This window comes from Myxocyprinus asiaticus, chromosome 43 (genome assembly GCF_019703515.2).
Source record: "Myxocyprinus asiaticus isolate MX2 ecotype Aquarium Trade chromosome 43, UBuf_Myxa_2, whole genome shotgun sequence".
Lineage (NCBI taxonomy): Eukaryota > Metazoa > Chordata > Actinopteri > Cypriniformes > Catostomidae > Myxocyprinus > Myxocyprinus asiaticus.
In genome coordinates, this window is record NC_059386.1 from 1,947,432 (window position 1) to 2,004,819 (window position 57,388).

The following is a 57,388-nucleotide window of genomic DNA, read 5'->3' on the forward strand; positions in this document are numbered from 1 at the left end:
TAATGAAGACTCCAGTCATATCAGTGACCTTTTAACCTTATAAAAGCTGTTTTATTTTACATGGAGAGGGTCTGCACATGAGGGCTGCCATGTTAGAATCACATGACCAGCCAAATACTACTCGCTTAATCTCACTAAACGTCCTGTTATTTGACACTTTCATCATTGATTAAAGTAATCATGGCTGACTGTGAATATTACATTTCTACAACGGCATCTGAAACTGAAAACTATTAATTTGAAATGATGCTGCATCCAAGCTGCTATGTGTCAGTGTAAGTCCAAGATGACACAAAGACAAAAGTTAAAGTGCAGCTTAGTGTGTAATTTTAATCCAATACACTTTTTGTCAAATTCTGTGAATATCTCTTCACGGTCCGCTAGCTGTCCGTTCTGTGGACAAATCCGGTGTTTGTACACAGCCTTGGCTCTGTAAATGGGAAAATAAACAAAGTGGATTGGACTGATCCACACAAAACAGTTGCGATCACACATCATTGGCAATGGGCGTGCATGATTTGGGGGGGCGGATCTTCTGAAGGAGCACTGAAGGGAGGGGTGTGTTTGGTTGGCTGTTGAGTTCAAATATCAACAGTCTTTCTCAGGAATCGTTTACTCCACCTTTAGCATGAAAACCAGTTGAACCGTAACACCGGCAATGTTATCGGACAAGCCGATTCCTCTGCAATGCATTCTGTCCGGTGTGTTTATGTTATAGTGGTCTTGTTTATAATGATGTTAAATGTTTATCGTCTTTTATTTAGAATGGCCTATTTGTTCATAGGGAATCAGAGAGTGCGAAAGGGCGTGATGAGTCTGAGGGCTGTTGGCAAAGGTTATTTGAAAACATACTTTATATTTGTAATTCCGTTCGGTGCCACTAGTAGCACAGAAATGACACACTCCACCTTTAAATGTGAGTGGTCATGATTTCCTACATGCTTGTAGTCCAAAAACCTGGAAGTCTAATTCGCAATGGGTTCCTTCTGGATTTCCAATGCGTTTTTATAATGGGGTTTTTGAACTTATGAGAAAAATAAGGTCTGTGTTAAACATTACTTGACGATACGTGGACGTTTTGTTCTACAACATAAACTGCATACAGTCGTACCTCAAACGTGAATTTTGAAGCCACATTGAATTATATACTTTTTTTTTAAACGTACAGCGGCTTCAAAATTCACGTTTGAGGTATGACTGTATGCAATTTATGTTGTAGAACAAAACATCCTCGTTTCATCAAATAATGTTTACCACAGACCTTATTTTACTCATGAATTCAAAAACCCCATTATAAAAACCCACAGGAAAATCCAGAGGGAACCCATGGCGAATGAGACTTCCGGGTTTGCCTACATATTGACGTCACGGCTGAACAGCTCTATTGCAAAATGACAATTCATGTCTTTAGGAGTTAAAATTTTTAATGAGGAAATTAATGAGTGCATTAGGTATCATGAACTAATGATAAATAATAATATTTTACAGCCTTTATTAATCTTGGTTAATCTTAATTTATGACATGCCATATGTTTGATGTCTCTGAGAATGTGACAACCCATGTGAGACACAAAGGTGAGGATGTTTGCTCGTCTATATGATAATTAAGCCCTTTTTGGGAATGCGTTTTTTTCTAACAAAATCAGTTTGAGTGGGACTCAAGGAATTTTAAAATAAAAGTTGAAGATGTTTCTTAATATTCTTATGAAATGTTCAAGAACTACGCACTTACTTTTCCCCGGGGCCCCCCAGGTATGTCAGGGCCCATGGCAGTCGCCTTTATCGACTACAGGAAGGGTTGACAACTCCACTTAAAGTAGATGATATTGAGCATTGTGCAACTAGTGATTTTGTACATATTGTAGGCCAATGAGTTCAAATTTTACACATATATTTCATGAAAATGGAAAAGATATCATAGCCACATCTATTGGAGGATACATTTGGAAATGCATGCAGTATGTCACATCACTGCATTTCTCTGTTGTGTTCTACAAAATTGAAAGCTTTTACGCTCATAACCAGTGTTGGGAAGTAATGAACTGCATGAAATCTAGATTATGTAATCAGATTACAAAAATCAAGTACTTATTAGAAAATTAGATTGCATTAAATTTTTTAATGTGTGTAATCAAATTGCAGTAACTATTTTAAGAATTATTGTGATTTTTGTTTTTGAATGAATTTTTTTTTTAACAAATCTTTTAAGTGAATTACTCATTCTTGTTCACTTCCATATACTGACTCGTATTTCTCGTTCACTGAAGTCTTTCCCTTTCTAAGCCAGTGAGCTCTAGTTTAAAGCATTAGACAGCTTTGGCGGCTTTTCTTGCCTGTAAAGACTGACTATAGTGCCAGCCAATAGCATTCCAGTGCAGGCTGTGAAGAAGCATATCATTGGTTTCTCTGTGATTTTAGTCTGAACGAGACTTCTTGTTTGTGACTGAACTGAATGTACTGGCGGTAAATCTCGTTCGTGAACGAAATTAGCTTTTACAAGGATCCTCATTTGTATTCAAGGATGTGTTGACTGGAATGAGAGGAGGCATGTCATTCGTTCAGTTTGGCAATCTCGTTCAACAAGAAAAGGAGAGGCCCAGATTAATTATTAGTCAAATTAACTGATGGCCACACATTACAATGACTTCAGGATGTTATTGTTGTTTTAGGCTAATATTGTTGTACTTTTGGTATAGCAGTTTACAAAATGATAGATATACATTTGTTGTCATTTGTGGGGAAAATGCTTATGATGTTTAAACACTCTGCTAAAGTCTCTTAGTAGATTTGTAGACACAAAGGTTTTAATAAAGGATAATTAAACTTGTTTTGGTCATGAAGGACTTGGTGCTTTTGGCTCAATGACTCACTTAAAACACAACAGAGATGCTCATTTGTTGCCACCACCTACTCGGGCAAAGGCATAATTTGCAGAAATGGTCGACTCGAGTCACTGCACTGAATCAAAATCCCTACTACTACAGGATTGATTACATAACCTTTTAACCATCCATCCATCCAGGAGGGGGTAGGGGGTTAGAGGTTCCCCATGAGAGTTTCTTCGTCCATCCGTGTTTATTACTAAAACTTTAATTATCTAAACATTACATTTCAGAAGTAATCTACCCAACATTATAGCAAAGATATGTGGGGATTTATAGACTGCTGTCAAAATCCATGTGATGGCCTCAATACATTAAAATAAAACTGCAAATTTGAATTGCAGATACCTGCAGTTGTATAACTCCAATCTGAAGGAATATAAAGACTATGGGTCTAAACTCTTGAAGAGAAATGGTCCATTATCTCATAGAAGTCGTTGCAATCATGCGCCAACCGCCTGTTTATGCGTGCACAGTCAAATGAAGTATACTTTGAAAAGCTAGTGTTCGTCTGTATGCAGACGCTTTAAAAGCCCCGTTCACATGCCAGGGATATTGTCGCTTGGTGTCGCTAGACTCTGCGATCTGTGTTGCTGGTGGGCGTTCTTACTGCTCTTGCTTTAATGTTATTGGTGGACTGCACATCTGGCTGTAGCTTTGGAAATTCTGATTACAGATTATACTGCCGGTACAACTAAGATATCATTCTAATCTGACATGGAATCAGTTCTATCGCTTCTAAAAATTAACATTTCGAAGGGGTTAGTGTTTTTACATAACTTGCAGCAGTGCTCAATGCATCATATCATGAACAAGATGAACGATCTATCAATGTAAGAATCAATTAACAAGCTCCGGAATGTCACTCGTCATTTGCATAAAGTTGAAATTTTCTCAACTTTGTCTGTCCCTCGCCATGGCGATCTCTGTCGCCAACAGTCACTACAGCTCGTGTCGCTCTGCTCGCAGTGAAAATGAATGGGATTGTGTCGCTTTGTCCCACGATGCCACCAGTGGTATTCACGTCAAAACCGAAATACACTTTGGGCTTAACACTACAAGATCAGCAGACCACAGTAGACAAACACATGCGATAAAATGAAAGAACATAAAACCTTCTTCACTATTTGCATATACATCACAAAGTCTCAACAGGTCTTTTCCTTCCCTCAGACATATTGCTCAAATTCACTCAGAACAGCTTCTTACAAACCTTATAAAAGGTTTAAGTGAAAAATGTAGCCTAATTTGAATCATTTAGCAGACACATTATTCCAGTGATTGACCAATGAAGAAAAGCACAAACAATTTAGCATACAGGAGCAATAATATAAGCAGACACCGAATTTCAAAAGAATCAGAGCAGTAGAAAATCCTTATACAGTTGGTGATACATTTTAAAACTACAAATATTAAATACATGAATACTGAACTAAAATTTGAATTTGTCACTTCATTTATTGCTTAGCATTTTAATATGTTTTTGTTCCATATGTATGATTTTTACAATTCTGGCAGACTGGCTTCCTGCATACTTCCAGTGTGCTGTAACATGAGCAGCGCCGCGCGTGTTTTAGTACGCAGCATTGAGCTGCAGCTCTGTGGAGGGAGGGGGCAGAATGGGTCATCGAGTTCATTCGTCTCTCATTCGCACTAGAGCAGCAGCGCCCTCGATAGAGACACAATCTTTCTCTCTCTTCTCTCAATCCAGCTGGCAAGAGAAAAGTGTCAGATGGATGCTGAGGCGCAAAACAAGAGCTTTTAAAATACCGTGCAAAATGTACGTGCCTCCGCGCCTCGCGTGACCTTACAACAGGACAAAGAGAGTCGATGAGCCGCTTGCTGCTGCTGCCATTTTCAGGTTTAGTTCAGTCGACGAAACTCTAAAAGCGGAATAATACAGAAATACTCGGTGTATGGAGAGCAGCGATGAAGCGCGTATCGCTGTGAATGATTATGGCCGATAGTCACCGGAGGGGGATGGACAGAGGCAGGATGACATCAGGATACTCGCAGCAGTGTGAGAGCAGCAAAGCATCAGACATACAGGAGCTCGCGTCCAAACGTGTGGACATCCAGAAGAAGCGCTTCTACCTGGACGTCAAGCAGAGCACCAGGGGTCGCTTCCTGAAGATCGCCGAGGTGTGGATCGGCCGAGGCCGGAATGACAACATACGAAAGAGCAAGCTCACCCTGTCCATGTCCATGGCGCCCGATTTGCGCTACTGCCTGGGGGATTTCATCGATTATTACGCGCACATCGGGCTCCGAGGATGCCAGCAGGCGCCGCGGCCGGAGGAGCAGAGTAACGGCCAGGGCCGCGTGATGGACTCCCGCAGGAGAGCAGCGCCGGATCAGCCGGCATCATCCACCGGCTCCGCCGCGTCCGAGGAGCAGATCCACCGGGTGTTGAAGAGCGAGTTCATCGAGAGGGACAACAGGAAATACTATCTGGACCTGAAGGAGAACCAGCGTGGTCGGTTCCTGCGCATCAGACAGACCGTCAACAGAGGACACGGCACCATGGGCTACTACGGTCAGGGCATCGAGCAGACGATCGTGCTGCCCGCTCAAGGGCTCATCGAATTCAGGGACGCGCTGTCTCAACTCATTGACGATTACGGCGATGACGAGCCCGACCGGGCCTCGCGGAACCACGAGGAGTCGCCCGAGCTCCCCGAGGCCGCGTCGTTCCGTGTCGACAATAAACGCTTTTATTTCGACCTGGGCTCGAACAGGTTCGGCGTGTTTCTGAAGATTAGCGAGGTTCGGCAGCCTTACAGGAACACCATCACCGTTCCTCTGAAAGCCTGGGCCCGTTTCGGCGAGAACTTCATCAGGTATGAGGAGGAGATGCGACACATCTTCAGCTGCCATAAAGACAAGCGGACAGACACAGACGAGCACGATGATTGACAAAAATAATGCTTCTGTTGTTGTCGAAAGGTGTACCTCTAACGTCTTACTGTACTAGTTAACTCTGGACAACCACAACAGCACTTTCACATCCAACTCCCTCATGTTCTTCTCCATTAATCATACATTACTGTGGTTTATTTTCATATAGAGCTCATAATCAAGCAGAGAGGCTCTGTTGATTTTAATGTGTCTGGTGGAATAGAGAGGTTCGGCTTTTTGCAGTTATTCTGAATCTGCAGTGTGTGTGTGTGTGTGTGTGAGACAGAGACAGAGACAGCTCTGCTTGTGTACTGTATATCAGTGTGATAGTAAATCAAGAATGAATGATTGAATACTTCCTTTGGCTTAAAGGAAGATTTCGGGTTCTATACAAGTTATTCTCACTCAACAGCATTTCAAAAAGTCATTTCAACCCATCCCTCCTTTTCTTTAAAAAATCAAAAATCACGGTTCCAGTGAGACTCTTACAGTGGAAATGAATGGGGACCATTTTTGGAGGGCTTAAAGGCAGAAATGTGGAGCTTATCATTTTTATAAAGGCACTTGCGTTAATTCTTCTGTTAAAACTCGTTGAGTGTAAAGTTGTTTAAATCATCATTTTTGCGGTGGTTTTAGGATTTATCTCACTAAAATCATGTTAACACATATTGTTTATGTCTTGTGTCTATACTTTTGAAACAGCGAGTATTTTACCATTTACAGATTGAATCCATTGACTTCCATTGTAAGTGTCTCATTGGATCACAGATATGTGCTTGTTTTTAAAGAAAAGGAGGGACGAATTTTTTGGTAATCAACATTATTTCACAAATGCTGTCGATTGAGCTTAACTTGTACCAAACCTGGAATGTTGCTTTAACAGTTTTTCAAAGGTAGTAATATATATGGGGCTATAGTGCAATGTATGTAAATTGGCAATCAAATAACGATATCTTTAAAGGATATAGTACACTTTTGTCTCTAACTAGAGGGTTAGGATTTGGTCTCTAAAACAGTTTATCAAAGGCAGTAATATATGAGGCTACTGTGCAATTTCTGAATAGTGGTAATCTTTGGTAACAGACGGGTTAAGACATCAAAGATCTAATCAAGCACTCGTGTCAGAGATATTTAATCAATTCTACATATTTTGCACAGTTTCATTAATAATTATTAAGTGCTGGGAATGTTTGAAGCTTCGTCTCAAAAGATCAAAAGAACTGCAACACTCCATTGCACAAACTGTGGGTCCCATCTTAAATCAGAAACCAAAAAGTGCATTCATATTTACCTGATTTGGGTGTACACACTAGTTGGCTTTTATAAAAAGCTTTGTTTTTTGATAACCAACAACCTAACTTAGATCTGAAGTAATCTTAGTTGAACGATTTCAGTCTGATCCTTGATAAAGTTATTGGATTAGTCTTCTGTTTAACTATAGAGCATTAAACATGACATTGTTTGAGCCATTCATTTTATACATAAATATATAGTGTGTAAATGGCCATGTCCTAGCATAAGTAGTGAACTTTAAGGCTGGGTATCGATACAGATCTCCTGATGTGATTTGATTCCAATTCATAAGCTCTTGATTCAATTTTAATTTCGATTCTGCCAGAAATTCTCTCTCAGCAAATGCTTTAAAATATACAAGGAAACTTGGTACATTATGAAAAAATTTACAATGTGTCCCAAACTATGCAGTTCAATTGCAATTTTTTAACAGGTATAATAATCCACCCAACCAAAACTGAAGTAAACTTTAAAGGAAAAGCTCACGATCGTTCAAATGAAGATTGTGATTAATTAGAAAATCAATATTTTTTTACCCAGCCATAGTGAACTCGCTCAAAGATTAGAATGTTTTTTTTACATAGGTTTTAAACTTGGCTGTACGTATTGATTTTCAGCATTGTCCAACTTTCTGACCAGACAGATGCTGAATCACTTGATGAACAATAACATCATATGTGCAATAATTCTCCATCTTTTTTCCTCAGTCCTTGTCAGTGGCATTTAACAACAACTGTGCAAAAGCAACTAAAACATTATTATGTTTTATTTACATAAAAAATATAAATGGGCTGTCAAATTATGTTCGTTTAAAAGTAAAGCTCAATAACATTATTTAGATTTTAGCAACTAGCATCAAACACCTGAGGATAAAGTGATCTTTTTTCTTGAGGAAGAACTGTCGCTGAGCTCGGCATGTAAAATGCACTTCAAGTATCATCCAGCTCAAAACAATAGTTGTGTTCAAAATAAGTATATACTGTAATAAGTAATAATTTTTGGAAAAACTATATGATCATTTTGTGTTGACCCTCAAACTGCTGCCACATCCTCAGATGTCCCCCATGTTTCTAAAAGCTGAAATGGAAGGTCAGAAACAGATACACTGGCTTGTAGGAAACAGTATTTCAGATTTTGGTATATTTAGTATGTCATCCAGATATAAAATCTATTCTGAAAATGGGCATACTATGCACCGTATTTGTATGGCATACTAAAGTTAATTCAAATATACTACGAGCAGTATGCTAGTGTACTATCATAGAAATACAGTGGATGTTAACTAGTTGCCTTTACAAAACCTTTTTTTTCTGGGGGGTTGTAGCATTTTAGAGGCATGGACGTTCATGCAACTAGGCAGTGGTTTTCTTGTTGAAGCACAACTAAACAAATATTTAGGTTTCTTTTTTTATTAGTACTGTTGTACTGTCTACTAATTTAGACATGTTCACTTGTGCAATTATTGTCCAGCTGACAAAAAAGCAATGTGTTTCGGCACTTCTATCGATACTTGCTGATTCATATAGTTTTCATCAGCTATTCAATACTTTTTTTCTGTGTTTGTAAGTGTGTGCGCGTGTGTGTGTTTTACCAGAAAATAACAGAATTATGAGTATATTTTATGGGTTAGTGTTAAGATCTATAAGAGACACCTCCCACAGGAAGCACTTTATTCAAACAGCACTTTGAGCTGCTGCACCTGCTTCAACACTACTAAGAGGACTTGCATTTGTGCACTGTGTGATAATAGTGACAATCGCTCTCCCAGATTAACTCATTATAACACCTCAGCCTTTGAAAAGTACATTCATCTGCTCACATTTAGCTCTTTCTGGTTTATTTGACCAGAATTAGTTGTGTGTTAGTTCATAAGTGTATCCAGGGCTCAACAATAAGTATTTTTTTCTTCTGTCTGACCATCCAACCCAGTACAGATTTTTACAAGCATGTTCAACAATTTCACTGGCCCCACCACAAAAAAAAAAAAAACATAATTAAAAAAATTGGTTACACTTTATTTTATAGTGTCCTTGTTACAGTGGAATTACACAAGTAAGTACTGAGTAATATTAACAACATTTACTTACTTACTATAGGGTTAGGGTTTGAATTAGGGTTAGTTGCTTGTAATTATGCATAATTTACTGTTGTTACTATAGTCAATAGATGTAAAATGTATAACAAGGTCACTGTAAAATAAAGTGTTACCATAATTTTATTTTTTGCAGTATGTTTGCATTTTTTTAAAAAAAAATTTTTAATTTGAATTAATAGCTGGATATTATACAGCTTATCCAGTATTGTATAACTCCATGACTTGCTCAGCAATATTCTCTTCAAACTGTTGCCCTGCCATGACAGTAGTTGCCCCGAAAGAGAAAACTCACGTAAAAGCGGACAGTTCACAGTAATCTCGCTACAGCGCCCCCTTGTGGCAAAGTGGAGAACAGAAAGTACTTGAGTATTTTTTGTCTGACATTTTGGAACGTGACTGGCATGAAATCGAGCTTGCATAGCAAGTAAAGCGTTCATGTACTTGTGCAGAGTATGTTTCGGCCTTTTATTCTTGAGCCCTGAAATCAGACCAAGAGTTTTGTCTGTTTAACTGACAACTGATTTCATTCCGATTGTCTTGTTTGTTTGCTATGGTTGTCTGCAACCAAATTTTCTACAACAAGGGCTGCAACGGTTGGCAGTATCTACTCATATTCTATGATTAACTAGTTAAACATTTGAACCAGTTTTTTTCTTAATTTTGAACATCCTTTTCTACTAAGGGCATCAAAATATTCAGAATGTTACCCTTGAATGAGACATTTGACAAGGACAGAAGTGAGGTCTGAACGGTTGTGCTCTTTAACCCCTGAAGCAGTGGACATGTATGGATAAACCATGTGCACTTTAAAAATCTGAGTACAGGTTTGTTCCCTTTTTAAAAAAAAAAAAAAAAGTAAATGTATGCTTGTTATATATGTACTGTATGTGCAATGCATGACCAGAAGAGAGCAGTGTTTGTATGATGTATTTCTCGTTTTATTTATAGGTGGGCTACAAATATTACATTATTTTATTTTTAGTGTAATTTATCACCCTGATAAAATAGCTGATTTCCTGTTTGCTCTACGACTATACAGGAAAATAGACCTCAAGACACATCAATTTGTTAGGCCATCTGAAAATACAATTGGATTGCAGCTAGATGTCTGAGTTTACATAAACACTTGAATTTGAAATTAGACTGTTATGTATAACAATTTTCAGGCTATAGGCCTTAAATCATTACATTATGATTGTAATGATTGAGTTTAGGTTCCAAGTTGTTCGCCTTTCATCACTAGAGCGTGAAAGGTTTTACGTATGATGTGAGAAAACAAAATGGAGAATTACCATAGACAGAAAAAAGTTTGAATGCGACAACAAAAACAAAAAAATAAAATGGGGAAATGTTTCAAAATATCAGACCAGAGATGTATACCTCTATATGTGTTCTTGATAGTTGTGTGGGTAATGTGATGTTTAAAAAAGAAAAGTTAAGAAAAAAGAATGGTTATTCTGAAGCTTTTATTTTTTATTTTTTTAAGTTATTTCTCTTTTATCTTTGTGTTGACCATCTGTAGTTGGGCTTAAGGAGCATCAGTGTTTGTGAAATGATTTTAAAAGATGGCAAAAATAATTTTTAAAAATGGTATTGGTGTATCTTTAGATAAAGTAATGTACAACATTAGTGTGTCCTTCTGTAGACCCTTCGAACATTATACAACTCAAAAACAAGAAATTGTTCTGTCTAGTAGCACTTTCTTTAATGTGGGTACTGTGTTCGTTTCTGTTTAACATGTATGGTACAGTATGAATATAACTTTTTTTGCCTTGTAATGTTCTTAAAAGGTTGAAACATGTAGGATACATATCTGGAGAAATATGAAGTTCTAAATATGAAGTTCATGCATGCCAACAGTTGGGTCCTAACAAACTTCAAAATATATCTGAAAAAAATGGTGCTATATGAGAACAAATAAAGGTGCTGAACTGGACCCTAGCTGCATGCATGTTGAATGACAGTGGAAAAAGTAGAGTAAACCTGAGGCAAGATGCTGTCTTCAAGATGAATGACAACATGTCCTTTCTCAACGTGTAACTGTAAATCATGCATACATGGTATATTCACACACTGCTTTGTGTTGATAGATAGAAGAGTGCAGAGTTTCAGCCATCTTAGCTTGATCTGTTTGGATGCTCCCTGCCAACAAGTCTGGCTTTATTCAGCAGTTTCTGTGCATTTACTTAGAAATTATAGATCACTGATTGGGAGTGAACAGAATGATATAGGAAAGGTTTACTAATGTTAAAGCTAATTGGTCTTTTATTAATGACCAGAACAGCTGCAAACCGTCTGAATTGTCAGACAAGTAAGCAGGGAACAAGCAAACTACCCTGGCTGACTCACACTTTACAGTAAATAATACAGAGCAAACAGTACTGTACATGATAAATATGTGAGTGACATGTCATGGTGGAAATCCTCAAAGTACAAGATGAAATCTGTCATGCTTATTTACAGTTACAGAATATTTGTGTGTAAAAGTTCCACAGACAATCTAATAAAGTACAACTTTTTTATGTTTAAAGTGTGTTTTATTAACCCTTCAGATGTCACTGGTTATTAGGTCATGATCATGAGAACATGATAACACTAGAAGTCGACATGTTGCAACCAAATGTTCCAGTACACTGACATCAACCCCATTCTGCTGAGCTACTGACAAGTGCCATCTCCCATCAGACATTTTTGCATCAATTCAAATGTGTTTACCTTTTCCTGCGGTGCTTCTGATCAGTAGCCTCAAAGACATGGGTTCTGATCCTGACTAAAACCAGGAACTAATCGTGTTTACCTAATCAATGGTGAGCGTGATTTGGAGGTTCCATTTTGCCTCTGAGATTACATTTTTACTCCACTGAAGGTTAGGTTCAGGTTTGGATTAGGGCATCTGGTTCATAAAAATATGCATTCCTGTTGACTGTATTACATCATATACAACTAGCATTTGGCACCCCTCAGTGGGCATTTTACCTAGAAACTGAGAGGGGTCTGTCGCAACATGCAAGACTACAACAAGACACGCCAACTACACAGCACATTCACTACAAGTAATGCCCCCTCCAAATAAGCAGGGAAATCCTGAAGTCTTGGTACACTTGGATGTCACATTCATACACTGTTGTGTTTATTTGGCATCCCGCAGCACCCATACACCTTCACCTATCCATAACTCTAAACCTAACCATAACCACAAAGATTTAAAAAAGAAATGTTTGTAAAATCATTAAATATAGTGCTGAATTAAAAGTTCTTTTGAATTCAATCATACCACCGTATACTAGGTGGCGACAGTGAGGAGAAATGTAATGAAAATGAAGAGAAGAAGCTAGTGGTATGCTAAGCTAATAGGCTAACCAATTAATAAGCTTACTGGAGAAAACAGAACAGATAAACATTTATCTTACCTTTTATATCTTTTTTTATTATTGAACAAGCAGAAATTGTAGAAACGTCTTCAGGTATAGAGTAAAGAGCACTTCCACAAAATTTCATATTAAACGAATTAGTTCAGTTTACCATTTATATCTTTCATTTAATAATATGATATGTGACATATGACTTAAAAGTTATTCTTTGTGATATTTAAAAAGTTAAGAGAAAATGAATCATACTGCGATTGCATAGGAATTTAAGAGTTGTTTATGCCAGTGGACTCACTTCATGATCCAAGGGGGGCATTATGTGTAGTGGGCCTGAAGTGGGTGTTCCTTGGTGTCATGACAAATGGAAAATCAGATCTCCCTCTGATGTCACAGCAATTCCATTGGCTGAGAGACCTATTAATGGGTACTATATTCACTGCCTGAGTAGAAATCCTTTAAAATCGTTTTATGATGTATGTCGATATAACTTTGTAAATACAACATTTAATGACTTTTAAACCATAATTTACACATGATAGTATATAACTGAAGCTATAGATTAAAGATGTGTCATTGTTTGTGTTTTTCAGTTAGCCTAGACTTCAGTGGCATGCTATCATGATAATATGATAGGTTTTTGCTCAGGCATTACAAACGGTTACCCCCATGGGGACTCAATTTTCAGGGTGGACTCAATTTATCATGACACCGGATGCAGACAGATAAACTTGGGAGAAACTGGGGCTCAGCAACACTTCCTGCTTCTGCCACTGTGGACAGTTGTTTGAATTTTGGAAAGTAGAGTTCAGAGTTTAGCTGAAGAACTTTCGACCTTCTGTCTCCGAATTCATAGTGTGATCTGTCTGGTGAAGTTTATGTTGGCAAAACATAGGAAAATGTGAACATGTCGGCTGTAGTTATCTTTTCCATCACTACATTAAGTTTAAACAAAAGCTAAAAATAAAAGAATTGTATCATTACATAATAAATTAGGTTTAATTGTATTAAAAAAAAAAATGATTGTCTTTTTTATTATTTAATTGCCTGTGAACAAGTCAAGAAGACATCCGAGTCATATCCTGCATGTAATATGTGGATGGACAAACAATAAAGCATATAGCACAAACTGTCTTCTCTTTCTAGTTTAGTTAGCTGATAAATCTGTTTAACTTTGTTTGACTGTACAGTAGCACTAAGCAAATCTTAACTAATGTTCTTCCACACATGTCAGGAAGAAATATACCCACTGTATAAACAGCATTAATATGCAAACTACAGTGTTATTGTATTACTTTCTAGTGTTTTACTGTTTGCTGCCTGCTGTGGAGTCTAATTTTAAGGAAGCGCGGACTCTTTAAGTTGAAAAAACACTTTTTTTTGTCTTTTTTTTTTTTACAGTGTATGACATTTAACCTCAACTTGAAGTGCTGAGGCAAGATGATCAGAAGAACTACAAACAGTTGCCACAACTGAAACTTTCTGGCCTTATCTTTAAGAAATACAGTTAATTTTGTCACATACTTGTGTTTTTCTATCTATTTCATAGAGTTGCATTCACAGTACTTTAAGAACTTTGTCTGAGACCTGAATTATTCAGGAGTAAAAAAAAAAAAAAAGGAAGCACAGAAAACAACAGCTTTGTACACTAGTGTGATCATGCCTGTGAATACTGTGAACAGAAGCTTCTATTTCTGAGAAAAACCATCAGCTGATGCAATCCTCCAAGTAAAACTTATTTCCTCTCTTGCATAATGACAACATGATCCAAAGTTATTCCATTTGAAACATATGGACGTATGTATGTGTACCATTTTATTGCGATTGTTCAAATGTCGCTTATTAAGCAGTATGTCAGCAAAAATAAACTATATTGCAAATAAAAAGCACAGGGATATTGTAGCTAGTCTTTTTCAAACTGCCAGCACTTTCCCATATGAAGTCCTGTGACAACCCTTGACCTGCTTCAAGAGTAGATTCTAAAAGAAACATAATCCTCAAATAAACACATTTTGAAGTATTTTCACAGTAAAATGATGCAGATGTCTATGTTGCTGATGTGTTTAAGGCTCATTGGTGAGTGGTCTAAAGCAGAAGCCGCGGTGTGAGTACTAACAGTACGAGGTAATTTCCTGCGCCCTTGCTGTTCAGTGTTTGAGGTCAAGCAATTTCCTTTTTGGTATGTCTCACTTGATGTTCCTCAAACTGAAGTGACAAACTTCGCCCAGTTCCCTGCTAAGACATCATAGATCATGTCAAACATGTTCAACTGCCACTTCTGCTGATGGTAAGTATCTAGCATTTCTATCTTAAAAGTCAAAAATGATAATTTTCCTCATCAATGTACTGACACCTGTAAGACCAGCGTAATGTATTTTAGTGTAACCCCTGCCGAACACAAGAGAGGACGTGCAGTAATAAAAGTAAGAACAGGTGTCACGTGTGTATTTACTATTAAACCACTAATATAAAGTCTTTCTTTCTCTTTTAAACAAACACATAGCAGATATTTCATTCAGAGATCAATCCATGTGATTATCAGATCAGAACAACATTACTGAAGTTCTAGTCATCTGACCATGTCTAAGCTTTAGCATTTATGTGGTAAAGTTGGCTTGAAGTTTTTGCATCATAGCTACAGTATGTCTCCTAAGACCTAATACCAGCGATGTTCAGCTGACCAATTCTAAAAGATTTTCATTTTCATTGGTGCATTTTACTATGCTTTGTGCTGACTTTTGCTGTGGCAGTGTGGTTATATGGGTAGTTGACATGAAATAATTTTAAAAGTTGACATGTTCTGTTCCATTTAAAACTATTTTTAAAAGTATGTTCAATTATATAATAATTATATAATAATTACAATTATATAAATATAATTATTATTATTATGAATGCAGCTTTTATGACCTCCAATGCATTTAGATGACATTTAAATGTGGGATTAAGAGTAAAAATGTCCACAACCCTTTTTTATCCAAAAAATATTACCTTCCTAGTCAGTTTCAAGGGTTATTATCATTTTAATAATAGCTCAGTGGCTTGTTATGGTCATAGAGTCACATGGTACAGTATATAGAACAAAGCCATACCCATACTGACCAGTAAGCAAAGGTCTAATTTGTGATCACATGTTACATAATCTGAACAACTGCTCAGTGAAGCTTTCACTGGCATGGCATTTGGTGAGATTTGTTTTTAACTGTGATCATTATTCATAGTAAAGAGAGTTCTCAGAACGGTAATGCTGCTTTTCAGCAAATGTCTGTGCAAGTAAATAATTAAATGGGTGATAATAAGTGTCTGTGGTTTAGCGCTAGTGGGGTACAGTTTAAGGAACACACATGTTAAAGAAAAACTGTATTGTCTCTTAGTGAATTATCATTAAGAATCTATAGTTATCTATACAAAAACTAAGGAAAGCAAATAAGCTGATAGAGGTTCTGTGTTTTATCTTCTTGCCTTTTTTACAAGTGACACTTTAAAATGGGTGATAGCTTTATCATATGGTCTGCTGAAAAGAGTGTATCTCATACACAGGGTCGTGGCTGAACACCACAGACAGCAATCTATATTCTGTTTTTACACATCAGACTAATACGTTTACTGTTATTTCAGGGTAAGTTTCAGTTGTAAACAAGTATGGAGAGAAGACAGCGTGAGGAGACAGCAGAGGGCTTCACAACACACCAGCCAAAGTTATCAGGAACCCTGGCACTGAGGAACTTCACCATACCAAGGAAGAAACGGACCTCTGGAGAAGGTTTTATAGGTTTTCACAGCATGCAAATCAACCTTTGAAATAACATTGCAGTAAAATAAATATGTAACAGACCAGGGCACTGTCATAAGAAAATGTCACACTGGTGACTTTTTCACCTCAGATTGAAGGATTCTGATCTTTTGATACTGTCACAGAAGTGGCTTCAACCACAATACAGAGATATTTTTCTATATTAATTATTTATTTAGGATTTTTTTGGGGTTAACTACATTTTGGTGTATTGCAGAATACACATCACTAGAATAATGTTTCCTTATGAGAGTGACCAATCTTTGTGATGGTATATTAAGAAGTGAAACTGGTACAAACATTGTCTTATCCAATTTATTTCTGTTACATTTTTCAACTGTGCTAATTGGCTTCTTTTTGTTGGATCAGTCCTTTTGGAGCATTGTCTAGAGGAGAGCCAAGATTACAGTCTCATTCAGTCTAAACTGAGAGATTCCAGGCTGGACATGAGTAAGGACCGAGCAAACATGTGGCTTTGGAAAGATGTTCGTTTAGTGCACAATGAGGAGCTTCTTAGAAGGTTCTCAGAAAAAAGGTAATGACCAAAATCTGTACCCGCAGAATTCATCAGAAAGCTCCACTCATTTCCACAAATTTAAGCTTGATCTCATGAAAATTACATGAGTGTGGAGGTTTGCAAATTGATATTGCGTGGTTCATTACATGTATCGCAGCAGTTCAGAGGTAAAATGTACGCTCTGTGGCGCTAAAAGAAAATTTTAAAAGTTTTTAAGGTTAATGCTCTATCACAGTGGTTCTCAACCCTGTTCCTGGAGCACCCCCCCCTTTTCTCCCCAATTTGGCATGCCCAATTCCCAATGCTCACTAGGTCCTCATGGTGGCACAGTTCCTCACCTCACTCTGGGTGGTGAAGGACAAATCTCAGTTGCCTCCGCTTCTGAGACAGTCAGCCAGTGCATCTTATCACGTGGCTTGCTGGATGCATTACCGCGGAGACATAGCGCGTGTGGAGGCTCACGCTGTTCTCCGTAATCTCTGCACACAACTTACCACGTGCCCCATCGAGAGCGAGAACCACTATATAATGACCATGAGGAGGGTAAACCATGTGACTCTACCCTCCCTAGCAACCGGGCCAATTTGGTTGCTTGGGAGGTCTGGCTGGAGTCACTCAGCACTCCCTGGATTCAAACTCATGACTCCAGGGGTGGTAGTCAGCGTCATTACTCGCTGAGGTAACCAGGCCCCAGCTCACACCTTCTTGGCTTACAGAATTTCACTGTGCAAAGGTAAATGTGTCCGCACCTTTACTCGTGATTTGTGTGAAAGGGAATAAAATGTATTGTTGTAGTGCCTCTAGTGTTCAATTTAACAGGAAACTGCCACGATACGTACATCGAACCACATAAAAATAATTTTGCAAAAATGTAGGTATAGTAACATGACTCTATGAGACCAGGTTGGCAAAGTTGGAATGCCAGTCATTTACAAAGTTGTTCACATTCATCTGCCCTTGCGGTATGTTTAGTTGTTACAGTACATATCCTTGCTGAAAAGACCAGCATTGCTGGTCCCCAGCTTATGTTGTGTTTTGGGTGCTGGTTTTCCAACATGGGATGCTGGTGTGCTGGTGTCTGCACTGGCCTTTTAAACTATCTTAACCTGCTTCATCAGAAAGACCATGCTGATCAACCAGTTTCATCAGCTAGGTTTTGCTGGTGAAAAGCAGGGCTATGCTGGTCTACCAGCTAGACTTGCACCAAACTTGCACTGACCAGCATTAACCAGCCTAGACCATCATGGGAATTGTATGCTGGTTATAATGATCTTTTCAGCAGGGATGCTGGCCTATTTGATAATGATTTTAGCTACAAATAAGAGTGTAACTTAAACAAAAGTTTTAACTAACATGTTATATCTGTCCTCGCTCATTGGTTGACTCTACAGGGCAGAGATGCGCGCTAAAGGAAGACATGGGAGAGAAATGGAGGAAAGATTCTGTTTTTTTGTTGCATCGGATCAAATGACGGCACAGATTTATCAGCATGGTCTACTGGTTGGCAGCACAGTCCAACATGCCCTGGGAAAGCCATCACATGGAGTATATTTGTTTAAACATGTAGATGTTGCATTGAAATCAACTACCAATATATTAAGCACTACAAATCTGCTAATTTTCAAGGTTTGTTGGATGTTTCCTGTGTCATATAGAGTTCTGAGCATTGTTCTTATATTGTGAAATGACAACTGTGGACATTTCTGTACTTTTGGGCTTTAGGTTCTGTATGGAAAGGTGAAAAAAATCGCACAGAGCTTGGACTTGAACAAAACGCAGGATCCCACAGTTGGCTTTGACTGTCACATGTTTAAGGATGCAGTATCCCATAGAGACAGTCTCCAGCAGCAAGTACTGGGTTCCTCTGTGAGTTGGCATCATTTTAGGAAAGAAAATGTTCCAAACAATTCAATCTGAAGTTCAACAGGAGTCATAACAAAGCTTTATATTTCCAGGTTTTTCTGTTTGACTTTAATGGGAACCAGGAACTCAGTGAAAGACCCAGGCAGTGTTTGCCCTTTGCTGTAGTTTCATTTGTTTCTGCCAGCAGTTTCATTTGGACTGGACCTACAATCTCACCAGTATCACCTACTATTCTTCCTGTTGGCCCAGTGCATGGTAAGATAGGAATATCTGTTTATTAATACATCAAAAACACACCCAGTCATACATTATGCAACATTTTGTATCTAATAATTTCAGAAATCACTTTGAGAATGTTTCCCTCTAACCCTGTAGAAACAGTAGACCGTTTCAAGGCATGTACTGTGGCTGAGAGAAGAGGCAAAGGAGACACTGCCACCATTACATTTAAACATTTCAGCATGCCAGGCTATTTTGTACCGGATTATACACCTCAGAATGTAGGAATAGAGGCTCTGTTTCAAAATATGGAAAACACTCAGTCACTCAACCCAAAACAGCACTGGATTCCTGCCAGTCAGGATTCCACGCCAAATGTGGATCACACTGCTCTCTCTCAAAGCTTAGTGGCAAAGGAAGAATTCCTATGTAATCAAAGACTAAATACTTCAAGTGCAAATGAAGGATATGATGATAAATGTGACACAATACCTCAAAGTCCATCCACGTCCAAAATTTCCACCATAGTGTATTCTTCACGCTTGGTTAAGGATCCTCGTCTATCTAGGCGAGAAACAAACCAACATATAAATTGCTCAAAGGCAGAGACAACATTTAGCACTTTAGGATGTGAGGAAAGAAAATGCAAACCAGTCCCTCAAAACCAGGAAGAAAATTGTGGGTTTGCTAGAACTGTGTCTGTCCCAAAAGAGCCATCAAATATGGACATAAAGAAGGATCAAAGAAATAAGGGTTGTTGTCTACAATCCTCAGTGAACAACTGTGGGTATTCCTCAAAGCGAAAAACAGAAACATTGCCCTCAATGAAGTTATTCAAAATGAAATTCCAGAAATATGCTGAATACTTCAGACTGAAGGAGGAACAGAGGCGTCAAAAGATCTGGTCACTAGAAAATATGTCACCAGAGCAAAAGCAAGCATTAATGGACCGCATACATTTCTATGAGGTCTATTTTCAGAAGTACAAGAAGGGGTTGCTATCTCAAAAAGTCAATGAGACACAGAAGGCATCCAGTTTGTCTGAAAGAGAACCCAAAGGAAATCTAATTTTACACACAACAGAGAATGCTTACAAACAGAATCAGTCTAATGTGAGCCAAACAAAAATGTATGATGCTTCAACAGATTTTGCTCACAGGGAGAAGTGCATTAGAAACATTGTCAACACAGACATTCATGAGACAAACCATCCAGATAATCCAAAATCTAGTTCTGTAATGCTGGTAGAAAAAAAGCTGGATCTTCTACCAGAGACTCATCGGGACCATGTGGACCATTCTGATGGTCTGGTTGATTCTTCAGGAAAACTTTCAGAGCTAGCCTCTCACTCTCTCACAAACAAAAGAGTTGATGCACAAATTGTGCAATTTGATCCCAAGCAATCCCATGTGCCTGTAACTAGACACAACATAGAAGGTAAGATTAATCCCAAGATAGTATGTCAAAGTGAGCTGTCCACAAGTGTGGTAGAGGACCCTGTGAATGAATCTACTCCAGTTGTTAACTTCGCTGAAGAAACTAGCCCCGAATCTGCCCTTATGTATACAAACAACATCACTTCTATGGAAATTGCAAGCTGTGTTGAAGTCTCTAGCTGTGGAGCATCAGAGAACTGTAGTCTTAACTCTACAATGGTAGTAACACGAGCGCTGAATGGGCAAAATCAAAAAAGGGGTACTACATGTACTGAAGGCTTTGAAATATCTGCAGAGCTTAAAATGGAAGACAACATTACTTATAGGGAATTGTACACAAGACTTCAACTTGATCAACTATTGGCAAGCAAAAATGGAAAGCATATTTTCTCTGTAAAAGCTTACCTCACACCCAGAGTTATGGGTAGACCTACAAATACCATTGGCAAGCTAAAAAAAGACAGCAAATATCACTGCAAAGACATTAGGTTTTGGGAAGATCTCATAGTCACTTTAAAAGACAACAAAACTCCTGCCCGTACGAAACAAACACTTTCTCTCTCTGATCGCTTTTCAAAAATCAAAGGCCTTCAGAAGAGGCTGACTGGCCTCATGAATGGAAGACATTTCAGCAACAGCAAAGTAATCCAAAATCCAGAGACCCAAATTGCCAGCAGTGAAGAATACAAGAAAACTGGAGCCCATAACTGTGAACTAATACAACTATTAGCACAAAGGTACAACAATGCTAAATTACATGCTAAATACAGAAGTTTGAGCAGACAAGGCAATAAGAAGGCATGTATCCGAAAACAGCACTCAGCCCTTTCAAAAGTTAATTCTCTGAGGAGGACAAAATATTTCAAGAAGAAACATTTTTGGAAAGCAAAGAATTGTATGATGTCAACTGAGAGTTCCCATAAATCAGTGTACAGTAAAGAAACATCAGACTCTTCAAATAGTTCTTCACATGCTTCTGAAACAGTCTTAACAGAAAGTAAAGATGAAGGACCTGACCCTCATTTAGGAATACTGTCTCACACACCTCATGCGGACTGTGAAAGTCAACGGTTATGCATTCAGGGTTTTCAAGAGACTAATAATTATAAAAGTCTACTCCAAGACCATTGTTCTCCAACAATATCTCCTACTAACAAAGGTCTGACACCAAAACCTACAGAACCACATTCACAAGATTCAATGGACACTAACAAGAAAAAACCAACAGAAGATGCTATTAATTCAACTCCAGTAATGGTAGATGAAGTGAAACAAGTTAAGACAGCCAAGAACAGCTCAACTCAAAACAAAACCTTGATAACACATGCAAGTATGTTGAATGATTCAAGGACAGACTATAGGAGTACAATCATAGACAAAGAGAGCATGTTACAGGAACTGACATCAGAAACTATATCAGTGCCAGTAGGCAGGGCAGAGCAGAAAACAATGAAAAAATCAATGGAGGACAATGTGGAAGCTTCTGAGTGCTTGAATTTACAGGAATGTAAGGTATCAGAAACACATAGTGATATGACAATAAGCAATGCAATCAGCAGTCACACAACTAATCTTCAGATAAACATGACTCCTGAACTCAAAGTGATGGATACTGTCCCTGATAAGACTGAGGTAGACATTTGTTGTGACGTTGCAATGGATAATATAACAATTAATGAGACAAATGCAAGTGTAGAAACATATCTAAACTTCCAGTGTTTAGACAAAGGAGAGATGCTGGCAAATATCCCAAACAAGAGCCTATCAGTGTCTGCTAACAAGTTTACTTATAGCAGTGTTAGGAGTAGTAATTCAGAGATCACAATGGCAAAAGGTCAAGGAAAAGCATTGTTTGAGACATCATCAGATTCAATGCATTGTGTTGTAGAGGCTTTCAAATGTACATCAAATAATGTTGTAGATCTTACTACCGATGATCCAGTTTCAAGTGGCCAGTGTGAGAATGCTTCAGAACTCACGAAAAGCAATGAAACAAATTTGTCTGGGATTTCCATTTCAAATACCAAACATGCAAGCACTGTCATAATAAAAGAAAACGGTCATTTATCCAGACCAGAACAAAACAAAAACTGTGATAAAGACTCTCCAGAAACGCAGCTCATTTCTAAACTAAGAGATTATTTGACCAAATTTGAGTCCACTGTCAAGAAACAAGAAGCAGTGAATGAAGATCTGAAGGAGAGACCAGTGGCATGGATAACCCTAGACAGTACAGCACATAAACAGCAGTTAGCAGAAAAACGCCAATACAGCACAGTGAATTTGCCCAGTTATATGCCTCAGAGGAGTGACACCATTACAAAAGGCAATTCCAGTGAATACCCTGACACCTCTGCTCAAACTAGGTTGATTCCTGGAAGTGAACATGTTCAAACTGGAACCAATGTTTACTTACTAGTGCCTGCTGGTTCCAAGAGGGATAGACGATCATCTCAGACCAGAAGAACCAACAGGCTTGTATCAAAGAAGGCAAGAAGTACCTCTTTAACAAGTGTCAGTCCTGACAGCACCAGTTCACTAGACACTGTCAAACATAAAACTAGTCCTCTTGCTTTGGCCCAGGTGAACAACAGGAATGACGCTCCCACTGAAAACTCCACCAATACCCCCAATGCACAATTCCGGACACAAAGTAAAAATACAACAAGGCAACAAAATCCCATCATCTGCACCCAAGACTCAGTGAACATAAATAGTTTATGTGAAAGGAAGAGTCAATTGAATCAATCTTTGGACACAATAGAAAGTATTTATAATGGAAATGTGAGCAGTACATTTGCTGAGAGTGAGTATAGTGTCAGTGACATCTCAAACACCCTTAAAATGGCTGATCAAACAACCTCATTAACCAAACTTGGATCTCTGCAATCTAAATGCAAGAGCATGCTGCAGCATTTCATCTCTAGTTTTGAACGAGATCAGAAAGTTCCATTCAACCAGTCTTTTGTTTCAAGGCATCTTATCTTGGAACAATATTTAGACCATCCACCTGCACACGTAGACCTGAAGTACGAAGCGGTAAACTCTTTCTTGGAGTTGCAGATGATGATGGAAACATGGCAGTTTGTTGAAAACAAAATAAATTTTCTGAGTGGAAAACCTACCTTTAGGAGTTTGCTTTACTATGATTCTTCCCTTTATGGTGAACTCTACAAGGGGGAGGTCGGCTTTCAGCAGCAGTCATCATTGTTTGCTTCTTTTCAAAAGGTCCTGGTGCAGGAGGGCTACAGTAAACTGCAGCAATACTACATTGCAGTATCCTCTCTGCACCAACAGATCAACGCGTCCCCTGGCACATCTTACTACATGTATCTGAAAAGCAAACGTGAGCTGCTGGAGGCAGAAGCAGCGCTCAGAAATTTGCATGATATTAAAAGCTTCTTTTTGTCAGTACCAATGGCTGCTATGATCAACTTTGGAGACAGTTTGGAAAGTCTGGAAAGGGTCCACAAAGTTATAATGGCTTTTGTGGAAACACCATCGGATCAGTTGCCAGGGACTTTTGATGTAGGCAAAGCAGAGCATCTGTCTATAACATGCAGATATCTCCAAGAAAAAGCTTTTTTTATTAGGTCCTGCAAAGAAATGGTCAGCAAAGTGTCATGGTTTGGAATAGAGCACCTTCTTTATGATGCCTCTAAGGTTCTTATATGGCAAGACATGAAGCATGGTGTGCCAAGTGAAGTTCTCAAGACGTATAAGAGTTCAAACCCACAAATTATTTTTGGGGTAACAGAGTCTGGCGTCACTCTTGTTAATAAAGTGGAGCAGCCTCCTCAATCCATGGGTGGAGAAGAGACCCCAGCTCAAAAACAAACCAATGCTGCTCGGAAACGCAAAGGTTTACAGTTATCGATGTCCACTCAACCCACTGTTGCACAGGTAGGGTTTCGGTATAGTCCTCTTCACATGAGAAAATTGAAGAATGGTGTGATTAAAAAAAAATATTTTATTAAATTTATTTCAATTGGTTAAGAAAGGGCAAAACATTGTGTCTTTCAAGAAGTTTTTTTTTTTTTTTTTTATAATCCTAGAACTTGTTTGCCGAAAAGGAGGCAGCTTACAAAATGGCTAAAAGGAGGTAGGAGTTTGTACATTGAATTTGAGGATCAAATTGCTAATCCTTAATGTCAAATTATCAAATGCTTCTTAGTTATCAGAAATCCTGAAATCTGTTTTTTAATAAATGTTCTCCAATATCCCCAGGGTATCTTATCCACCCATAACACCATGTAACATAAATAACAATGGTGTGAATCCACTGTTCAAAACTACTCCTCCAGCCCGCGTTGAGAACCCAACTCCTTACTACGCTCTTCCTCAAAAACCCAGTCCAGTTCATTGGGGAATGGTTGGCAGTATTGCCGTAGACTGGAATTCCCCAAACTTGGTGCCACCTTCAAAATCTCATGCACAGTCTGAAATAAGGTCCCGTCTTCTGTCTAAAAAACAAGTGACTTTATCACGCTCTGATCAGAGGACATCTTCAGCAGACATACAAAGAGCCCAGTGGCCTTCCATCTCAGCTCCTCAAGCAACTTTCCTTGAAGATTCTGTAGTTACGTGTCCAAGAATTGAGAGTGTGAAACATCAACAAACTAGCACTTCACCACGTTGTCCCGTGCTCTCAAAAGAACAAGTTAACCAGTTCACTTTGGCCATGACAAAGCCCTATCCACATTTTCCTTTAAATACATCTTCTGTTCCTCCTCCCCGTCTTTCACTCCAGAACACTATGATGCATGTCCCTGTGCCCGGCACGATTACAGCAATTAGTTACCCTTACTTCCTTTTGAATGGACAAACATTCACCACAGGCTCCACTTCAGCCATTGACCCTGATGCTAGATATTATCCTAATGCCATTTAGGACTAATGTACTACAGCTATGATTAAATAACAAAGCTATATGTTATTTTGTGAGTTAATTTAAGTTATAGGGAAGTTGTTCAGTAAATAACATTTTATGTCCTTACCTTTTTCTAGAATTCCATTCATTCATATGTAATTTTAAACAAATATACCATATATATATCAAATACATACAGAATTTACATCTAAAACTGCCCATGTATATACATGTACAAAGAACTGATGTGCAATGTACTGTATTGTAGTATTTATTGCAAATCAAGATTTCTTTTCTACCACAACTAAATGTAAATAAAGAAAGAAATGTATAATTTTATAGCATAACTGTCCTTCAATATACTAGCTAATTACTGCAACATTACATTCACACAAAACACATAATTAGAGAGCTTAGGCAAAATATTAGTCTATTTTTAATAAATACTTGTACAATAGTTGACAATAGTTACGTTCCAACAGTGTCGTTACCATACGTTATCAGTGTTATGTGTAATCTCTGCGCCACTAGCCGAACGGAATTTAAAAAATAAACATTAGTTTTCAAACAGCTTTCTGAATATGCCCAAAATGTCATTGAAAATAACAAGAGATGGGTTTCTTGTAGTATTAAAAGATAACCTACTGTCAGAAGAAGAGTTTTACTTTTGTACAACATCAGTCTAAAACCTATATAAACTGATATATTTCTTAATATTATTATTATTTATTTATTTTTATTTTTTTTTCTCCCCTTTTCTCCCAGTTTGGAATGCCCAATTCCCACTACTTAGTAGGTCCTCGTGGTGGTGCGGTTACTCATCTCAGTCTGGGTGGCGGAGGACAAGTCTCAGTTGCTTCCGTTTCTGAGACAGTCAATCCGTGCATCTTATCACGTGGCTTGCTGTGCATGACACCGCAGAGACTCCGCATGTGGAGTTTCATGCTACTCTCCACGATCCACACACAACTAACCACGTGCCCCATTGAGAGCAAGAACCACTAATCACGACCACGAGGAGGTTACCCCATGTGACTCTACCCTCCCTAGCAACTGGACCAATTTGGTTGCTTAGGAGACCTGGCTGGAGTCACTCAGCACACCCTGGTTTCGAACTCGTGACTCCAAGTGTGGTAGTCAGCATCAATACTCGCTGTGCTACTCAGGTCCCCTTTATTAATATTATTGATGCTATTGAGTTTTTTTTAAAGTCTATTCTAACCAACCGTGGGTAATACATTTATCATGTGAATGCGTCATCTCTTGTGAAACATTACATTTACTTTGCTAATCTGTTACAGTATAAACTAAAGTACCAATTATCCAGTAGTAGATGGTTCAACCACGTCATTTATGGTTACAACCTCAGAAAGCACTGAGTTAAGTCACGTATGTGCAATTGAACACAGAACACTGTGGCCATCCAGTCTGCAGCTGCTGCTAAAAGTCATCATTATAAAACAGTCAGTTCTGGTACTTAAATTTGTGCTGATATTTAGTATAAAAGCACTGCAATGCGTCACTGTTTGTATTACTCAGCTTGTATGTGTTCATGGCTTTCCAAATTGTGGTGGGGATTTAAGAAAATTCTCTCATGATCTATTCACCCTTATGCCTTCTCAAACTCGTATAACTTTTTTCTATGGAACACAAACAAAGATATTTTGATGGAGGTATGATGTAAATATATTCAGACAATGCAGGTCAACAGAGTTCAACACTTTGAAGCTACAAAAAGGACATAAAGGCAGCATAAAAGTAATCCATATTACTCATGTGGTTTAATCCTGGTCTTCTGAAATGATACGATCGGTTTTGGGTGAGAAACAGACCAAAATACAACTCCTTTTTCACCATAAATCTTGCCATCTGCAGTCTCCTTGGTGATCATGATTTGAAGCTCAATTACACTTCCTCACACTTGACGCACGTACACAGCGCGTACGCTATTTTTGGGGTAAACTATTCCTTTAATAAGCCGAAAACGTGTGGTCATGTAAACACTTTGAAATGGTTTTCTTTTATCTGGGTAAGGTCATAGACAGTTTAGGCATAAACCGATCGGCACACACAGTATTTTGCCCATTACCCCAATTTTGTGTTGCATGTAAACACCTTCACCGGTCTACAATTTGCTGCACATTCGCTACTTATTTTCACATGCAAATGAGCGTTGCGGTAAACTCTTCATTGTTGCCAAAGGTTTGCAGCATGTTCACCACTACCGAACATTTACGGTAAATCGCAAGCTCATTTGCATGTGAAAATGAGTGGGCAATTTGCTGCAAGTTAGTCAGAAGTTACTCTTTTTGAAAAGGTTGTACACATGCCGGTTTACGATTTGACTATGAGAGCAGCACAGAGAGCGAGTTTTGCTTGATGTTTTGGCTTCTTTTGGAAATATTTTCACTGGTAATGCACAAACTAACTGGCCATTTTTTGTCTGAAACACAGGTTATTTGTGGGCAGCAATACAAGCACTTTATCTCCCTGTGCGAATTCCCGTAGTCGAGTGCCCCTGTCGTACAGTTGGCGTTGACGTTCTTGCGCTTGGAGCAAATTCTCCTGTGTTACCTGCCCTAAAGTGTGGAGTTTTGCTCTAAGTTCAAGAACATATTGAATTAGATTTTTGCTATTTGAAGGTCCTTCCTCCCAAGCTTCCCGTATGACGTCAAGCATGCCGCGCGGCCGGCACCCATACAGTAGCTCAAATGGGGAAAACCCGGTGGAGGCTTGCGGGACCTCTCGTACTGCAAACAGCAGGGGTTTGAGCCACTTATCCCAATTCTTAGCGTCTTTGTGTACGAACTTATGAATCATGTTTTTTAGGGTCTTATTAATTCATTCGACCAACCCATTAGTTTGCGGGTGATAAAAGCTGGTGCGAATCGATTTAATGCTTAATAATTGATATAGTTTGTGAAGTGTATGTGACATGAATGTTGTGCCTTGATCAGTGAGGATTTCCTGTGGAATCCCCACTCGGGAGATGATTTTGAAGAGTGCCTCCACAACACTACATGCTGAGATGTTGCGCAGGGGCACTGCTTCCGGATATCATGTTGCATAATCCACCAGAACTAATACAAAGCGATGGCCACATGAAGTCCGCTTTAATGGCCCGACGAGGTCCATGCCAATTCTCTTGAAGGGGAACTCAATCAACGTCAGAGGGAGCAATGGCGCTTTTGGGGCGGCCGGTGGATTCACCAACTGACATTCACGGCACGCCGTACACCATTCGCGAACATCCCAAGTCTTTTCGTGACCTAAGTGGCCAGCCATTGGGTTATAGTGAGCTGCCTGGAAGAATGTTTCCCAGCGGCTCTTTGGTACTAATAGCTGAGTTGTATTCTCTTTAGTTTGAGTGTCCTGCATCACTCGATTCAACCGCTCCTTGAAAAGTACGGGTATGTGAATGCAACATTAGGCTGGAGCTGTTGACCAACATTTACTTTCACTTGGTCAAAAGCGTGCTTGAGGGATTCGTCACGCGACTGCTCCAGAGGGAAATCCCCCTCAGGGAAGCCCCTGAGAATGGGAATTTCCTCATCTGCATCATCCTGACGCGGAGCCGATATTGACGGCCCTGGCACTGCCTCTTTAGCCATAGCGTTGCACGCCACACACCGTACTTTGCAGGACCCATCCACACACATTACCCCCAATAGATTTTTAAAGCCGGGCCAATTGGTTCCCAAAATTAGTGGATGGGTGAGGCAGGAATTAACCACAGCCTCAACTCTATGCCTTTTTCCCCTGAATCATATCTCAATGGTAACAACTGGATACTTGTGAATGTCACCATGCACACACCTCACCCTCACCCGTTTATTCTTATCCAATGCCCCACCTTGCACCAAGCGTTGGTGGATCGAGGTTTAAGAACAACCTGTATCCACCAAAGCTTGATGTGTATCCCCTTTAACACTTACCGTTACCCATATGCCCCTGCCCGATCGGGGGCAGCCTGTGGAGCATCGGGGATCTGGACCAGTGTCCCCACCTCCATCACTGGACACCGCTCCTGGCTGTGTCCGGTTTCCCCGCAGCTCCAGCAGACCGGCTCAGGTCTTCCTTCCGCACTTGTGGGGGCGGTCTCGCCAACCTAGTAGGGATAGCGGAGGGAGACGGGGGAGTGGGAGGGACAGACAAGAGGAAGGGTCCACTGGACTGGGGGTGGGGTTTGGGTGGGGCTCCTCCACACCTCCGAGGAGTTGGGACTGGGTGGGGCTGAGGGGGAGGGGGGAACATGAGACTCAGGGGGTGGAGAGAGAGAAGAGAGAGAATACACTGCTTCGCCGCCTCCTGGAAACGCGGCCATGTAGTCCTCTGCCAACTGGACGGCCTCCTCCAATGATGCCGGGCGGTGGCACTGGACCCACTCGGCCATGCCTCGGGGAAGTTGGGAGATGAACTAATCCAGCACCACCAGATTCCACAACGCTGTGGGTTCCCCCCACCAGCAACCATTTCCGGCAGACGTCACGGAGCTGCTGTGCAAAAGCGAACAGGCAGCCGTGCTTCCCGAAGCTCAGAGACTTGAAAAGCTGCCGACTCTGCTCCAGGGTCCGACCGACCCGTTGCTGGATGGCCTTCTTTAGGTGGCTGTAATCTAGGAGGCTGGCAGTGGGAAGTTGCTGTGTCGCTAGCTGCGCCTCCCTAGAGAATAAGGGCAACAGGAGTGCCACCCATTGATATGGAGGCCACCTCCAAACCTCTGCGGTCTTCTCAAATAGGTTGAGGAAGGCCTCCAGATCATCATTTGGCCCCATCTTCATGAGGACCACCGGTGGAGTAGGCTCCGAGGAGGTCATAGCGCCAGCCCCCTCCCTGACGATCAGGCTCCGGAGCACCTGCTGGTCCTCCGCTTGTGCCTGGAGCAGGAGTTGGAAGCGTTGTTCCTGTACCAGGCTTACTTCCATGAGGGCTTGGTGTTGTGTTTGCTGGATACTGGTGAGGGTCTTGAAGACTTCGCCCAGTGGTGAGGACTCCATAACTGCGTTCTCCTCCAAAGCCAGGTTTTCAGAACCACTGTAAAAGGTTCTCAGTTCGTGGTCAATATAGGAGTCAGCAGACAGCGAAGCAGGTTCAAGGTCAGACTTTTAATCTTTATAATTTTTCAGACACCTGACGGTAACCGTCAATACAAAATAAATCAAACACAAAGTAATGGGGAAAAACACACTCTATGTTTGGTGTCGGTTTGTGGGTCTCTCTCTCCCCCATTGGTGCTCTGATTATTGATGATCAGGTCTCCCTCCGCCATCACTATAATGAGAGACAGATGTTAGAGATAATTACGACCCAGGTGACGAGCCTTACTGCTCTCTCTCTCCTGCAGACCGACCACGCCCCCCATGCCACACATGCATTAACAGAAAATAACTCTGTAATATCTATAAAGTCTTAGAGTCATCATTGTGTAGTTTGATTAAATCTGATTGTAAATTGTGTATAAAAATAAATAATTAAATCACAATTGTATTTATGAGCTGAAGGCGACTGTGGCAAGGAACACAAAACTCCATAAGATGTTGGTTAATGGAGAAAAATAACCTTGGGAGAAACCAGGCTCACTGTGGGGGCCAGTTCCCCTCTGGCAAAACAACATGAATATAATGCCAATACAGTGTTTGGGAGATTATTCCATAGTTTAGAAGCCAAATAGGAAAAAGGATCTACCTCCTTTTGTGGATTTTGATATTCTAGGAACTATTAACTGGCCAGAATTTTGCGATCGTAATGAACGTGATGGAATACAATAAGGTTTCATTTGTTAACCTGAAATAACCATTTTCTGTTTATTTCAATCACTTTTGTTATTTCATAACATTTCAAGTATTCTGTAAACCAATGAATCTCCATTGCGATTGGATCAGTCAATGTGAGCTCACTTTGAGCATTCTTTATAACAAATCTATTCACCCCACTGAACAAAAACAGTGTGTTGTATGGGGGCCTTTTTTTTTTACCCCAAATACTGTCCTTTCACTTATATGGACAGTTATTTAAAAACATTTGATTCATTCACCTTGAACAAAACTGAAAATGACAAATTAGCATTTTGTCTCAAAATAAATGTGATAATTTCAAGGATTCTCATTAGCTACTGAAATGTGCAACGTTTAATATTAAATATTAGATCAAATGACCTCAGATTCAAACTTTAGACACTGCATGTAATGATCTCATGGATCCGGAATATTTGCAGTGTATAGTGACAAATGTGTTTAGGAAAGGACTGTGGGGGTTTTTGTTGCTGTTTAGTGTTTTGGGAGAAAATAAAATCAAAAGTGCCTTTAACCCAGGGGGGACTTTAGCCCTGTTGTACCCTATAGACATATATAAGACCTTAATTTTTTGTTTCTTTAATTTATGTTTTTCTTCACTTTGCAAACAGAACACTCAGGCCTCGATTTTTTTGTTTTATCGAGAGTAAAAAACCCTAACCCTCAACACAGCTGAGATGATCTATGAACTCTAGTGTTCAACTACTTCATTGGACAGAAAGCAAAAATCATGATATCTGACACTGATAATTCCTCTTGAATGAAGGCAAAAAAATAAAGACATACTCTTTAATCTTAATGAATAAATCGTAACACAAAACTCAAGCCAGCAACTGTCCTTGATTCTCGTCCATTAAATCAAATCAAATCAAATCACTTTATTGTCACACTGCCATATACACAAGTGCAATGGTGTGTGAAATTCTTGGAAATTCATTAATGTATATGACTGACTTTAACGGTTTAACAACTGACTTTGGCTGACAGTTGATTATATAACAAACATCTATTTAGATTAGGGGATACCTTTTTTTACCCTCTTTGTGAGTGTTCCCTGAAACATTAATTTTGAATGAACACTATGCATTAGATGTTAAGATGCAGTTAGTTTCTCTCACGTACTATTTGTAAACTGCAAGCACCAGGTAACTTCGTTTATTCAAGACATTGACCATTGTAATAATATGTGCCATTCAGCCAAATTTAAACTTTCCTGAATTCGTTCGATTTTTCCTAAAAGGATATCTGAGCGGTTTATGGTCTTCTTGGCCGCAGGGGGCAGCACCTCGTTCAGCCTCATGTCTGTCTGATGACGTCACGGGCGACGAACACAGCGGCCATTACACAGTGCGTTCATGAGGAAGGTCGGAAAACCGAGAGGAATCAACGGACAAAAACATATATAAACAGAGAACACTTACCACGAGTTCAAAACACCCGTGTTTAATGAGCTGATCTCCGTGATAAACAGCAGTGAGTGCGGCAGAATTCATTTCAAGTGGATTAATAACCGAAGATGGATGATAAAGTGTTCACGAAAGAATTAGACCAATGGGTCGAGCAGCTGAACGAGTGCAAACAGCTCACCGAGAACCAAGTGAGAACGCTCTGCGAGAAGGTACTGAGCAATATGATTATTAATACATTTGATTAAATATATTCATCATTTTATGAATATGCTCGGCTATATTAAACATATTTATTGTCGTTAGTATATCAAGAAATAACATCATTGATTAGAGATCATTTTCGTCATGTATGATAAACGATCATTAATTTAGCTTTGTTTTTTGTTTGTTTGTTGGCCAAAAACCTATACGATGACCTATATTAAGAATGTGTGCTATTTTGCCTGTTTTGAAACCAATATTATTCACACTGAGTGCTTGAAGGTAAAGCAGGCTTCAGAACAGTGTAATGTACAGATGGAAAACTCTTTTAGTCCTTCACCAATTGTAATTAGAAAATGAAACTTCAACATTATCTACTTTCAATATTGACCAAATCAGACCAATATTTAAAATAAAAGTTTGCTAGTAGCCAATATATTTGTGACCCCTGCTATAATGCTGCTGTTTATTATATTTTCTCGAGTTTATGATATTTCGTGAGTCTGTCAGTGTCAGCAGTTCACTGTTAAATATTGTTATTATATCATTTGAATGACAGTAACGCCTAAACCAACACACTTGTATAGTTTAGTCTGTTTCTGTATAATGTGGTAGACTATTTGCCTGTGTGTGTGAAGAATAACCTCCAGTAAATGCACTTTATTTACTTTGACTGAAGCGAGCACTACTACAGTTATGTTTACATGTGACACAGGCATTACCTCGGTTAATATTAAACTAGACGACGTCATCGGACCTGTATGACATTATCATGACTTGACTGATATTGACTCTCCAGCTGAGCTCTTGAGAATGTAATTAGCCATTTAATATAACTGAGAGGTAAACATAATACAAGTTAGAACAGGTAAAATCTTGTTTTAAGTAAAACACAAACACAGGGTGTTTTAGATGACTTAAGGGGTAAAAATAGGTTTTCATTGTTGTTTTTAAAGGCACCATTCATAATGTTAATGAGTATGTCTTTTTTCCGGAGATACAACCTATACTTTATATTAAAATTACGTAATTTGCACAGTTATTAATATGTTATACAACATTTTGTATAGATCATGTCACATATAAACTGGCGGAACACACTTTATATTAGGTGGCCTTAACTGCTATGTACTAACATTAAATACATACAAGACTATGTATTTACTGTGTAACTACATGTTATTCTGCAAAATTCCACATTCGCTGCTACTGTGGGTGAGGTACGGGTAGGTTTAGGAGTAAGGGAAGGATTAGGGATTAGAGTTAGGTTTTTGGGTAAGGGTTGGGTTAGGGGTAAAGTTAACAGTGTAACCACAAATGTAATTAAATGCAAGTACTTTAAATGTAACTACAGTGCAACAACATGTGTGTACATAAGTACATAGTAGTTAAGGGCACCTAATATAAAGTGGGTCCAACTGGTGTTTCCATACTGTCCAATAAAGAGTACCATATAATTAAGTATGCTCCCAGAGTGCAAAATGTATTTGTTTTTTGTTACCTTTCTAGCCTAGAAACTGACTGTGTGTATTAGGCTATTTTATAAAAAAAACAAAATGTTTTTCCTTTTTTTTTTTTTTTACTTGTAAACAAATGTACTTTTACTCACACAATCGTGTTCTTACATTCACATCATCAAACACTTGTCAGTTTCTCAGTGTCCCGTCATCAAAATGCCACATTTCACAAAAATGACCAATGTATTTTTGTTCCACATACTTTCGTTTGGGTGGCTTAACACTGGGATTATGTCAGGAGTCTTAGATTTAGAGATTATGACAAAAATAAATGTGAAACAATATAGAAACTTTTGGCTTCAGATAGTAAAGCTGAGAGTAGAGCTGAAAGATTTGGACAAAAAAATCTAATTGCGATTATTTTTGAAAAATATTGCAGTTTAAACTATGGCTGTCAACAGGGCTGATAAATGTAATTAGAATTTTTCACTGAAATATTACCAATTTTCAAATTATATTCAAAAGAAAATTGGGACCTGACCAAAGGTCTCCATGAAAACACACTTCTCTCTTCTCCACAGGGATGGGGGTTGTTCTTGCAGCAGATATTGATTTGATTTCGTAGTGATACAGAACAAGCAGACATACATGGGCATCATATAAGCACTGCTGTATCTTTAATTGTTTAATGTTGTGACTATGTTGGCCACCATATGGACTTGTTGTCCTGATATTTTTGTGACTTGAAACTGGACAGGTATATTTTTGAGTGTGCTGTAAGCTAATGCTAGTGAAGGCACGTAACACTCTAAATGTCTTGTATAGAAGATGTCCTAAATTACCAGCATGTTCATTGAATCTTAATGCAGTCTAGATATTCCATTTTATACACTGTAAACACTAATAGTAATCTCAAATTATAAAAAATAGTTTACTCAATCTTAAATGTTTACTATTCTTACTAGTTTAAATTAAGTTACAGTTGCTCTCTAAATCTAAAGTTGTCATTAATAAAAACATTTAAGTGGTCCTAATTAAACATTACTTGAAATGTCACATTTTGGAATCATAACTCAAATACATAAGTTATTTCAAATTTGGCTTCGAGTACTACTAACTTAAAATTACCAAGTACAAAATTGCGGCTGTGCGGAATACCCATAAACACTTGCGCTTGAATAAATTATGTTTGTTTGGTCAAAACAAGGGAACTTATGTAGTAAAATAATATATATTTTTTTTATTAAAAAATTTATTTAGTTTTAATTCTTATGACTATAGTTGTTGTTTTGTTGTAGCTGTTTGATAATTGAGATTAAGTCACCATGAGGGTGATAAGTGTTACCTCTGGTGAAATTGGAGCCTGTTTAGTTTAAGCCATTCTTCTTTACTCAATTGTACTTTACAAAGGGCAGATTTATGTGCACTATGAAGTACTGAGTAGAGTCCAGTGTGCCATATGGCTAACTTAGAGTCTAGTCATCATTTCCCTTATCCCTCATATCTTTACGTATAAGACATGTTATAACCCAATTTAAATAATTTAATCAAAGCAACGATACTTTAATCATAGATGAGTTAAGCTTACTTGTAACTAGTTAACGTTACTTAAAAAATTACGTTCAGTTTACTTAGAAAAAGCATGCAAACCGATTGCCTTGAAAAATCTAAGTAAGGTCAACTAATTAGATTTTACAGTGTACATTGCTTCCCGTGAAAAACATTGGCATTAATTAATATTGGCATTATATTTATATATTCGCCCACTCCCCAGGTGAGCCTGGTTCCACCAAAGGTTATTTTTCTCCATTAACCTACATCTTTTGGAGTTTTGAGTTCCTTGCCACTAGGGCTGGGCGATAAAACTATCTTGATATTTATCGTGATAAAAAAAATCCACAATATCGATGATAAGCTTTTGATTAATTTTTGATATATAGCCTGTGTTCTACATCTAGACCAGGGGTTTTCAATTAAAGATCCAAGAGGTCCAGCCTCTAGATTTCCTTCCCAGCAAAGGTCCGAACAATAACTTACATGGTGCTATTAGTCAGTATAGCAATGAAACAACATAAGGAATGCTCATGTTTTGAAATAGTAGGCCTAATTGTAAATTTCTAAGTTGTCAGTAATAGTACTTTGTAAAATAAGAAGAAGAAAAAAAACATTAAAGTCAAAACAGTCTCTTTAAAACTGGGCAAGGATTAGGACATTAGGGCTCCAGAGACAAAGCCAAAGTAGTGAGGCTTGGGGGATCTTCTACCAAAAGATTAAATTATTTCAGTGAGTTCATAAATCGAGAGCACTTTGTTATAAATATTAAAAGATAAAATCAACTGGTCATTTTGAAGCTGAATGACAACAGGTCCAGTATATGTGTTTTTAGATACTCAAGGGGCATAGGAGGCCTTGTGACTATTAAGGAAATATATTGTTTGGGGGTTCAGGGATATCCTCTGAGAGAACATTTTGAAAATGTAAAAGTCTGAATGGACCATTTTTATATTTTCCTTAAAATGAAAATCTACCAACAATGTACAGCACAATAGTGAAGCTAAAAAATACTGTTAAAATACAGCTAAAGTTAAGTAGGCCTATAAATGGTCAGACTATCAAATAATGGAAACGTTTTCATAGGGCTGCACAATTAATCGAAAAACTATTTGCGATTACGGCTGCCTCGATTATGTAATCGTGAAAACTGACAATTACAGCGTTCAATTTAAGTCTGCTCCTGTTGTATCAATGGTTTCTGTTTACAATGTGTTTTTGCACCAATCACTAACATGTCCATTGAGCAATGAAATGCAATGGCCAATCAGAGCCACTTAAATTATCCTCTGTCCTATCAGTAATGACAACTGATCCTAATGCACAAGTTTTAAACCGTCTTAATGCCCAGATGCTTACTTTATGTTCCATCCTCCACCTTTCATGGTGGCACACAAAAATTAATACTGAAGAAATATCACCTGACACTCGAAAAGAAGCTGTAGAACAAGAGCGAAAAGCACTTTGGAATTATTTTGGATTCATTGCATATTGCACCACTCGCTTTGAATGTAGATGATAAATACACTGCAAATGAGCAACACAACAAAACTAAAACACTCCCGTTCTAATCAAGGCATAGACGTGGTGTAAATAATTGATTTATTGTGCTGATTAGACAGCTTTGTTTTTAATGAGAGCATTCACGAGAGTGCAGAACTTTGTGCGGAGCGTCATTGAGCTTGCATCGTAATGCAGATCTCAGACAGTGTAAACCTGCAGTGAGTAACAGCAGTCATTGTAATGGGAGAGTTTTTCGTGTTGCTCGATTTCTGTGTACAGTTTATTAAAAATTAAATAACAGTTTTGTTTTGTCATGTTAATATGTAGGCCAATGTGAGTTTGATTTGTACAAAATAGCAATAAAGTAATTCAGCTTAACTGTTCTAAGTTTGTTTTGGAGGTGTAGCCAACATAAAGAATATGGCATGAATACCATATTTCAGGAATCACCGTCATTGTTATCGCGTCTGCTGTAATAAAACCCATTTGCCACACAGCTGGTATTAGTAGATTTAACATTTTCACGAATTGCACAAATTCCGATCGCAAATGACTGTTTTTAATTTCCAAAGTGCACCACTGAGACCAAAAATGATCTAACGATGATCTTACGTGAACAAGATCACCATTGAAGACCTAACGTGATGAATGGTCCCCTGTCTCACCACCAAAGGGCTTACTGAATGCAGTAAGTAACTTGGTCAATTTAAATCGGCTGTTAATAAGTTTGAAAATTGAATGTCATATTATTTACTGTATGTGGACTAATAATTTAAGAAGTCATTTAGCAATAATATAATTTATTTTATACCATAGATATCCATTTAAAATAAGTTTTATTTGGCCTAACATTAACAAACATTATTACAATATTTAATGCTTAAAAGAAACTGGAGCGCAGCTCATATCCACCATTGAAATCTGTTACTTTGCTTACTTTGTGACTTCATGGTAATTTATTTAAAAAAAATTTTTTTTTTGGGGGGGGGGATTTTTCCCCCTTTTTCTCCCAATTTGGAATGCCCAATTCCCAATGCATTCTAAGTCCTCGTGGGCGCATAGTGATTTGCCTCAGTCCGGGTGGCGGAGGACGAATCCCAGTTGCCTCCGCGTCTGAGACAGTCAACCCGCGCATCTTATCACGTGCTTGTTGAGCGCGTTGCCACGGAGACATAGCGCGTGTGGAGGCTTCACGCCACCCACCGTGGCAAACACGCTCAATTCACCATGCGCCCCACCGAGAACAAACCACATTATAGCGACCGCGAGGAGGTTACCCCATGTGACTCTAACCTCCCTAGCAACCGGGCCAATTTGGTTGCTTAGGAGACCTGGCTGGAGTCACTCAGCACGCCCTGGGATGCGAACTAGCGAACTAGCGAACTCCAGGGGTGGTAGCCAGCGTATTTTACCACTGAGATACCCAGGCCCCCGACGTCATGGTAATTTAATATTTTAATTGACATTAGTAATCACGATTACAATATCAAGGGCAATAATTGACAATTATGATTTTTGCTATAATCGTGCAGCGCTTTTCCTTGTCATTTATGCGAGAGGCGATCTTTGATATATTTTCACAAAAATAATCCATTTGTGAAAGGCTGATCACATGCTGATTAAAATTAAAAGCTAATTTTAGATGGAAAAAAAGTTATTGTTTAAAGGCACTCTGGAAGCACATTGTCCTGTCACAAACCTGGTTTAGCTGAATGGTCGGATTCATTTCAGACACATGAAGTTGAATTCACTTCGCTTCATTCTCATTTTCTGCAGTGTTTTACAAAAGATGCCAGTATCCATCTATATTGCTGCTCACTCTATTTCTTCGCTATGGTCTACTGTCGTTAAAATAACTGCATCTGCAACTCTGCGCACAGTGCGAAAGGGTATAAATGAAGTGTGTTCTGTAAAAGAGAAAAGTATTTGAGGATACAGCACTGAAAGATCAGTGCTCTGTTGTTTTGTCGCACTGATCACTTTAAGTATAGAAACGGTGATATAAGGCAGCAAATTTCAAGATGTCTCGTGGTCTGGATGGAACCAAGCCGAGGTCCGGACCTGGACCGCGGTCCGCTATTTGGTGGCCGCTGATCTAGATGATCAGGTGCGAGTCGCTAAAAACGCAAGCAGTTCAGCTTTCTCAGACTGTATGAAGTTGATAACGTTAGCTGCCTTGCTAATGATTAGGCTACCTCAGTCACCGCAGTCTGACGATGTCATGACGATGTTGTGTACACCAGATCTGATCTTTCTGCACTGTATTCTTGATTTTTTTTTTCCCAGAACTGAACACGCTTCATTTATGCCCTGACCCGCTCTGCACGCGTTTCCTCCTTTCCCTGCATGTGAGCAGACATGAGGCGGCGCATAAGTTAACACGGTTCCAGAGCCCCTTTAGACCATAACGTTTTTCCTTCTAAATTTAGATGTATTAATCAACAGGTTACGAACCTTTAATAATAAACAAATAGATTTCTGTTCTAATTTTGTGAAATTAATCAGATGTCATCATCTCTGGCATGGATGAGAAGGAAAGACAATAAAATTACTACTTTGTAGCCTAGACTTTCTCACTTAAATGAAAATAAAAAAATGGCCCATTCAGACTTTTACATTTTCTAAATGTTCTCTCAGGAGATACCCCTGAACCCCCATATAGTATCATTCCTCAGTCACAAGGGTTTCTATGCTCCCATACTTGGGGATCTGAATGTAATGAAATATAAAAATAATTTGAACGTAAACATTATGCTCTCATTATGCTTCAAAACGAACTGATGATCTTTTAACATTCATATCCAACTGTACTCGATTGATAAACTCTATAAACTTTTAATATTTTGGTAGAAGATCCCTCAGACACCACTACTTTGGCTGTTTCTGGACCCCCAATGCAGTTTTGTATAGACTGTTTATGATTTTTTTTTTCTTTTCTTCTGCCTACTTGGAAATTAAAAAGAAAATGTGCAGTGTGCAAATGTGAATAAATATAGATATCGAACGATATGAAAAAGAATATTGTATAATATTTTTGGCCATATCGCCCAGCCCTACAGCCGCTTTTGGCTTACAATAATATTTTTTACAATCTACAATCACATTTTTCATTAAACTGCACAATAATGACCATAAGACATACGGCTTCATTTTCTGTTATAGCTTAATTTTCTGTAAACATGCTTTGAAACGATGTGTGTTGTGAAAAGTGCTATACAAATAAAAATGACTTTAATTGACTTGAAAACTAACTGCAGTGATGCTAGGGTTTTGGCGATGATTGCCAAGGTGTTGCTGTGCAGTTACTGGCATGTTCTGGGAGATGCACAATATAGTGCAAGAGTGCCTGCCCACCATAAAAGAGTTTTAAGCCATGAACCAAATCAAAGGTTCAAAAGACAAAGGTTCAGGTAGGGTTGGGCAATAGATCTTGATATTTATTGAAAAAGAAAATCCTTTATCAGTTATTTACTTTTGAATAATTTTCTGTATTGTATGTATGTATGTTCTACATCTAGACGATTAGGTGCGTGTTGCCTAAAAACGCAAGCAGTTTGGCAAAGTTAAAAACGCAATTAGCTAAATAAATCAGTCATGAAATCAGCCGGCTAGGAAGTATTAGCTGACTAGCGGCTAGCTAGCATCATTATTAGTTTACATGACAGCAGGGCAAGGTAGCCGCTAGCCAGCTAAAACTAGCTATCCAGCCGAACACAACATCAAAGCCGACATCAACACCATTGCTGTTTATTTACCTACTATTTGGTTAAGCGTGTTTTCATGATCCATAGTGCTGTCACATCCGCTAATTTTTTTTGACACAGGCAAGAAAGCTCTTAGTGGATGTAATGACTTTTAGGCTACAGCAATTATATCATGTATGGGTTGTGTAGCTAAAACGCGTCTTGCAAAAACCAGGAAGAAGAACCATGCCGAAAACTTAAAAATGGATGACCATGAGGAGTCAAACCTCCACTGAAACAATGAACTTGTTGTGAAAAGAGTTCAAATACATTATGTAAGACTGAACATTAAACTGAGTATACTTCTTGAACTACAAATTAAAACATATCTTTTAGAGTTTGACCGATAACTAATGTGGTAAATAAATGTTGATAAGTTAATCGGCTGATAGTTTTTTAAAAATCGATTTATAGAATGTTAAAACAATTTCTTATTCTTTCCTTTCTATAACGGCCTTAACATTAAGGCTTCAAGAGTCCAAAATAAAATCACAGATGCAGTTTATTGTTCAACCAAAATCCCAATAATAACTAGAAAAAAATTAAGATTTGGTGCACAACGCAGGACTTTTAAACAAGCCCGAAATTCACTGGGGACTCTTACTTTGAAATAACGGAGACTTGGCTCTATATTTAAGTATTTACTAAATTAAGCTTTTTATAGCCTATATATTCACCAGATAAAGGGTTTTGTGTATATATTTCACAGAATGATGTTAAATAAGTAATCATATTTATTATCACAAGGGAGACACGCTGTATGTGCTGATGGGCCACGTTTCCATAAAGTCACTCTTTTATTTTCCTGCTCTTGTTACAATTTGATACACTTTATTAACTAATCAGAATAACAAAATATGCATTAATGTAAGGATAAAATTTTTATATGAATATTGACAATGATTGTTTTTATTATACTTACCGTAGAGTTTACCTGTAAACAAACAAGTTATGTTTAGATTCATTCTTGAAGTCAACATGGAATGCATTTTCTTCCTCATTAATGGTATAAAAAGTACTCTATATTGTGATAAAAATCGGTATCGAACGATTTGAAAAAAAAAAAATATTGTGATAATATTTTTGGCCATATTGCCCAGCCTTAGGTGCAAGAGTGTGTACTTAACATCATGAGGAAATGAACTACAATACCATTGAAGCATTGCAAATGATGTAATAGAATTACAAATGATGAAAAATATATAAAACTACTGATTTAATCTTGATTATAAATATAGAGACAAAATCCATTAACATTGCATCATGGAAGTGGGCAGTGACTTTTGAGCTCTTTTGTCGCACTTTGTTGGCCGCGATTCTCTGATTGGTGGGTCGTTTCCCTTCAGGATCAAGGGTAGCGTAGTTTTTCGGGAATTCCAATACACAATTAAAAAAAAAATGTAGATTAAATAATTAGGGTTGCCCCCTACCAAAGATTTTCCTAGTCGACTAGTAGTCGTTAGTTTAAGCCATTAGTCGACTAGTCGTCGCACGTTTATGATATTAATTTAATTACTTAAATATATATATTTTGGGGGGCATCAGAAAATGGTTTGAGTTCCAGGGCTGAGAAAGAATGTTATAAGTAACATCGCTAACACTGTTCTACATTACAGAGAAATACTAAACCGTAATAATGAGCCTTTAAAATATACATTTTACAAGCGCATGCATGAAGCAAGCCGCAGCAACACTGGCAAAAGCGGTAATGATTCTGAATGTGTTGGAAAAACCAGCAAGGAGACTGTCTGAACATTTTGGTAATTTATAGAGAGAAATGCACATTAGGGTTGTGCTGACAGATGAAGATCTCGGGGATCGACGATGGTCAGGGTGATCGCCAATAGCTGATGACCATCTCGACGATATTTGGCTCGTTTTCCCATTAATGTATTAAATTATTATTATTATTTGGCTATTAATATTACAAATAATTTGCCTGTAGACACACATACACGTGCTAGAAAAAACACACTTTATTATATTATTAAGAACAGATGACAGAAAAGCCATCTATGTGCATGTATGGCACGGTGTTTGTACGGAGGCGTGCAGTCTCGTGGAACACACGTATGTAAAAGGTTCTCACTCTTTCTTTGTTTCTGTCTTCTGATTTTTTTTCTTGCAAGAACAGTATCATCTAGGAGTGCTGCAAATGACCTCAGACATCTCGGCACAGGAGGTGTTTTGAGTTCAGTTCACTTTATTTCCACAGAGCAGTTCATTGTGACCCCAACTCTGCAGCCTATACATCTGTGATTAAAACATAAAATACAAAAACACGTTCACCTCGAACCATGATTTATTATTCAGTGATTATTATTTTTACATTTATAATTGTTTTTATGTCTTCATTTGTGTAAGTACTTTTCCGCCTGCATGTTAAGACGGATTCTTCAGGGTTTCCGTGGGTCCTTAAAAAGTCTTAAATTTACTTTTTAAAATTTAAGGCCATAAAAAGTCTTAAATAAATTACAAGAAGTCTCAGTTTGCTGAGGTCTTAAATTTTGCGGCGTGAATTCTGCTTGAAACAGCAGAATCTGCATGAGTCAAAATCATCTCTCACTCTCTCGTGCATCCGTCATTGAGTTTAGTGTGAGCGCGCGCAGGGAAGCGCATTTTTACTGAACTTACGATGTTACACATGTATAAACCTTCATAAACCCATTAATCAGAAATGCAAATGCCGTTATTTTGCGTCTCTGTAAGTGAGCGATTCGCCAATACTGTCGCTTCTGCTTATAATCGACAAAGCTGTCAACGTGACAATTTGCAAGCGCACGAGGTTGGAGCGTCTTTTGACGCCTTTCAGATCTTTGCGCTTCCTTATTTCACATTACCTTTGACAATAATTGCAAAGCTAACAGAACTACTCAGCTGCAGAGTTAAACCTGTTATATCTCTCATCTCCACCTCTCTCGAGCTCCATCTGACATATACAGGTATTTTCTCTGCCATCTCAATCAGTCAATTTAAAAAAAATTGTAATAATATACAAAACAATAATAATATAATTATATAAAATTATAATATTAATAATATATATATGAAAATATATTATCTATATTTAATATTTAGTATACAATCTGTTACATCATAACTAATTATGCAGCACAGAACATTTTCAATACATATTGTCAACTTTAAACAGCCATTTTTAAGGTAACTGACGAGTTTTGACTTTTACTTGAGATATTTCACACAAAAATTAACATTGTCATCACTTACCTTCATGCTGTTGCAAACCTATATAACTTTATTATTTCAGTGGATATCAAAAGGAGATATTAGGGAGTTTCAGTCACCATTCACTTACATTGAATGAAAAACAAGATGCAGTGACAGTGAATGAGACTAAACGTTTTGCTTAACATCTCCTTTTTTGTTCCACGGCAGAGAAAATTCATATAGACTCAAGGGTGACCAGTGATGACAGAAATTTCATTTTTAAATGAACTGCCCTTCAACTACCTGTTAAAGTATTTGGTCAAGGTATCTGCCAAGAAAAAAATATATAAATGTTATTCAGCACATGCTAGACCATATTCACAGCAGCAGCATATACATTTTTTGATGAGAATGACAACGAGGCTGTGAGGGATAGACGTTCAGTCTCTTCAACAGGCTGTACTGCAGTTTAAAGTGTTTTTGGATCGTTCCGCAGACAAAACATTGGAAAAATCTCAGGACACTCAGTAGACAAAAAACTCCAGACAACATGAGTTGTGGAAAATCAAATGGGATATTGGAGCTTTTTACAGATTTATACTGTGCATGCCATTGAAGAGATGGTAAGTCTATCCCTCACAGCTTCATTTCCATTTCCATTAAACATGGCGCTACTATGAATAAGGTCTATAGACCAATCCTCTTGTTTACAAAAATGTCAGCGCATGCGCAGTAAGTGGTGGCAGAAAGCCCACTGACTGTTGTGTTAGATTTGACAGATTAGATGATTAAACGAAAGTATGACACAAAACCATCATAAAAACAAACATATTCTTAGCGATAAAAGTACTATAATAAAATGAGTTCATAAATAACATGTAATTATTTTCGCTATAAATTTTTGCTGCAAAGTTGTGAGTTGAAATTATCTCAGTCCAGTCAGCTCTGTTGATGGCTTGAAGCCACAGCAGTCAATGAGAGCCCTCAGAATCATTTTTCAACAACGTAATCCGATAAAAGTTAATTTTCTGCGTATGGTTTTTGCCACCACTTCCGTGTTTGACATAAGCGGTGACATTGCCAAAGCACTGGTCTATTGCGTCACGTCTTGCTGGACAGCAAGTGACTAAAGAGAAGGGTCACAATATAGGTTACATACTTTAGGCTACGTGTATTCTTAATGAATTCATTTAGAGTTTTAATGTTGAATTAACTTATTTAAAAAAAGAAAACACAAATGCACAATAAGATATAAAAAACATGTCCAGAGACATCCAAGTAGTCTCAGTGGTTTTGTATTTACCAGCTAAAGAATTATTTAATTATTATTATTATTATTATTATTATTATTGCAAAAGTAGTCTTAAATTTTTCTTTTATTTTACCTTAAAATTTCATTCCTTCGAACCTGCAGAAACCCTGTTCTTGCCTGACGGTAAATGGAAAGGTGTGTGATATATATATATATATATATATATAACCTGATTGGAGTCCACCTGTGGTCAATTCAGTTGATTGGACATGATTTGGAAAGGCACACACCTGTATATATAAGGTCCCACAGTTAACAGCGCATGTCAGAGCACAAACCAAGCCATGAAGTCCAAGGAATTGTCTGTAGACCTCCGAGACAGGATTGTATCGAGGCACAGATCTGGGGAAGGGTACAAAAAAATTTCTGCAGCAATGTACAGAGACATCCTTGATGAAAACCTGCTCCAGAGTGCTCTGGACCTCAGACTGGGGCGAAGGTTCATCTTCCAACAGGACAATGACCCTAAGCACACTGCCAAGATAACAAAGGAGTGCCTACGGGACAACTCTGTGAATGTCCTTGAGTGGCCCAGCCAAAGCCCAGACTTGAACCAGATTGAACATCTCTGGAGAGATCTGAAAATGGCTGTGCACCGACGCTCCCCATCCAACCTGATGGAGCTTGAGAGGTCCTGCAAAGAAGAATGGGAGAAACTGCCCAAAAATAGGTGTGCCAAGCTTGTAGCATCATACTCAAAAAGACTTGAGGCTGTAATTGGTGCCAAAGGTGCTTCAACAAAGTATTGAGCAAAGACTGTTAATACTTATGTACATGTGATTGTTTTTTTTTTTGTTTTTTTCATTTTTTTGTTTTTTTAATAAATTTTCAAAGATTTCAAACAAACATCTTTCACGTTGTCATTACGGGGTATTGTTTGTAGAATTTTGAGGAAAATAATGAATTTAATCCATTTTGGAATAAGGCTGTAACATAACATAAAATGTGGAAAAAGTGAAGCGCTGTGAATACTTTCCGGATGCACTGTGTGTGTGTGTGTGTATATATATATATATATATATATATATATATATATATATATATATATAATTATTATTTTATCACTTCATTATTTTAATTGCTTTCTCATTTCGTTTGGAGTGCAATTTGAATTAAGTTTTTCATTTTTTTAAATAAATTAATTTAATTTTCAATGCAAAATCATTAAAGCAAGAATATTCACCGATCCCTCAGCCTGGGGGTTGCCGATGTAATTGGATATTGCGATATATTTATGTATCGTGAAGGAGGGAACAAAACAAATGTATTCACACACGATGTATTTTCCCGGAGAACGAAATACCCATCCAGTAGAGAATGCACAGATGAAGTAGGTTCTTTGCCAGAGAGATGTTGACAACTGTTATAAAGCCATCTTTCAAAAAGTTGAACAACACACATTTTAACTGCACTTATTTTTTTCCAGTTTCATTTGAATTTTTAGTTAAAATAAATAAAAAATAAAGTTAAAAGTTTGAAATCAAGATGTCTTGCTTTATTGTGTAGGGTTAACCCGAACCCTGCTTAACAAAAATTACCCCATAGTACCACTTAGCGTCTAACCAGCGGTAATACCGGTGTTCGTCGGTTTCCTGTGGATTTTTTTCTGTAACAAACCGACCAATCAAAACTTGGTCGACCAAGACTCTTCTCATCAACTAAGGTTTGGTCGACTATCAGGGGGCAGCCCTAGAAATAATGCAGACCAACGGCTTCAGAAGAAGCCATCGATTAACAACCTCGTAGCTCACAGTAGTTCTGTCTTTAAAAGGATTATAAGTTATTGTTAAAATGTATTTGCCTATGGAAAACATACATTTTTACTTCCGGAATCAGACTGTTGCAATCTATTCTATTTGTTCTTTAGTTCTGTAGAAGAGGCTGAATGTGTAGTTCTAAAGAAAGAATTTGCACAATATTACAAATTGGGCTTGAAAAAATTGTTCATTATTTGTCATTTGAAAACACATTTTTATTGATGAGGTTAGGCTTGCACTGACACAGATTCATTCTCTACACTCACTTTCACTGACACTAACAGAGTTTCCTGTTGTCACACCTGCAGGCTAAAGAGATCCTCACTAAAGAGTCTAATGTTCAGGAGGTGCGCTGTCCTGTCACAGTGTGCGGAGATGTGCACGGCCAATTTCATGACCTCATGGAGCTCTTCAGAATTGGTGGGAAGTCACCAGACACCAACTATCTGTTCATGGGCGACTATGTAGACAGAGGCTATTACTCAGTGGAGACAGTCTCACTGCTTGTTGCCCTAAAGGTAAATTGCATTTACCAAGTATTTAAATGATGCAGGGTGATTCCGTGTCAACTCAACCAGTGGTCCTTGGCCCAAAATATTTGTTTTTGATAATATTTTACTGATGAGCAAAACATTAAATGCCATGGATCAATATTTACTGCGTAATCCATTATTTTGTGGAGGGGGTAAAAAAAAGTATTTTCGCCTATGATTTTGGAGCAAAACTATAGGCCAAAAAATAAACTTGGGAAGGTGTCAGCATCGTGATTTTATTTTTACAGGTTTAGGTAGGTAGGTTTATTACTAAAATCAGTTGACTTCACCACCCCTTGTGAGTCCAAAAATGGGGGTGGGGAACATTTGAAATGTACCTCTATTTCTTAAATCCCAAATCTTAATTTACACCATTGGCATATAATGCAACAATGGTTGCTGAAGTCAAATGAATTTTTTTTGTGGAAAAAAATCTGGAAGTCCTGGAACAGTTCTTCATATTAACAACACAATTTAACCTCTTGAATCTTCATCTGTCTAACTCATTCGTAGGTTCGATATCCAGAACGCATCACAATATTGCGGGGAAACCACGAGAGCAGACAGATCACACAGGTGTACGGTTTCTATGACGAGTGCTTGAGGAAATACGGCAATGCAAATGTCTGGAAATACTTTACAGATCTCTTTGACTATCTTCCCCTTACGGCATTAGTTGATGGACAGGTGAGAAATACTTCTCTGAAAGATACACTGTTTAATTATAAAGCTGTTGTACTGTACTTTACTCACTATCATGTTGTCATTAATGGAGCTGAATAATTGTGATGTCTGATTAATGATGGATGTAACTCTCTCACTGGCAGATATTCTGTCTGCATGGTGGTCTCTCTCCATCTATTGACACGCTGGATCACATTCGTGCTCTGGATCGCCTGCAGGAGGTCCCACATGAGGTCAGAACAGCCAAAAGTCACATCCAAACTTCTGCCATCATGCACTGCTTTGTAGTCAGATCACATCAAAATACACTGATCAGCCACAACATTAAAACCACTGAAAGGTGAAGTGAATAACATTTGATTATCTTGTTACATTGGCACCTGTTAAAGGGTGGGATATATTAGGCAGCAAGTGAACAGTCAATTCTTGAATTTCATGTGTTGAAAGCAGGAAAAATGGTCAAGCGTAAGGATCTGAGCGACTTTGACAAGAGCCAAATTGTGATGGCTAGACGACTGGGTCAGAGCATCTCCAAAATCCAGGATCTGATCTGTTGGAAGATGAACCTTTGCCCCAGTCTGAGGTCCAGAGCGCTCTGGAGCAGGTTTTCATCAAGGATGTCTCTGTACATTGCTGCATTCATCTTTCCCTCGATCCTGACTAGTCTCCCAGTTCCTGCCACTGAAAAACATCCCCACAGCATGATGCTGCCACCACCATGCTTCACTGTAGGGATGGTATTGGCCAGGTAATGAGCGGTGCCTGGTTTCCTCCAGACATGATGCTTGCCATTCAGGCCAAAGAGTTCAGTCTTTGTTTCTTATGGTCTGGGAGTCCTTCAGGTGCCTTTTGGCAAACTCCAGGCAGGCTGTCATGTGCCTTTTACTGAGGAGTGGCTTCCGTCTGGCCACTCTACCATACAGGCCTGATTGGTGGAGTGCTGCAGAGATGGTTGTTCTTCTGGAAGGTTCTCCTCTCTTCACAGAGAAACGCTAGAGCTCTGTCAGAGTGACCATCGGGTTCTTGGTCACCTCCCTGACTAAGGCCCTTCTCCCCCGATCGCTCAGTTTGGCCGGGCGGCCAGCTCTAGGAAGAGTCCTGGTGGTTCCAAACTTCTTCCATTTACGGATGATGGAGGCCACTGTGCTCATTGGGACCTTCAATGCTGCAGAAATTTTTCTGTACCCTTCCCCAGATCTGTGCCTTGATACAATCCTGTCTCGGAGGTCTACAGACAATTCATTGGACTTCATGGCATGGTTTGTTCTCTGACATGCACCGTTAACTGTGGGACCTTATATAGACAGTTGTGTGCCTTTCCAAATCATGTCCAATCAACTGAATTTACCACAGGTGGACTCCAGTCAAGTTGTAGAAACATCTCAGGGATGATCAGTGGAAACAGGATGCACCTGAGCTCAATTTTGAGTGTCATGTCAAAGGCTGTGAATACTTATGTACATGTGATTTTTATTTTTTTTTATTTTTTTTTTAATAAATTTGCAAAGATTTCAAACAAACTTCTTTCACGTTGTCATTATGGGGTATTGTTTGTAGAATTTTGAGGAAATTAATGAATTTAATCCATTTTGGAATAAGGCTGTGACATAACAAAATGTGGAAAAAGTGAAGCGCTGTGAATACTTTCCGGATGCACTGTATAATAAAGTATAAAGATGAGTGATATGAACAGATGAGGTGTCACTGTCAAAAAGTCATTGTGACACAGTAACACTGGCACAAGTAATAAATTATGGTTCAGCAACACAGACGAGATATGTTCAAAAACTAGATATAATACATATTATCTCCAAAACAGCTCTATATAATGTATCATTAGGCATATAGATCCATGTTGAAAAAATAAAATAACATCCCCAACACTACACCTCTGCCTACCCCTGGTTGCTATTGCTAGGATAATTTTGGCCTTGTCGGTGTTCAATAATGTACTTCAATAACAAAAAATTATAATGATAAAAATAATTACCGGTCAAAAGTTTTGAAACACTTGACTGAAATGTTTCTCATGATCTTAAAAATCTTTTGATCTGAAGGCGTATGCTTAAATGTTTGAAATGAGTTTTGTAGACAAAAATATAATTGTGCCAACATAATTTATTTCATAATAAAACCAAAATTTTTATTTAATTCCCATATTTCCATTTATGTTATTCCATAGTTGTGATGACTTTACTATTATTCTAAAATGTGAAAAAAATAACATAAATTATAATAAAGAATAAGTGTTTCAAAACTTTTGACTGGTTGAGCGTGTGTGTGTGTGTGTGTGTGTGTGTGTGTGTGTGTGTGTGTGTGTATATATATATATATATATATATATATATATATATATATATATATATATATATTAATAGAAATCCCCCACTGCCCACCACAATTTGCTTAATGATTGACAAGTTCAATTAGTGATAACTAAATGATTAGTAGTTAAATACTAATTGTTATATGATTAGTTCAATAAAAACAAAAACAAAAAAAAAACATGATGGTTCTTCAACACTACACCTTTAAGGAATTGCCATAGCTCTTTACGGCAATATATTTTTATGTATGTAAATTTGACGTCTTACGTAATAAATGATGTCATCACGTAATTTAGCTACTTTTAGCGACATTTCAGCGAGCCTTTGGCGACTTCCCATGAGAAATAGTTGGCAACACTGGAGCTATAAAATACCGGGTGAAGAGCTGTTGACCACTCCTTTTCTGTTATACTGTGCTGCCTTTGTAGATTTGTATAATAATTAGTAGCAGTTACTAAAGTTTGGAATCACCAAATGTTTGAATATTCAGTACTTTTTCTGAAGCACGCACAGACCATGTTTATCTGTCTTTTATCACATCTTATTGCAATTTTATAATCACATATGACCATATTGCCATTTTGGTGTTATTCTGATTAATTGTGCTGCCCAGAAGGATTGTGATAATTAGTCTGCTGATACATTTTTTATGAAACATTTAATGGCCAAATAAAAAGTACATTAAAATCATTGTGATATTCACGATATTGCTTAATTTTATATCATCAGCCAAACATCGCGATTATATCATGAATATTCAATATATTGCCCAGCCCTAATATGAAACAGCCATTAAAGAAGCTTTTCTAAGAATCATCTCCCGCTCTTCACACTCGTATTCAGTGACCTGCGGCAGATTATGACTCTTCTTTCACTCAGATTCATGAGTTGTGAACTCTAGTGACTGTACTCCCCTGTAGAATCTCTTTAACTCTTTTATTAGCATTTCAGATGAAGTAACTCCTGTACTTGTGTACGTCACGGGTAATTAAAGTGGAAGGTGTGGCATGTATAAAACACATGTTTTCATGATGTTGCTGTTTCAGGGGCCGATGTGTGATCTATTGTGGTCAGATCCTGATGATCGTGGTGGTTGGGGAATCTCTCCTCGAGGTGCTGGATACACCTTTGGACAAGACATCTCTGAAACCTTCAATCACGCTAATGGCCTCACGCTGGTGTCACGCGCTCATCAGCTCGTCATGGAGGTAAAAGCCACAGTTCAATTCAGCCATCTGCTATTTAGTGGAATATATCAAAATAGATGAATACTGAGCATAAAAGTAAAACAATTTTATTTATTTTTTTCAGGGATACAACTGGTGTCATGATAGGAATGTCGTCACAATCTTCAGTGCGCCAAACTACTGCTATCGCTGTGGCAACCAGGCTGCCATTATGGAACTCGATGATACTCTTAAATATTCATTGTAAGTTACTGTTATCTTGATCATGAATAGTGAATTTCTAGAGCCTTTGTTTTTTATTAATTTTGCATTGATATTATTTTCATGACAATTAAGCATATTGAAAAAATTTTTGCCGTTATGCAAAAAAAGCTTCTGATAATAGTTTAAATTGTAAAAATCGCCATATTACAGAAATGAGAATTTGAGGGTTTAAATGTAAAATAATGTCACAATGTAAACAATCTTTACGATTTTGTGATGAAATATGACCCGATGAAAGTTTTGCCCTTTAAGATCATTTGGACAAACAGTAATCTGTATGTGAAGACATTTTGTAAGCATTGCATTTTTGTTTCCCAGCCTTCAGTTTGATCCAGCCCCTCGACGCGGAGAGCCCCATGTCACCCGCCGCACACCCGACTACTTCCTGTAAATGAGCACTGGCCTGCCCTGAAACACCTCTACAGTTTACAACAAATCCAAACATGTATACATCTATTCATCAAGTGTGTGTATATAATGGGGGATGTGACACGAAAACACTAACACGGACCAAATGTGCCATACAAGCATTTAATGCATAAATCCAATCGCTCTGTCTCAGTAATGCTACAAAGTGTCTCGTTTTAGCCTATAGTGCAATTGCCTGCTGTACACGATGAATAGAAATGTTCCATTCGTTCTTGAATTGTAAGTTACTCTGAGTATAAAAACCAACATAAGTGATGACTATCTCTCTCACAGAAATACGTACTTTAAGTTGGCAGTGCCTGGCATGTCTAATACAGTAACATTTTATACAAGTGCACAAGCTTAAACTCTTTCCTGTCTCTTCACCAATAAACAAACAAACAAAATAATCCTATAGGAAAGGTATGTTAAAGTGAAGAAGACTCTTTCGTCGTGGGAGTGAACACACCTGAGTGTGTATGTGGACTGTATCTGACTGTATTAGACTCTTGTCTAATCTAAACGTTTACTGTCTTTTGTGTATTTGTTAATAAGTGATAGCCTCTTCTTTGGTGGATTTGAACTAATAAAGTACTTTTAATCACAAGCTACTCCAAAACCATGGGCTGGTTGTGCTTTTATTTCAAATTGCTTTAGTGTCCTTACAGACTAGATTCACCAACTAAAATCAACCTGAAACTGCATTTGCAATCCAGAGTGAAACAGATCTTCAATGAGAAAAAGAGAAAAAGTAGGGTGATACTTTGTCTATCTGAAAGTGATTGGATTGGTGAAAAGTGGGCATTCCATGCTAAAAATGGGCGAACCCCCCCTTCAGGTTGTTCATGCCGCCACCGGCAAGATGCTGCCCATATTGTCTATGCCTAAATCCGCCACTGCAAATGTAAAGGTGTTAGTGTGGACATCAACACTCATCAGTTTCATAGCATCTTCATTTTCCAAAGTATGTGGTATTGCAGAGCATTCTTGAACTGCTCCTTTTTCAGTGGAGGAAAATGCCATTATAGTGTGGATGAGAGGCTTAAACGTAGTGAAATTGGAGTGGATGTGGCCTTAAAGGAATGTTCCGGGTTCAATACAAGTTGAGCTAAATTGACAGCATTTGTGGCATAAAGATTACCACAAAAATTAATTTAGACTCGTTCCTCTTCTTTAAAAAAAAAACAAAAAAAAAGCAAAAATCAAGGTTTCAGTGAGACACTGGAAGTGAATGGGGACAATTTTTTGGGTTTAAACAGATATGTGAAGTTTATAAAAGCACTTACATTAATTCTTCTGTTAAAACTTGTGCATTATTTGAGCTGTAAAAGTTTTTAGGGTTTGTTGGCATTACATCGTCATGGTAACGAAGTTGTAAAATTGGCTATAACTACACAAAGATTTTGTCACACTAAAATCATGTTTACACTCATATCCTTTGTCTTGTGGCTATACTTTTGAAAAAGTGAGTATTTTAACATGAAAAAATTGGCCCCCATTCACTTACACTGTAAGTGCTCATAGCACTGGAACCTCAATTTTTGCTTTTTTTTTTTTAAAGAAAAGGAGGAATGAGTCAAAATTAATGTTTGTGGCAATCAACATTATTTCACAAATGCTGTTGATTGAGCTTAACTTGTATTGAGCCCGGAATATCCTTTAAGACATAATTGCCATGACTCTACATAAAATGTTTCATTAGGGGTTTTAAAGGGTTAGTTCTCCCAAAAAAGAAAATTCTCTCATCATTTATCACCCTCATGCCATTCCAGATGTGTATGACTTTCTTCTGCAGAACGCTAATATTTCATACGGGGGGTAACCTCCTCGTGGTCTCGATTAGTGGTTCTCACTCATAATGGGGCATGTGGTAAGTTAGAGAAAAAAGGGGATCAAATTTAAAAGAAAAAAAAAAGAATAAAATATGTAAATAAAATGTCAGTGCATACTTTTATTTTAACTCCATTAAGTTTTTCTATTACAACTCCTCTAACACATCAATCAAATGTATAATAGCACAAGAAATAACCAGTTTCTAAGAAGAATAAGACATCAGCCAGGGGTTAAAAAAGTTATATAAAGTTTATTATAATAATCAGAGGCTTTTATAAACCACAGAGACAAAGGGTTGTCACAGCTTTTTGTTTACAGAGCCAGCGTGTGTTTGCAGGTACAGCTGGTTTAATTTATGTTGCACTTGTGAACCTTGTGAAGAATTATGATGTATGGTCCAGTTCCAGTTTAAGAGCAAAGTGTCTCACCAGTTGAAACTTTACACATTAGTTTCAAAGGACCCTTTAAAGCAGTTTGGAACAACCCTACGACATGATATCATTCTCCCTTCGAAGTGCCCTTTTAACAGAGCCAGAAATTAAGGAGGGCCCAAAATTCTAAATGTGGGGGCAAAAAATGCTCTCGTAATGAATTATTGTTTTTTTATTTGTAACATCTGATATAATTCTTAATATTCTATTACAGTCCAAGTTATGGAAAAAAAAGTTAATTTAATTATTAGGCTAAGATGCAATAAATTCACAATTTTGAGATATTAGAATGGCTGCATTACCTACACAACAGAAGCCTAAAACAATGTTTTTTTTTTTTTTTCAATAAGTAAAATCAGCTGACAACATATGGACTAATCAAAAGTCAAATAAGTCATATATAATATTATACAGTATATATATATAGTGCATTCAGACCCCTTCATTTTTTCACATTTTGTTATGTTGCAGCCTTATGCAACATAACATTTAAAATGCTTTAAATTATTTCTTTTCACATCAATCTACACTCCATACCCAAGAACGACAAAGCAAAAACCAGATTTTTTTATAACTTTGCAAATGTATTAAAAAGAAAAAACTGAAATATTACATTGACATAAGTATTCAGACCCTTTGCTATGACACTTGAAATTTAGCTCAGGTGCATCCCATTTCTCTGGATCATCTTTGAGATGTTTCTACACTTTGACTGGAGTCCACCTGTGGCAAATTCAATTGATTGGACATGATTTAGAAAGGCACACACCTGTCTATATAAGATCTCACAGCTGAAAATGCATATCAGAGCAAAAACCAAGCCATGAGGTCAAAGGAACTGCCTGCAGAGCTCAGAGCTAAGATCTGGGGAAAGCTACAAAAAAAAAAAAAAAATGTGGCTGCACTGCAGGTTCCCAAGAGCACAGTGGCCTCCATAATTCTTAAATGGATGAAGTTTGGAACAACCAGGACTCTTCCTAGAGTTGGCCGCCCGGCCAAACTGAGCAATCGGGGGAGAAGGGCCATAGTAAGAGAGGTGACCAAGAGCCCGATGGTCACTCTGGTTGAGCTCCAGAGATCATGTGTGGAGATGGGAGAAACTTGCAGAAGGACAACCATCACTACAACACTCCACCGATCAGGGCTTTATGGCAGAATGGCCAGACGGAAGCCTCTCCTCAGTTCAAGACATGAAAAAGCACCTAAAGGACTCTCAGACTGTGAGAAACAAGATTCTCTAGTCTGATGAAACGAAGATTGAACTGTTTGGCTTCAATTCCAAGCGTCATGTCTGGAGGAAACCAGGCACCACTCATCACCTGCACAATATCATCACAACGGTGAAGCATGGTGGTGGAAGAATCATTCTGTGGGGGAGATTTTCAGTGGCAGGGACTGGGGTACTGGTCAGGGTTGAATGAAAGCTGAATGCAGCAAAATACAGAGATTTCCTTAATGAAAACCTGGTCCAGAGCACTCAGGACCTCAGACTGGGTGGAAGGTTCACCTTCCAACAAGACAATGACCCTAGCACACAGTCAAGACAACGCAAGAGTGGCTTAGGGACAACTCTGTGAATGTCCTTGAGTGGCCCAGCCAGAGCCCGGACTTGAACCCAATCAAACATCTCTGGAGAGACCTAAAAATGGCTGTCCACCGACGGTCCCCATCCAACCTGCCAGAGCTTGAGAGGATCTGCAGAGAAGAATGGCAGATCCCCAAATCCAGGTGTGCAAAGCTTATGACATCATACCAAAAAAGACTTGAGGCTGTAATCGCTGCCAAAGGTGCTTCAACTAAGTACTGAGTTAAAGGTCTGAATACTTATGTCAATGTGATATTTCAGTTTTTTTCTTTTTAATAAATTTGCAAAGTTATCAAAAATCTGTTTTTTTCTTTGTCATTATGGGGTATGGAGTGTAGATTGATGTGAAAAATAAAAGCATTTTAGCATAAGGCTGCAACATAACAAAATATGAAAAAACTTAAGGTGTCTGAATACTTTCTGAATGCACTGTATACACCGATCAGCCACAAAATTAAAACAACGTGCCTAATATCGTGCCACCAAAACAGCGCCAATCCACATCTCAGAATAACATTCTGGGATGATATTCTTCTCACCACAATTGTACAGAGCGGTTATCTGAGTTATGATAGACTTTGTCAGTTCGAACCAGTCTGGCCATTCTCTGTTGACCTCTCTCATCAACAAGGCATTTCCATCTGCAGAACTGCTGCTCACTGTTTTTTTTGTTTTATATTTTTGGCACAATTCGGAGTAAATTTTAGAGACTGTTGTGAGTGAAAATCCCGGGAGATCTGGCACCAATAATCATCCATACGATTATCTAATCAGCCAATCGTGTGGCAGCAGTGCGTTGCAGATACGGTGCAGGAGCTGCAGTTAATGTTCACATCAACCATCAGAATAAGAAAAAAATGTCATCTCAGTGATTTGGAGCGTGGCATGATTGTTGGTGCCAAATGGGCTGGATTGAGTATTTCTGGAACTGCTGATCTCCTGGGATTTTCACACACATCAGTCTCTAGAATTGACCAAAAACATCTAGTTAGGGGCAGTTCTGTGGACGGAA

The 57,388-nt window shown here is 38.2% G+C and overlaps 3 protein-coding genes across 9 annotated transcripts; all 3 read left to right on the plus strand.

Annotated features, from left to right (window-relative positions):
• The first annotated feature begins 2,818 nt into the window (after positions 1 to 2,818).
• LOC127433379 (purine-rich element-binding protein gamma-like) lies at positions 2,819 to 10,537 on the plus strand. The gene has a single exon (XM_051685242.1). It carries the CDS (start codon positions 4,833 to 4,835, stop codon positions 5,796 to 5,798), a length of 966 nt encoding a protein of 321 aa, XP_051541202.1. The 5' UTR covers positions 2,819 to 4,832; the 3' UTR covers positions 5,799 to 10,537.
• A 4,160-nt stretch (positions 10,538 to 14,697) lies between these two features.
• LOC127433361 (uncharacterized) lies at positions 14,698 to 25,568 on the plus strand. 4 transcript variants are annotated; one of them, XM_051685185.1, is made up of 9 exons: positions 14,698 to 14,820; positions 16,152 to 16,305; positions 16,696 to 16,861; positions 18,235 to 18,469; positions 18,566 to 18,709; positions 18,799 to 18,961; positions 19,082 to 24,264; positions 24,417 to 24,463; positions 24,589 to 25,568. In XM_051685185.1, the coding sequence occupies exons 2-9, from the start codon at positions 16,176 to 16,178 to the stop codon at positions 25,250 to 25,252; spliced, it is 6,732 nt and encodes a 2,243-aa protein (XP_051541145.1). In that variant the 5' UTR covers positions 14,698 to 14,820; positions 16,152 to 16,175; the 3' UTR covers positions 25,253 to 25,568. The 4 variants fall into 4 exon arrangements, with proteins under 4 accessions (XP_051541145.1, XP_051541146.1, XP_051541148.1 ...); XM_051685186.1 differs by having other exon boundaries at positions 16,152 to 16,296; XM_051685188.1 differs by having other exon boundaries at positions 24,417 to 24,730.
• A 6,795-nt stretch (positions 25,569 to 32,363) lies between these two features.
• Positions 32,364 to 53,146, plus strand: LOC127433378 (serine/threonine-protein phosphatase 2A catalytic subunit beta isoform-like). Of its 4 annotated transcripts, none has more exons than XM_051685238.1 (7): positions 32,367 to 32,641; positions 47,433 to 47,642; positions 48,171 to 48,344; positions 48,485 to 48,681; positions 51,715 to 51,876; positions 51,980 to 52,098; positions 52,438 to 53,146. In XM_051685238.1, exons 1-7 carry the CDS (start codon positions 32,540 to 32,542, stop codon positions 52,512 to 52,514), a joined length of 1,041 nt encoding a protein of 346 aa, XP_051541198.1. In that variant the 5' UTR covers positions 32,367 to 32,539; the 3' UTR covers positions 52,515 to 53,146. The 4 variants fall into 4 exon arrangements, with proteins under 4 accessions (XP_051541201.1, XP_051541198.1, XP_051541199.1 ...); XM_051685239.1 differs by having other exon boundaries at positions 32,369 to 32,641; positions 48,485 to 48,574; XM_051685240.1 differs by lacking the exon at positions 32,367 to 32,641 and adding an exon at positions 41,872 to 46,037.
• The last annotated feature ends 4,242 nt before the right edge of the window (positions 53,147 to 57,388 follow it).

Bases quoted from the DNA above. Each gene is read 5' to 3' on its own strand.
- LOC127433379 (XM_051685242.1), top strand. From the start codon at position 4,833: ATGATTATGGCCGATAGTCACCGGAGGGGGATGGACAGAGGCAGGATG.
- LOC127433361 (XM_051685185.1), top strand. From the start codon at position 16,176: ATGGAGAGAAGACAGCGTGAGGAGACAGCAGAGGGCTTCACAACACAC. The intron at 18,470-18,565 runs GTTTGTTGGATG...TTTGGGCTTTAG, and splicing joins CAAATCTGCTAATTTTCAAG to GTTCTGTATGGAAAGGTGAA. The intron at 18,710-18,798 runs GTGAGTTGGCAT...TTATATTTCCAG, and splicing joins AGCAAGTACTGGGTTCCTCT to GTTTTTCTGTTTGACTTTAA.
- LOC127433378 (XM_051685238.1), top strand. From the start codon at position 32,540: ATGGATGATAAAGTGTTCACGAAAGAATTAGACCAATGGGTCGAGCAG. The intron at 51,877-51,979 runs GTAAAAGCCACA...TATTTTTTTCAG, and splicing joins CTCATCAGCTCGTCATGGAG to GGATACAACTGGTGTCATGA. The intron at 52,099-52,437 runs GTAAGTTACTGT...TTTGTTTCCCAG, and splicing joins GATACTCTTAAATATTCATT to CCTTCAGTTTGATCCAGCCC.